Source organism: Solanum verrucosum, unplaced genomic scaffold (genome assembly GCF_900185275.1).
Source record: "Solanum verrucosum unplaced genomic scaffold, falcon-dt-bn FXZP01000106.1, whole genome shotgun sequence".
Classification (NCBI taxonomy): domain Eukaryota; kingdom Viridiplantae; phylum Streptophyta; class Magnoliopsida; order Solanales; family Solanaceae; genus Solanum; species Solanum verrucosum.
The window spans coordinates 237,921-298,178 of NW_026020130.1; the positions used below are offsets into that span (position 1 = coordinate 237,921).

Genomic DNA, 60,258 nt, shown 5'->3' on the forward strand with positions numbered 1-60,258 from the left:
CTACTGTTCCTAGATTAACAATATCCACCCGATTACCGATTTCCGTTGTTTATGCATCACTGCTATATTTATCTGGATTAATCTCTGTTTCGCCTCAAATTTCTCTTTCCTATTGATGTATTCATTAGCTACAATAAGTTTTTCTTCTCCTTTTTCCCCAATTTCTCTTCCTGATGTGTCCAACTCTTGAGAAAAGGCCTATGATTGTGGTTATTTTCATTCTTCTCTGGATATTTAGGTATGCATGCATTGAATTTAAGGATAATTTGCTTCTTATCTTGATAGTTGTTAGATTAGCGAAATAATTTGTAGTGATAGAAGGAATATATGACGCAATTAGTTTTCAAAAACTTAAAAGCGACAGGATACTGTAATTGGTTTTCCAAAAATTCTTTGGATATCTAGCTTCAAAGTGTTGATCAGGTTTCCTTCCAGATTATCCATTTTTTTTCAAGATCCAATTAGTTTTTATCTATTTTTGCTTTTTACTGCATCCGATTACTGTTAATGAAATTCTGGTGATATCAATATTTTAACTGTTCATTTGAGGAGTTTATTTTCACATGCATGTTGGTAACTGCATTAGATTTTGTACTCTGATGAACGGAAGGTATTTGACAATATGCCTAAATCAACTAATTTCATTTCACAATAGGCTTACTATAAAAACAACAAAATGTGTATGAACTATGAAGTAAGAGATAAAATAACACAGGATTGCTATAGTATAAGGCGTGATCCATGTTCAGTCTAAAGCATTTCTCTGTCATTGCTCTAATTTCTATTCGACCTCATAAATCTTAACATAAAAAATACATGTCCAGCAAATATTAGATCATTTCACTCTCTTTCATTTGTGTATGTTGCTGCTATGGTATTAAAAAATATCAACATTGTTGAATTTTTCTTTATTCTTGATTGTCCACTTAGAATTTAACTTTTTCTAAGATTTAAGAAGTGCATAAAACTTGGTTCCTGATGGTTTGCAGGTGTCCTCATCTTTTACCTTCAATTGACACACAACAATAATGTAGCTTCATCTCTTTACTATGGTATGTTCCTCTTCTCATAAATGTCTTTATTTTGAAAATTGCAAGTACTTTTATCATGTTTGAAGAAGCCATTTTCGATTTTTCTTTGCTTCACCTATGTTTTTTTTTCTTGAATTGATTTTATCTTTTGGTTATCTCGATTCTCCACTTTGGTAAAATGATATACATTAATAACAAAATTGGTAATCTCAATTCTCATTTTGGTGATCCACATATGTGTGAACACCGCAACACATAACTGGACAGAAAGAAATAGTTATCGTATTGCGTTTATGAACTTATATATATTCGATTGGTAACTAAACTTGCATCCCCTTCTCTCATGAACATGTGTGTTGCACTTCTCCTTAAGAAAATGCAGAGTCAATATTGTCTTGGACCACTATTATTATTAGTTGTTGTTTCATTAACTTCATTGAAGGCAATTTACACATAACTAACATGTTAGCTTACTGACTTGTCACTTTCAATGGACCTAAATTTAAGGACTTTATGGGGGGGAATTTCCAAGTAAAGGAGCGGATTCAGAATTTGAAGCTACAAGTTCTTATAGCGACTTCAGTTAATTAATAATGCAATAGTAGTTGGATTCACAGTTATTGCCTCTCAAGCAAGGTGTGGCAGTGAATGCTACATTGATATGTCTCAAATGTATGCCATTTGATCCCAATGGTTGTCCTGTTACAGTCATTTAGTATTGTCTACATTTTTTTTGTAAGTTGTATGTATTGTTTCCAGATGACATTAACCTATAAATTAATTTAACAAAGCATAAACTACTTGAAACATAAATGGAAGAAAATAGAGATATTGTGTTTGTCCAAGAAAGAACTTCTGACAGAAATTTGCGTCGTCGTACTAGATATGCACAGATGTCACCCTAGAGAAAGCAATTATTTTTATCCCAGCTAAAAGAAAAAAGGGCTGAATCGAAAAGACAAAAACTCCTTCATCAATCAAATAGTACTGGCGCTCTTACAATTAACACTTCTTCGTTACTTCCTCAAGAATGACTCCTACATCAAGTCAGCTTCTGGAAGGAAAATATCATTGTTCAATATGATGACTTTTAAGGTAAAATGTCGTATCATTTCATTCTGAGTTGTCCACAGGTAATTTGGCATATGGGGATGAAAGAGAGAAACTTTGAGCAACTTGCACTCTAGCTTTAGCCTAGCAGTTCAACTAAGAAGCTATAAATCAGGAATTAATTGCATGAAGTTATATATTATTTTGCTTTATTTTGCTTTCCACTAATCTCTATATTGTTTCTGTTGCAAATGCAGACTATGACAACATTTATGTCTTCCCCACCCGCAACAACCTTTTTGGCATTTCATACTCAAGATAACAATGCTATTGCCATAGGAATGGATGACTCCTGCATCCAGATATATAATATCCGAGTTGACAAGGTTGAGCTATTCAGACATTTATTTCATTCTGTAATTTTTGAAATATTACTAATTCAGTATTTAGTTTAAATTCATTGACATCAAGTATGATCCCTTTGTGTAGGTAAAGACTGTTGGGTTGTAGCAAGGTGTGAATGGGAATAAGAAGAGAAAATGGAAAAGTGGGGAACCAATTTTAGAGGGAAAACAAAAAGTCATTGCAAAGTGCAAATGAAAAGTCATTTCTCCCATATTGGTAGAAGAAAGGGAATTGTTGTCCTTATATTAGGAAACACTTCCTTTAGTTTTTAAAGGGTTAAGAAGAAGGGGGGCCCTCGCGCCGTCGTCGTCGCTCGCTCGGCCTCGGATTCAGATTGGCAAATGATGTGATTGATTGATAATATTTTTGGACAAAATTTATTTAATCGATTTCCTTTCTCTTATAAATTAATTCAGAATGTTAGTTAAATAACATAATTAATTTGGCGCAATGGAATTTATTTGAAATTCGCGTATAACGGTAAAAACATTTTTAAGGGACCTGCTCCTTCTGAAAAGTCGTTACTTTTCCCAAAAGACACAACATTCTGGAAAAAATGGGTATGAACAGATTTGTCTGAACAGACACGTTCATTGCTACAAATGGCTATAAATAAGAGGTCTTTTTCATTTTTCAAACACTGAAAAATTTTCCTCTCTGCATACATTTTCTTACATAAATAAAATTATCGATCGACTAAGTCTGTGTGTGCTCTCGTTGATGTTCTTGCGTTCGCTGAAATTAGTGAAGTTTGAGGTACCGCTACTTCTCTAATAAATTAATCTGTTTTATCTTAGGAAGAATTAATCTGCAACCTCGGGTACAATGAAGAGATTAAATTTCTTAAGGAAACACAGTGGTTTCTGTGGACTCGAATTACTTACATTCTGTCTATTTCATCTTTTTTTTGTTTCTGTATTTTTGACTAACCTGAATAGAGGACATAATAATCTTAAGAAATTTAATTAGTTTCTGTATTTGAGGTTTCTAGAGATTAAAACCTTTATGGTTTTCTACTCTGTTTGAATTTTTAAAATTCGTTTGATTAACGATTAAAAGAACATAAAAACTTTATCGTTAAATCAGAAACAGTCTATGTAAGGATTTATTATTTACTATTAGTAATTCACATACTAAAATTGTCTGCCATTTATGACAGAAAATGACTAATTCAAGTCAAGTAAATGCTGGAACAGTGAGTGCTACAACAATATCGGCTGCACACAATCGTTCAATTGCTGCCCTAGCACCAGCTGAGAAACCTGCAAAGTTTTCAGGAGTCGACTTCAAGAGATGGCAGCAGAAGATGTTCTTCTATTTTACTACGTTGAGTCTGCAGAGGTTCATTAATGAGAACGTTCATGTTATGTCTGATGAAACTCCGGCCGAAGAATGATTCTTGGTAACAGAAGCATGGACACATTCAGATTTTAGATTTTTTGTGTAAAAACTATATTTTGAGTGGCCTGCAAGATGATCTGTACAATGTGTACAGTAATTTCAAAACCTCAAAAGAACTCTGGGATGCTTTAGAAAAGAAGTAAAAAATAGAGGATTTCGGAATGAAGAAGTTCATTGTGGCAAAGTTTCTGGACTATAAGATGATAGACAATAAGATCGTCATCACCCAAGTTCAAGAACTGCAGGTCATAATCCATGATCTCCTTGCTAAGGTATAAATTTATTTAATGCCTATGTTGGAAATATTAAGTCTATTCTTAATACTCACATAATCTTTAATGTAGGATTGGTTGTGAATGATGTTTTTCAAGTGGCTTTCATTATTGAGAAGTGACCTCCATTGTGGAAGGACTTCAAAACTTGAAACATAAACGCAAGGAGATGACTGTTGAAGATCTCATGGTAAGGCTGAGAATCGAAGAGGATAACAAGGCCGCAGAAAAGAGGTCATGTTGTAATTCAGCAATATCTGGAGTAAATATTGTTGAAGAAGATCCCACAAAATCAAAGAAAAAAAACTAAGAATTTGGTCCAAAGAGCAATCATCCAAAGAAGAAATTCAATGAAAGTTGCTTCAATTGTGGCAAACGTGGTCAGAGGGATACTGAATGTCGGTGTCCCAAGTAGGACAAGAAGCAGGATCAAGCAAATTTGGCTGAATCCAAAGGAGAGATGGATGATCTCTGTGCAATGCTTTCAGAATGCAACTTGGTTGGAAATCCAAGAGAATGGTGGATAGATTCTAGTGCCTCATCCCATGTTTGTGCCAACAAAGAATTATTTCATCATATACTCCAGCACCTACATATGAGAAGTTGTTTATGGCAAACTCTATTGTTGCAAAGGTGGAAGGAACTGGCAAGGTCCTCTTAAAGATGACATCGGGCAAGGTGGTGACTTTGAACAAGGTCTGTTCCGAAATTGCGAAAGAACATATTTTCTATACCAGTTCTGACTAAGAACGGATTCAAATGTGTATTTGTTTCTAATAAAATTGTAGTGAGTAATAATGAAATGTATGTAGGAAAAGGTTACCTCATTGAGCGCCTCTTTAAACTCAATATAATTGCAGTTGATATAAATAAAGATTTTGCTTCTTCTTACTTGTTTGAGTCTAACTGTTTATGGAATGAATGTTTGGGACACATTAATAACAAAATCTTGCGAAAACTGATTAACTTAAATGTTTTGCCTAAATTTGAGTGCAATAAATCAAAATGTCAAGTTTGCGTTGAATCTAAGTATGCTAAGCATCCTTATAAATCTGTTGAAAGGAATTCATATCCCTTAGAACTGATTCACACTGACATTTGTGAAATGAAGTCAACACCATCACGTGGGTGGGAAAAAGTATTTCATAACTTTTACTGACGATTGCATTAGATATTGTTATGTCTATTTACTAAATGGTAAGGATAAAGCAATAGATGCATTTAGGCAATATAAAACTGAAGTTGAAAATCAGTTGGATAGAAATATCAAAATGATCAGAAGTGATAAAGGTATAGAATATGAATCTCCATCTGCAGAAATATGTTTGGAAAATGGAATAATCCATCAAACTATTGCTCGTTACTCTCCTCAATCTAATGGAATTGCGGAAAGGAAAAACCGAACTTTAAAGGAAATGATGAATGTCTTACTTATAAGTTTAGGTTTACCACAAAACTTGTGGGGGGAAGCTATCCTTACAGCAAATCGAATGCTCAATAGAGTGCCTCACACCAAGACACATGTTATTCCATATGAGAAATGGAAAGGTAGAACGCCCAACTTGAAATATTTCAAACTGTGGGGGTGTCTAGCCAAAGTCCAAGTTTTTATACCTAAGAGGGTGAAAATAGGGCTTAAGACTGTGGATTGTGTATTCACTGGATATGCCACAAATAGTAAGGCATGTCGATTTTTGGTTCATAAGTCCGAACATCTGGATATTCATAACAATACGGTAATGGAATCAGATAATGCTAAATTCTTTGAACATATCTATACGTATAAAACTAGACTTGAGTCATCTAGTGGGGGGTCTAAATGACCTCGAGAAGAACCAAAAGAGAATGAACCTACTGAAGAGAGTCTAAGGCGCAGTAAACGTCAAAGGACAGCTACTTCATTTGGATCTGATTTTGTAACATTCCTTCTTGAAAGTGAGCCTCAAACATTCAAGGAAGATATGTTGTCTAGCGACTCAACCTCTTGGAAGGAGGCTGTCAATAGTGAGATTGAATCAATCTTAAGCAATCATACCTGGGAGTTGGTTGATCTTCCTCCAGGGAACAAACCCTTAGGTTCGAAATGGATCTTCAAAAGGAAGATGAAAGATGATGGAACTATTGACAAATATAAAGCAAGACTTGTTGTCAAAGGCTTTAGACAAAAAGAAGGTCTTGATTATTTTGACACATACTCACCAGTGACTAGGATTACGTCAATTCAGATGTTAATGCCCTACCTGCAGTATACGGTCTTGAAATCCATCAAATGGATGTGAAAACTGCCTTCTTAAATGGAGAGCTGAAGGAAGAGATTTACATCGAACAGCCTGAGGGCTTCGTAGTTCCTGGCGAAGAAAAGAAAGTATGCAAACTTGTTAAGTCACTTTAGGGACTAAAACAAGCATCGAAACAATGGCATGCAAAATTTGATCAAACCATGTTCTCAAATGGATTTAAGATCAATGAATGTGATAAATGTGTCTACATTAAAGATACTCCGAATCAGGAGGTCATTGTATGTCTATATGTGGATGACATGCTGATAATGAGCAAGGACATTGCTAATGTAAAAGCTACTAAGCGTATGCTCGCTAGTAAGTTTGATATGAAAGATTTAGGAGTTGCCAATTTGATATTGGGAATTAAGATTCACAAAACTCCTAATGGTCTAGCACTGTCTCAATCTCATTATATTCAAAAGGTACTTGAAAAGTTCAAGTATGTGAATTTCAAAAGCGCAAAAACCCCAATTGATGTGAACCTTAATCTTGCTAAGAATAAAGATGAAAGTCAGTCTCAATTGGATTATGCTAGAGTATTGGGAAGTTCATGAATTGTACATGACCAGACATAGCCTGCTTATAAGTAAACTGAGTCGATACACAAGTAATCCCAATCAAAATTATTTAATGGCAATGAAGAGAGTTTTGGGGTACTTAGAGGACACTCAAAACTATGCTTTGCATTACGACAAATATCTAGCAGTTCTTGAAGGATATAGTGATGCAAATTGGATTACTGGGTCAACTGAAACGAAATCCACGAGTGGATATGTTTTCACTATTGGTGGAGGAACAATATCTTGGAAATCATCCAAACAAACATGTATAGCTCACTCTACAATGGAGTCTGAATTCATCGCCTTAGTCAAGGCAGGTGAAGAAGCCGTTATATGCATACACTGCGATAGTCAAGCTGCAATAGTAAGGGCTGGAAGCGTTATGTATAACGGGAAGTCTCGTCACATACGACGAAGACACAACTCTGTTAGACAACTACTCTCTAGTGGAATTATCACAATTGACTATGTAAAGTCAAAGGATAATGTGTCGAATCCACTTACAGAAGGCCTAACTAGAGAGGGAGTTGAGAGATCATCGACGGAAATGGGACTATGACTGAAAACAAGTCATCGTGGTGGTAGCTCTACCTAGAAGACTGGAGATCCTAAGATCTAGGTTCAAGGAGATCAAACAAAGTCATAGATAACGGTTCAACATTGTCAAAATTTATTTTATGGTCCATTCTCATGATGAGACAATGTTCAGAAACCAGGATAAAGGCATAAGGACTTTTTAATGGTTTCTAAGTTTAATACAGGGTATATCAAATAGTGTATCTATGGGATAACATAGTTAGAAACCACCTATGTAAGTGTGAAGTGTAAGTCGCTTCAAGGAGAATCCGGTAAGGCCAGTTCTCTAAGCATTTATTAACCGAGATGTGTTCATGGCTAAAACGAACAAAACAATAAGAACCAAAAACAGTTCAAGGGTTGATTGTGTGACTTATGTTGTCTAGGTATACACCAAAGCTCGATGGTTCAAAGATCTCAATTCTACCGATTGACAGAGTATATTTGATATATGTTCACTAGGAAAGTTTAAAGGGAAACCTACTTATCTAGATGTGATTAACCCTTATTTACGAGACACACAAGTTTTTCATGCATATGTTTTAACAATAGTCATTCTCCATTCATATGGTGGATTGTTGGGTTGTAGCAAGGTGTGAATGGAAAATAAGAAGAGAAAATGGAAAAGTGGGTTGACCAATTTTGGATGGAAAATGAAAAGTCATTGCAAAGTGCAAATGAAATGTCATTTCTCCCATATTGGTAGAAGAAAGGAAATTGTTGTCCTTATATTAAAAACACTTATTTTAGTTCTTAAAGGGTTAAGAAAAAGGTGCCCCCTCGCGCCGTCGTCGTTACTCGCTCGGCCTCGGCTTCGGCTTCGGATTCGGATTTGGCAAATGATTGATTGATAATATTTTTGGACAAAATTTATTTAATCAATCCTATTAATCGATTTCCTTTCTCTTATAAATTAATTCAGAATGTTAGTTAAATAACATAATTAATTTGGCGCAACAAAATTTATTTGAAATTCGCGAGTAACGGTAAAAACGTTCTGAAGGGACCTGTTCCTTCCGAAAAGTCGTTACTTTTCCCAAAAGACACAATATTTTGGAAAAAATGGGTTTGAACAGACGCGTTCCTTGCTACAAATGGCTATAAATAAGAAGTTTTTTTCGTTTTTCAAACACTGAATTTTTTTCCTCTGTATACATTTTCTTACATAAATAAAATTATCGATCGACTCAATCTGTGTGTGCTCTCGTTGTTGTTCTTGTGTTCGCTAAAATTAGTGAAGTTTGAGGTACTGCTACTTATCTAATAGGCTAATCCGTTTTATCGTGGGAGGAATTAATCTGCAACCTCGGGTACAATGAGGGGATTAAAAATCTTAAGGAAACACAGTGATTTCTGTGGACTCGGATTACTTACATTTTGTCTATTTCATCTTTTTTTTGTTTCTGTATTTTGGACTAACCTGAATACATGACATAACAAAGACAAAGCTCAAAGGATATCAGAAAAGAATAACTGGATTTGCTTTTTTGAATTCTCTCAACGTGTTTATATCTACATGAGCAGATTCTCAGGTAAATTAATTTGATATAGATGTATTTCGACAGATACCTTACTTAAAAGAAAAATATAGCTGCTCTGTATTGGGCGAATTTGTGGCTTGTTATTGTTGATAATAGTTGCTTCCCTTGATGAACAATTCCAACACTTTAACCATTTTTCTGCTATAATCATTTGAGGCTAACAGTGAAACAACTTAGCTAGAATAACTTCTCTTTGGCATGTTTATTGATAGAATAACATTTGTTTGGATGCTACTGTTTGACACCTCATTTTGAGGTTGAATCACTGTTGTATTTTGGCCTTTTGCTGCTCCTTTTTGTGATGTATTCTAAGCCGCGGGTTGTTGTATTTTTTCTTTTACTATTGCAGAATTTTTGACGAAGTTGTTTGCTATACTTTTGGCCAAATTTTAGCCAATGGTTGCTAAGTGTTGAGCTAAACTTCGCTGCACTTTTAAGTCAGCCACATTGTCAAAAATATTGCTATCATAAATGTGGTACTTTGGGCAAAAGTTGAGGCTTAAGGACTATTGCATTTATTATGTTTACTCTCTCCATGCTTGGTTGATGGCTTATGTAAACTATATTTTTTTAAGTTACATTATCAAACCCCTCTTTTTGTGTTTCACTTATTCTTTTAAGTTACACTATCAAACCCCTCTTTTTGTGTTTCACTTATTTTTTTAAGTTACACTATCAAACCCCTCTTTTTTTGAAGATATATATATATATATATATATATATATATATATACTAAGTCATTTTGCTAAATATAGTTAACTTATTTAAGTTGTGTTTTTACCGTATAAGATCCACATTTTACTCCCCGGTTCATCATCTGATCCTCAACCTTCACCTACTGATACAGATCGAAAGAGAAGGCGTAAGGGGGTTGATGGTGCTATTGCAAGAGCTATATCCGAGATGATTGTTGCTTCAAGACTTAGACCTTCTGTTGTTGAGAAATGCAGTGACAAGTTCACCAGAGCGTTGGATGAATTAGAACGTGTCAATCACCAAGTATATCTGACCTGGTTGACTGGCAAATTGCCTGGTCCTCCTTAATTTAAAGAAGAAGGGTGTATTTGGTAGGAAGGAAAATGTTTTTTTAGAAAATGTTTTTCTGGAAAACAAGTAGATTTTTTACTTATTTTCTCATGTTTGGTTGGTGAGTAGAAAAGATTTTTAGTGTTTGATTTATGAATGATTTTTTTTTTTGAGAAATATCTTTTATTTTTACTAGAATAGAAAATAAATTTTGAAATTGAAAATATTTTTTAAAAACAAAATTAAATTATTTTTTTGGGAGTGGGGGTTGGGGGCGGTGATAAGGGGATGGCGGGGGATCGAGGATAGGGGTGAAAAAATAAAAATTTGAAGTTGAAAATATATTTTAAAAGCATACTTAAAATATTTTTTTGGGGTGGCGGGTGGTGGTGGGGGCTGGTAGGGGGTAGGTGAGTGGTAGGGTTGAGGGTAGGGGTGAAAAAAAAAAATTGAAGTTGAAAATATTTTTTAAAAATAAACTTAATTTTTTATTTTGGGGAAGGGGGGGGGCGAGGGTAGGGGTAAAAAAAACAAGTTTTAATTTTTTATTTTGGGGAGGGGAGGGAGAGGGTAGGGGTAAAAAAAACAAGTTTTAATACTTTTTTTGGGGGGGGTGGTAGAGGGTTGGGGTAGGGGTGAGGGTGGGGTAAAAAATTGAAGTTAAAAACATTTCTTTTTAAAAAATTTTAATTTTTTTTGGGGGGGAGGGGGTGGTTTGAGGGTATGGACAAAATAAATTGATTTTTTCAACAAAAAAAATGATTGAAATTTGAAGTTGGAAGAGAGTTTTGGAAAATGTTTTCCTAAAGTTTTGAAGGAAGGTCATTTTCCTTAAATTTGAAGAAAATGAATTGATTTGAAAAATATTTTCTAAATATTTAACCCAACCAAACATGAGAAAATTGGAAACCTTCGTACCAAACACACCCTAAGTCCTACTAATTTTGTTACGTTCAAGTAAGCAGATATCACCTATCTAAAGTAGTAATTTATTGATTTTTACAGAGTTGGAAGCTTCATGTATAGACTACATTTTTCTCCTTTTTAACAACTAGGAGTAAGAATATATTTCAGAATTTGGCAAATGTGAAATTAAACTTTGACAAGAGTTGAAACTTGCTGCATGACGGAGCATTTTGTTAGAAAATTGAGCACTTCTTCACTGGAACCTCAAAGGTAATATACTGCTTTCATTAAAGACAGAGTGAATTAATAATACAAAGTCTACATGTTTTTTTGAGAATTAAAAGTTATTTGGTAGCATTTTCATTGTTGAAAAAAAAGATAAAATGAGATTAATTCACATATATAAAAATTGATGGACTAATTAATATTATTTTAAATATATTAATTACCTGAAGTCTTAATAGGAGATCATAACTGTGTTTAACATGAAACCGATTCTTATGAAAATGTTCACGAATATCTTCAACATGAGATCACTCTTCAACCGTTCCACTACTCTGATCGAATTCCAATATTGCCTACAAAAGTTATAGTTCAAACTTCTAATCAATGGATTGTCTCCACAACTTAAGCTTTCACATCGTTTTTTTCCTTATCAGTTGATTTATTTCTACACTTGTTAAAATCACAAGATTATTATAAATAGAGACAAAATTGTAGCTTAATATAAAAGATTGTTGATAATCATATTTAGCGACGAATTATCAGAAAAATATGTGCAAAATCAAGCAAGGGAATTACCTACTAAAATAGAGAGAAATAAATACTACTTTCTCCCTCTTCTTTTGTATGATTAAAAGATTATAAAAATAAAATTAGATGCATGAAGTTTTCAGACATTCACAATAAAATAAAAATATACTCTATGTCAACATATTTTAAGTTTGTAAATTTTTTTTACTGAAATTGTACAAATAAAAGGAAACAACCTTACACTGTTTGGATCATTGTTACCTATTGTATTGTATTCAAAGGCGAACCGAATATTTGAAGTTAAGGGGCACCACAAGGATTTAACTACTAAGAAAATGCTGATTTTTAAAGACAAAAAAATCATATCACTCCACAGGATTTGAACTCAAGACGTTGAGTTCTATAGTTCAGCCTTCAAGTAACGCAACAAGATCACTTTTGTTTATTTGGGTACACATTTAAATATATTTTTTATAGATTATATATATACAAAAAATTGAAAAGTTGTCGGGTGCATGTGGGTCCGCCCCTATTGTATTGTATTGTTACCATACGTTCAATGTTTGTTTTGATTGTTATTTAAAATGTATTGTGTTGTATTGTTAAATTTTGTTGTTACGTAACAATGAACAACCTCATTTTATGAAACAATTGATTTGGTGTGTTCCCATTGTTACTTAATTTATTTTTCCAACTATATCCTTACTTAATATTTCATAATACTATTTTACCTTTTACCCTATATTATTTAATCTCATCCAAACCTCCTACCCTAGAATAATTAAGGACATTTTAGTAAATTTATAAATTATAATACAGTACGATTTAGTGAAACCAAACAATAAAAATGTTATTAAAGAGCAGCAAACAATACAGTCTAGCCATACATTAAAATTGTTATTAAAGAGCAGCAAACAATACAATCTAGTCATACATTGTATCTACCATACAGTATAATGCAATACAATAATATAGTACATTATGAAACAATGGATAACAATGATCCAAATGTCAAATATATGTTTAATGACTAAACAAAATTTAAAATTCACAACCGTTAAATATTTAGACCAAAAAGACTTAAAAGACAAAAATTACTACTCCATTTCATTTTATGTAAACCTTGTTGATTGTACATAATTTTTAATTAGTTTTTAATAAAAAGAAACTTTTAAAAAATTAGTAATTTAAATAAATTATAATATAAGAAAGTGATGAAAGAGGGAGGGAGGGAGAGAGACAGACTTACAAGAGTAGAACAAGTTGTGCATTAAGAAATACAGAGCTTGTTTGAAGAAACAATGATCTTTCTCAATTTATACACAACATATTCTATTTTGTTAATTATTGATTTATAACAACGCCAAAAGCGATATATATATATATTCTCGTTTATTAATTAATTCAAAAGGATTAGTGGTGTTTCACGCGCATCCATTTTATATTGTTTCTATATTTCAATTTGTGTGTTTTGTTTTAATTTGATACAAAATTATAAAGAGTAAAGAAAGAATGTATCAAAATGTTCTTTAATCTTGTTATTTTAAAATGACATATGAAAAGTAGTTTTAAATATATCACGTGGGAAATTAGAATTTAAAAATTGTCCCAAAAAAAGAGATATTCTTCTAAAAAAGTTCAAAAAAAAAATTAAAATAGAAAAAGTATATAAAGTAGGAAGTATATTGGAAACAAGTGTCAATGAATACATGAATCTGCAAAATCAATTGAAAAACAAAGTTAAAAGTGATTCAAGAACACTTTACAATATTACTCCCTCCGTCCAATAATAATTGCCCACTATGAAAGTCAAGAGGGGGGAGGGGTGAATTAAAAATTCCTTCAGTCGACTTTTGATATGGAATAGTCGACTCACCTGCAGGTTAGTTTCACAATATAAAATAAGAGTAGATACAGAAAGTAAATTGACACAAGATGTTTTTATACTGGTTCGGAACACCAATGTGGTGCCTACATCCAGCCCCCTTGGGTTTCAAGGGTTTCCTTTAGAGCTTGTTGAGAACTTGGTTGTACAGGAAGTGTAATCTTCGTGTCCTGTCTGATGTGCAAATCAGAGCCTCTATGTTGACACTATCTCTACTTGTATAACCTACACTCAGAATCTTACCTTCTTTTTTACTTTTACAATTGTCCACTCAATGTGTACAAAGCTTTATGAAAGATGAAAGAAGATTGCAATATAAGTTCAAGTGAAGTTGCGTAGATTTTTCAGTCTATCTAGGTCTTCATTTATAAGGAGAGTGTTGAGGTGATTTTAGCTCTTATAGGAAAACCCAAGGTGGTTTTCTTCAATCAAGGATTTGTAATGATTCCTTGATTGAGATTATTCAATTCCTTGATTTGAGATACCAATTTGACTTCTACCTTGAATCAGAAATTGGCGTGAGACTTCTTCGATGTCACTTAGAATCTCAGTGATCTTCCGTGATCAGTGAATTGATCTTTATTGATTTTCCTTGTCATCTTGAGTGTCTGTCTCTTTATGTTTTTCCTTTTTGGCTTCTCGTGAATGGATATCTGATTGACTCAATATTCATAGTGAATCCACTTCCTTTGGTGGGGCTGCATGATTTCCAGATCTCTTGCTCTGTAATTACTCTTTAATTGATTTGATTTCCTTCTTCTGTGGGGCTGATTTGATCCGCAGATCTTGCTTCTTGGTTTCCTATCATTATTTAAAATACACCAAGTTAACAATCTCCCTCTTTTTGATAATGACAACTTTAACTGTATGCTTTAAATTTTACTTCCCTGTTTTAGTAGGTTTATGACTCCTCCTGTATGTGTGCTCCCATTTGCTTTGTGCAATTTTGTTATTCAAGTTTGTCTCCCGCTTTAGCATGATCAAAAAGGAAAACAAGACATAAAAGAAGTACAACTAGATAGTCCAAACCAAAAGCGGATATACAGAAAAAGAGTGTTAGGGTAGGCAGCCCAATAATACAGTCCAAAAAAAGAGGAGTCAAAGCTCCATCACCATAGTCTTAAAGCAAAAGAAAACATAACCAAGACTTAACGATCACTAAGGAAATACTTGAAAGTGTTGAGCACATTCCTGCAGAAAGTATTATAAGTGCGCTCAACATTCTTGGAGAAGTTGGAGTACGAGGTGTGCACAGTCACAACTAGCTCGTTGTAGGCGGAGTCAACTCCAAACTTGATAGAGTTGACTTCCTTGAGAATGGTATTGACTGAGCGGATAGCCTTCTTTTTAAGTCCTTCCACCTCTAGACGGAGTTTCCCTACGTCAGTGCTGAAATCCTTGTGTGGTTGAAGTACCTTTCCAAGAGTGTCCTGCAATACCTGCATGTTAGATTCCAACCCATCCAATCTTACCTTGATAAGGTCCGACTCTTTGAGAAGCAGAGCAGTTGAGTCAGCTGAGATGCGAGTGACCTTAGGTACAGTGCATCAACTCTTTGTTGAACAGACTCCTCCTTATACCATTTATCATTTATCAAAACATAACCCATGCTGGAGAATGTACGAGTATCATAAGTCGTATCAATTAGAACAGGCATGAATTGAGAAAGGTCCACAAGAGAGTTGACTATGATGCGAGATATGAGCAGACCATATGGTAAACTAGCAGAAGAAATATTGTCTTCAGAACTTTCCACCATGTACTCACGAAACCACATCGCTCATTTGATACGAAGCTTTTTTCAGAAGACAGTAGAGAACATATACATCTTTGTTGGAGATGTTGCTTAGAGACCCCTTTCGAGGAATCAGGATGGTAGCCACTATGTGAGCGAGAATGCGATTCTCAAAGCCAAGAGATAGAGGGCCAAAGTTAGTAAGATCAACACTAGTTTCAGAAACAAACAATTTAGCATCTTCCAAAGAAATTTCAAAATTATCAGGCCCCAAATTTCCATGCATAAAAGGGATGTCACCAGAAAAGTCAGATCCAAACACATCTTTAAACAAGGAATCATTCAAATTAATACAATTTCCCAACACAAAGGTTTCCCATTCACCACTATCAGCAGAGATCCGAAGGTTTGCACAAAATAGATAGAGTGGTTCTTCATAAAACTCAAGTCCACAGAGACGAAGTAACAAAGATAGCTTTTGAGCACGAAAGAACGTACTTACAGCGTAGTGAGAGGCCTCAAGTTGTTCCAGATTTATCACTCGTCCTGGCACAATTGGACGCTTAGATAAGGCCGCAAACAATATTGTATGCTCCAATCCCCAGAATCTCATAGAGCCCTCATCAGAAAAGGTCTCAGGGAAAGTCGGGCGAGCTTTCTTGGTATCTTTCTTGTTTGCAGCAGAGGGACGCTTCTTAGACGAGGAAGATGGATCAATGGACTCGGCTTCTGAAGAGTTAGAAGAGAGGAAATCGATTTCAATGGAATTGGAAGGGGAGGCAGGAACATTTTTTTAGAGAAGCCATAGATCTAGTGCGGGTCATAGTGAGAGAAGAGAGAAGAGGAGGATGAAGAAAGAAGGAGAAGAATAATGAAATATAAAGAAAATAGTGGGAAGAGGAAGAGCCGTCTGACTGCGAAGAGACAGACGTGATGGGAAAAAAAGACGGGAAGATGTATGGAGAAAAGAAAGAGGTGAGAATTAAAAAAAAAAGAACGAAAAACAAGGCAACCCATAAATAGAGAAATCAAGTACAATTTTATAAAACACAGTAATGAAAACAATCAAGTACAATTAATTACAAAACACGATAATGCCAAGATAATTTCTAAGGAAACAAAATCTTTCTTCAATGAGGGATTTTGTAAAAATATCAGCTAATTGATTTTCAAAATCGGCAAATTCAAGTACGAAATCACCATTTTCAACATGATCACGAATAAAATGATGTTTGATGTCTAGCAACACAAGATAATATGACCATAACAAATAAAAATAAATATAATATAAAATGTAGAAGATATACAAAACTGGGGGTTTTAAAGAAGAAGAAGAAGTATAGAAAATGTAGAAAATTTGTAATTTAAAAATACGATGGAACCCCTCTATTTATAACTAACAAAGAATCATATGAACATGTGCTTATTGTACCTTATCACAAGAGTCATAACGCTTCAAAAAAGTTACAACTTATCGAAAAAAGTCACAATCTTTGAAAAAAACTCACAGCCCTTCTATGTGAAAAAAATTGTTTGCTTCTAATATAATGAATATAAATAAATGAACCTTGAGGTCTCTGGTTCAAAACGTAAGTGGAGATAAAAACACTAGGTGGTTCTTCTAATTGGTCCTAGCCTTGATGGACATAACTATCGTGTATGTGTTGTTGGTGGAAGGGGCAGATGTCTCATGAAATTAGTGAGATGTACGAAGCTGACCCGGAAACCATGGTCATAAAAGTAAATATAATATAATATATAAAATATAAAGGTGGAACCCATAAGTGGCCCCCTAAAGTTGGCACCAACTTTCACTTAGCCACTTTAAGTAGGCCTTGTTCATTTTAAACACCTTACGTAGGGCCGCACTTTGTCATTTTGACTCTTTTTTTGATAATCTGCCAATTAAGTAAGATGTGTGTATTATACTCGTCGATGACGTGTCGAAGTGGCAAATCAAATGAAGACACATGACATATATACCAAAAATAATTATTAAAAAATATATTATGAATAAAAACTCATTTTTAAAATTATTTAATTAACAACTTTAAAATTTTACATTTTAATAAAAAAAGAAAAAGAAAAAAATCTGCAGCGCCTCTTTTTTTCTCCTCCACCATCTCTTTCTTCAAGTTTGACGATTATCATCACCACCATCTCTTTCTTCAAATCTACCTATTATAATCACTAGATTCAATATTAATTTGGATCACAAGAATTTACCCATAATCCAACTGTCACACTGCCATCATCGCTTCAATTCTTCAAATCCATCAATTTTTTTCTTCGCCAATCACCTCCAATATTGAAATTGCTCTTTTTGAAAGATTCAAAGTATCCAAAAAAAACTAACCCACGATAAAGTTGGATATATTTATGAATTTTCTTGAAATGTGTTCATCAAAAAAGAAAAGTTAAATGCTTTTGAGAAACGGAAATTAATGTTTCAAAAATTGTATTTGAAAAAAATAACTTGAATAGAAAAAGTTGAAAACAAATCAACAGAACTCTTAAATGGTTCGACGAACTTGCCGGCAACTATGAAACAACTAGACGGAGAAGTTTGATATCATGAATGAAGAAGATATATGTTGCAGATATATTTTCATCCTTTCTTAAATTATTTTTGTTGGTATATATTATTAGTTTTGCCATATCATAAATGACGAGAGGAGAAAGTTGAATATATAATGACAGTGGCGTGGTGCCAAGATGACGATGGATGGTGGAGGAAGTGTTGGAAGGAGAGAGAAGAAAGAAGAAAGAAAAAAAAGAAAAAATTACAAAAAAATAAGAATTCCACGCACTCAAAGTAAGTATAACACACATAATATGCCAACTCAACAAAAAGCGTCAAAATGATATAATGGAGCCCTACTTTAAGGTGTTTAAAATGAACAAACTTATTTGAAGTGGCTAAGTGAAAATTAGTGTTAACTTTAGGGGACCATCAATGGATTCCGAGAAATATAAAAGATATGCATAACCCATCGGTGACCCCCTAAAATTGGCAGCAATTTTCACTTAAACACTTTAACTAGGCTTTGTTCATTTTAGACACCTCATGTTAGACTATGTTGTGTCATTTTGACACTTTTCGCTGACATGAAAAAGTGAGTATTATACACTCGCTATTGATGCGCGAGGGGATTATTTAGCCTATTTTATTTTATCTTTTCTCTTCTTCTTTCCCATTTTACAGCCACTATCTCTCTCATCATTTCTCAAAGTTTAAAGTACTTCAATGGAGGTTAAATCTTTTGTTATAATAATTTCAATTTAAATTTCCCATTGCAAGCTCAGGTAGATCCAAAAAGAAACAAGAAATCAAACCCATATCAACAACACCCAAATCATGTAAAGTTCACCCACAATAATCATAAAGGAAAAGGTAAAAACAATTCTTCAAAACTCAAATTTCAAGTTAACAAAAATAGGAGCCAAAAAGATCCCAATTTTCATTATGTAAATGTTAATCTCACTAACCTGAAGCCCTACTTAAACTATAAATATCTCAAAAATAAAGAAAAGGAGACTCAATCTTAAAAATACGAACCATTGTTGTTTACATTTGCACCTCTTGACCCAAAATCAAATGAATAAATATGAGGGAAGGTGCAGTGAAGAAAACAATCAAAATTCGGGTGAATATGACAAAAAAAATCATGCAAAAAGAGGAATAAAACAGAGAAGATGACTGTGTGGATGTGGGTGTGACGGAAAAGACAATGAAAATAGAGGAATATGATAGAGTAGATTGTGTGGGTGTGAGTTTATGGCAGAAAAAATAAGGCTAAAAATAATAAAAATAGAGTAATACAATGGAGAAGATGGCTTTGGGAAGCTGTGGGGGTGTTGCATTTTTCTTTAAATTTGTCAAACTATTTTATTTAATTTTTTTGATAAAAAGACCACATGTCATTTATTCTGTAACGACCCGAGAGCACCCCCTAGTCGTTACCGACGTATTCGACCTCAAAGAGGTCTTATACAAGCCCTTAGCCTTCATCATAGCATGTATCATAGAATAAAATTACGGAAAATTTAAAACTTTTACTTTGGAAGTTCAACTTCACTTCATATATGGAAATAGAATCTAACTTCGTCACAATGTACCATCTAGATATAGAAGTATCGAAAATGGGACTTAGCCCTTACATTAATTAGAAGCCTAGAATAGGAAAGTACAACAGTGTCTTTCAACATAATCAAAAGACTAAACATAGAAGCTAGATCATATGGTCTCGTCCTCGGACTTGAGGACTCACCAACTTGGGAAAGCAACTCCAAGTGCCTTGAAAAGTAAGCTTGAATCTTCAACGGCCCGAACCTAAATGTGTGGGGAAAGGGGGAAAATATGGGTTAGTACTACACACGTACTAAGTATGGCTACTATGCATAAAAACCATTTGAAACATGCATAAAAGGACATTTAGCCAAAACATGATTTTTACCAAGTAAATCCAATGTGCACACAAAGTAAGCATCATGGCACCACCCAACATGATATCATCTCAACATGTAGACAACCCAAGCAATACTAGTGCAATGCAAAGAATAGAATCCCATAACCCTACTCAAAGCCAAGAATCACATTAAGTAACCTACTTCATGCATACGTTCATAAGGTCACATTTCATCATAGCCTACCATATTCATAATGATTATACATAATATAACTTCAACATACATAAGTCATAATCATCATAATCATAAGAGAACACTACTATAACCATCTCTTAGGATCCCACAAGTGCAATGTGCAAGAGAAGTCACATACCATCCCTTATACTATGTAGAAACCCTCAGAAAGTCCTAGTAATAGTTCACACCTTTCATACCTTCATTTACTTTTACATTAGGGAGATATTGCCATAACCGACATAGACCATGAGAGCTACATGGAATCCGGTGTTCTACTCTCACACCGAAAAGAGAGGGTTAACACTTGCCTAAGGTGTAACCATTCGTACATAGCTATCTAGGTGGATCCACTAAGCTAAAGTCCTATGTGGGCACATAGTTAAGGGTCAAGGAGATTGCTCCTATAAATCCTAACTTACTAAACGTGGGGATTTCCATCTCATGAGACAACACATACCGTGGGTAATCCGGACTTGCTAAACGTGAGGAAACCCATGTGGGTAGCCGGACTTACTGAACGTGAGACCACCATCTCATTTACATGCCCTTTCGGTGCTAAGCATCTAATTCCCTTTTTGTAATCATCTTTAGTTATCACATAAGTGCACATTACCCCTTACTAGACTTTTATGAAAACATCTTACCATAATAGCTCATATGTGTTCATAAGTGAGTAACAATCCTTTCACTTTAGAAACACTTAGTAAGTGAGTAACCTTTTCACTTCACATTACACTATAATCATGAGAACTACCTTTCAATCATATAGCAATCATACCATAACATACATACATATTTCGTAGCTAATTCAAGTGTAGAGGGTTAAGGATGAGGAAACTAGGTCATCAACACCACAACAACACATTAGGTATAGCATCATTACAATCTAAGTAATTCACCTTCCATACTTGAATTCAAAGAAGAACCAACCTTCATACCTTCTTGCCCTTCCTAGGACATTCATACTTCAATCACCAATCAGTTCATAACCAATACATAATACAAGGTAATTCATGAAGTAACAACATCATCAACATCAATATAATCAATTGACATATTCAATTCATAGCCTTCAAGGCTTTATTCAAAGACTCAACCCTAATTCCATAGAAATTATACATAACCTAGGGTAGAATCATCATACAAACATGAATTATATAACATCACCTTCAATTCATAGCCTTCAATCAATATCCAACACAATCTAGGGTTAGAATTAGGAAAGAAGGAGAAACATGGGTCTCATGGGGAATTCTTCAAGAAACCACAAATACAACATAAATTCATTCATAATTTTTCATATAACATCAATCAAATTCAGTTTATAACATCAATTTCACTTTAGAAGGAAGACCCACGTTTTTGGATTGAAAACCTAGAAATTGGAGATTTTGAAATTCATCTTGAAGGGACCTCTTAGGGAAAGGGATCCCAAGAGTGATAAACAACCATACCTTAGTTTATTCCTTGAGAACTGATGGGGAAAAATCAAAACCTTGCTGCCCTAGATGAACCTTGGTCTTCTTCTTCAATGGGGTTCTTAGTTGAGAGGGTTTTGAGAAAGAATGAGTTTGACTTGTGGGTTTAGTTGTGTAAGTTAAAGTCTTAGGGTTAGGGTCTTATAGTTAGGTTTAGAATGGTAATTAGTTAACTAACCACCCATCTTAACCCTTAATTAAATAACTAACTCAAACTAAGACCCCTAAACTAAAACTAAAACTTAACAACTACCAGGACTTACGACCCTCCACCTACGGTTACGGACCGTGCTGGTCATCCGTCGTTTGGTACTGAGGCCCCCTTTTGGGGGGTCAAGTCTCCCACGACTAAGTATAGACTCACGGCCATGACTTACGGTCCGTCGACCAGTCTACGGGCCGTGAGTCTTGGTCTCGTTGTTTGCTGTAGTTTTGCCAACTTTTGGGTCCATGTTTGGGTCCTCCTAGGGGTCCTTGGGGGGGTCGTACCCGGACGTTTTTGACCCTATGAACATAACTTACCTAATTTAAACCTTTTTACAAGATTTTACCATTATACGACACTCCCAAACCTGCCCAAAACCTAAGGACACACTAGAACACATTCTTCTCTAGTTTCCGGACGTCGTGGTCGTTTTCTTGACGTTAAGACTTTTACTCTTCCAAACCAAGTCAATTACATTAGTTTAGGTTTATAAACATCATTTTGACTATATTTTAAGTCATTATTCATAAGGTGAGACTCTAACTTAAGTCATAGAATTTCCGGGGTGTTACATATTCGTTGGTTACTTTGTCATATATTTTGATTCTTATTTTTTCTCTTTAATTAATATGATAGACTTTTAATGAGTTCGCATGATATAATTGAGCATCTAATCCATGTGGACGCACTTGGTTAACACACTTGGAGTCAACATTTATTAATGAAAATAGTGTAAAAAATGACACAGGCCTGACATGAAGTCAATGAATAAAACCTAGTTAAAGTGTGTGAAGTAAAAACTAGTGCCAACTTTAAGGGCCATCAATGGATTAAGCCTAAAAGATATAGAGTTGTAAATAGGTGTTTTAAGTTAAAAGGGTATTATAATAATTTAAAGATTCAAGTTATAGGTGATTCGCTTCTTCTCCAAAAATCTCTCCATTGTATCTGTCAACGGTTCAACCCTTTTGTATCTGCGCGAGTGATATTTTCAATGGCAGTGATGCATAGGTCGATGGCAATCTTGCTAACTCTAATCCAACTTGTTGCTTTATGTTCTCTACTTCCATCTTCACTCGCGTTCGCATCGGGGTACTCTTTCTTCACTTCATAACTTCATTACCAAGCACGCCCTTTTCAGATCTGGATTTTTGGATCTGATACTATATTGTATTTATATATATATAGAATTTTCTACTTGAAAAATATTAAACTTAAATAATATATATATACTCATTATTTATCTATTTTGAGCCCAAACGAAACTCCATGTTTTTATGAGCTGTTGTAATTTCAAGTCTTGGTGTAGTGAATTGTTTAAGCTTGGTCTTTTATTGTTATGTTACTTTAATTGTTTTGGCAGGAGCACTGATGGTTATACTATTAATGGTCGAGTCAAAATTCCTGGTATGTACTCATTCGTTTTGCCCTTATCTCTACTTGGCTTGTTGATTGACAAGGTTGTAACTGTGATATAATTTACTTATTGTGGGAAAAACTTTTTCGGAGCTTAGCATTCTTATTCACTTTGGAACTTTGGTTGTGCTATTTAAAAGTCCTACTTCTTGTATATACTTGAACAAGGAGGACAGTGTTTGGCTATGGGGGCTAAATTGTTTGATTTAGTACAAGCTTTGCCTTCTACGAAGAGCACAGGCATGGGAAGTTGAAGATTAACTGGGAATCGGCTAGCAAGTCTGCTAACTTTTCAGCTGCATTTTCTAATACTTGCTAAATGGTCTATGCTGCATGAAAACAATAATTATCTAGGATCTTTGAAACAACCAAATATGTCGTGTTGCCTAAAGTATTCTAATTCTTAAAAAACAAAACAGAAGCTCTATCTATGTAGTAAATGTGATCCAAAAACCTGACACTTTTATTTGGATAAGGGGATAGGGGAATGTGTAGTGGAGGTGAAGTAAAACAGCACATAGAGTTATCTCTTTCTTTTAGTTCTTACTTTTGTTAGGTGTTAGTTTGCTTTTCATTTTGGTATTAGTTTACTTTTCAGTTAGGAAGCAAAGTTGAAGGATGAGTTAAAGTAGAGGAAGTCTACCGTTTGGACTTTTGATGGAGATGAGGTGGTGAATTTGTTTTATTCTACCCCGTATTTTATCTAATTTATGGCCTGAAGGATGAACGGATACGGAAAGTAGATTAGTGATTTTCTACACGTACCATTTCCCTTTATTTCTTGGACCAACTGCATGGGTTGGTGAATAAGGCAAAGTAAATTCAAGAAGTGGATAGTTGATCCTAGCATATAAGTGTAAAGACTATAAAAAAGGATGAGAAATATAGCATAATTATGGAAAGAACCCTCCATGGTCCGTCCAGAGTTGGGCTTTTGAGTCACCAAATGGAAGTGGGAAAAGCAACTGTTGTCACTTAGGAAGGAGGAGGACTTTACCATGTAAATAATAGTAGTAATAAATAAAAGACTAGAAAAAAGAAGGAAGCTTGGTGTTGGATGGTCATGCAATGAACGAGTCAAATGTTGTAATGTTGACTTGGTTTGTAGAAATTATAATTGGGTTATTTGAGAAATCTTGTTGGAACTTGCAAGAGAAGACACATTTAACATCATTATATTACTGCATTCCAGAACCTAGTTTGCAAATGATTTAGATGATCAAACCAGAACATGACTCTTTGAAAAAATTGCTTTGGAAGTTCACCATGGAGGAGCAAGGAATATGACTATTCTATTCTTTGGATATGGAAATGGTGAGGCTAATTTAGATGGTTAAAGGGGCTAAGGCGTTTGCACTTAACGGAGGTCTTTATCTTAATCATTCAGATCTAAGTTATTAACTCTGTTTGGTTTTTACATTTGAATATTAATCATTAAGTGTTTATTTTATGTTTCAACCACTTAATTGGTCTGAATAAATCCGAATGATTAAGATTCGTAACAAAAGTTTAATATCATTAAAATGTTTACTGAAAGATTTCTACATAAATTAGTTCACCAATTCCACCCATTCATTGCTACCGCCGTCACCCAATATTATCAACTACCATTGTTGTAACCCACCATTATCAACACCAACCACCTACCACCACCATCTTCAGCAACAACCACAACCCCGACAATCACTACAATCAACTATTACCACCACTAATCACCATTACAATCATCACCACCAACCATTAATGCCACAATAACCACCAATCACTATTGACAATCACCAACAATAGTCACTATTATATATTATCAAACCACCATTATCATTCACCACCATCATTAGCTATTATTATTATACACTACAACAATTAGCTGCCACCCTCAACCACTACTGCCAACCATCACAATCACTACTAGTTGCTATCCACAACATCACCATTAGCCAATACCACCCAGTTGGCACCCACGACCACCACCGCTAACCATCACCACCACCAACTGCCATATAGTTTATAAAAAAGTATTTTATTGATATACTATTGTATTAATTTAATATTTATTAAATTTTGTATTTATTAATTTTAAATTGAGGAATTTTTTTTACATTTAGATGTTGAAAAACATACGGTCTTATTTATTTAGTATCTGGATCTTAATACAACATCTTAATATTTAAATGTGAATTCAAATTCAAACATCTAAATCTTAATGTTTAGACGTGTGTTTTCAAATTCAGACATCTTAATCTTAATAAAAATAAATGAAGCGTAAGAGCCTGTTTGGATTGGCTTTTCAGTTTTGACTTATAAGCCAAAAGCCATAAGTTAGAAATTCTAACTTATGGCTTATTTTTGTCATTTTAGCTGAAACTAAGTGCTTATAAGCACTTTTTTAACTTTTCCAAACACTACAAAACTGCTTAAAAGCTATCTATCTTTAAAGCACTTAAAATAAGCCAATCCAAATTGGATCTAAGTCTAATTATCTGATGATGGGCTGCTGAATTGGATTATAACAAGGGATAAAGTGATGTTCATAAAATCTTAAGGAACGGAGAGTGAGATATCAGCCCAATAGGACAACTCTTAAAAACTTGTCCAAAAAATCAGTCTTGTTGAACCTACAGTTACCTTTTCTCAAAAAAAAAAACCAGTCTTGTTGAACCTATTTCAGTTCCATCAAGCTATTGCATCAGATTTATTTGGGGATTTTTAATGAAGAGAGGTACCTTAATTTCCATATATACAGTGTTAAAATAGACGTGACCTTGTCATAAAATATACCTAAAATGTCCACGTTTAGACAGTTGGCACTGAGGATGTGTGGCTGAAACAAAGAAGCTTAATTTAGGAGAAAGTACAGCTTGTTGTCATAACTTTAGTGAAGTAGAAAAGATGAACACTTTTACAGGGGAGGACACACTTAAAGGTCTGAAACATTCTACAATACAGTTGTTCGCTTGTCCTCCTATCAGCTTGCTTTTTTGTTGACTTCAGTTTCAAGGGCACTCATTATACATTTGAAGCCTCAGTTTCTTTGTGTTGATTGGAAAAGCTATCCTCTTTTTATCAATTCTATGCTTGAGCTAACTTAGACATATCTGTTTAGGTGTAATGACTGGAATCTGAGTTGTGTCTGGGGACTTCTGTTTTTTTGGGACTATTTAGTGTGCTATGTAGTCATTACACTAGTAATACGAGAGTTCAGTAGTGTGGAAGGCAGATACCTTGTTTCTTTAATATGACCAAAAATATCTGTATTGCTTTATTTTCAAAGAATGATTAAGGAACAGTTTTGAGCTCTAGTTCTATTCCAACCTGTTTGCTGCGATTGATGTTGCTTGTCACCCCTGTATCATAGTGTTTCCTTATCTCATTTTGTTTGATTAATTTGAGTGGTCAGATAGTAGAAATAGATGAGAAATTTTATAAGATCAAAGTTGGATAGAGTTTTATGACCCAGATACCCTGTTACAGTGTATAGAGAATATGCATAAATAGTCAGGGCTTCTTCTTGTTTTTTGGTATGTAAACAGGCACAGGCTGTGGTATTCTGATTCTATAGTATTTATCATCTCAAAAAATAAGGATTGATTTTATCTTTTGAAGTAAAATTATACTCAGAGTGTTGTTGATGGAGAACAGACATGGAAATAAAATAAGATTTCGGTTTGGTCACAGTAAGAAGTTTGACTATCATTTTGCTTGAATGGAGTATATATTTTGGTTACATCTTCCTACTACTAATAGGGTTGAGCTTTTCTTTGTTTTGTTCTGTCACTTTTAGAATACAATGCTATAGTTCTCTTTGTGTTTAGAGGTTTCACTTAAGTGTGCTTCAAATCCATTTCTTGATGTGTTATATCACTTGTTAACATTTCTACCTTCTTTTGTGTGATAGGCTTTAGCTTAAAAGGATCTGGTTTGGCAGCTAAAGCATCAAATGTTAAAGTCATTCTCAATAGTGGCCAAAGAGTTGCTTTCCTGAGACCTGACGGATATTTTTCTTTGTATCCTTCTTATATGTCCATGTATTTCCCAGCTTTGATATCAGAGAGGTCATTGTTGTTATTTTTGTTATTCCACTAGCATTTAACTGCTGCTCTGTCTCCAAAAGGAAGGCACTCCTTATGGTGTGATTCTTGTATTATTGCACTGGTTTGCCTGCTATGTTCTTCTCCAGAGGTTTCCTGAAATATATGAAATAATGGAACTAAGTTGTTTGTATTTCATGTGACATTCAACCAAGTTGCCCATCAAATTGTCTTCTAATCTAGAATTTAATTTGATGCCTTTATTTGCCTTCTTTCTGTTGTTTGTTATCTCATCTAACAGTGTTATTAATAGCGCTCGTTTCAACGCTTAAAGCGTAAAGCAAGGCGAGGCGAGAGGGAACAGACAAGCTTATTTCTTCAGCAGAAGAAGCGAGAAGAGACTTGATGCGTGAAGTGTCACGTTTAAGCAAAAAAGTGGGAGTTTTGGAAATTCAATTGAAATAGGGGTTCTTCTTCGAGTGATGATAGATACTAACGCTCCCAGGCATGAGTCCCAATTTAGCCAGTTTTAAGTTTACTTTAGTTTCCTTCCCTTTTTATTTTGGGGGGTGGGGGAGTGGGGGGTTGGGGGGGGGGTTTAGTTCTAAAGAAAAGAACATAATTTTTTATAACACAGTTTTTAAGTCTTATGATATTACCAAATGTCAAGATGGTGTTTACACTTGGTACGTGTTAGAATAGAAATAAGTATTTCCTACTTAGAATAGAAATAAGAATAGGAATAGGAATAGGAATAAGAATAGGAATCCTAGTTGGAAAAGGATTCCAATGTAGTGTCTATAAATAGGGTCTCAATGTAACTATTTAGATACACAATTCAATAATATTTTTCGTATATATTTCTCACATGGTATCAGAGCATTGGTGAGAACAAACAAGTCACCGTATGTCTATGTCAATTTTCGGTGACTGTTGGGTCTGATTTTGTTATACTTTTTTCTTTCTGTGGGTGTTGTGCGAAAACCAACACCACCACGAGGCTCGGAAAGCCCCCGCGACCAAACCCCAGCCAAAACCACCGGAAAACACCACCCCACGCGCTCTCACGCGCCTATCGGAGGTGGCAGTTTCCGGCGAGATCTGTCTCACGCGCCGGCGCGTGAGGGCTTTTCTGATCATATTTTTTTGAGATTTTTTTGACAGTTGGGGTCGTCCAGCCAATCCGACCAGGCCCATACTGTTTTTGACCAGATCCGATCGCCGGAATTAGAGTTCCAGCTATTTCCAGGCAGTTTCCGGCGACTTTTCTTCGAGATTTGAATTTTCCGAGACAAATTTAGCATAATGTCTTTTGGGTGTGATGTTTTTGGTTCCAAAAATATGGGGATTGGAAGTTCTAGCCCTATAATCACTTCAGAACTTTTATTGGGAAGTTCAAACTATTTATCTTGGGCTTCCTCGGTTGAGTTGTGGTGCAAGGGTCAAGGTGTCCAAGATCACTTAACGAACAAGGCTTATGAGGTAGATGTAAAGGCAAAGACTAGTGAGGAAGATGCAAAAGCCAAAGCACAATGGGAGAAAGTAGATGCTCAATTATGTAGTCTCCTATGGCGTTCTATTGATTTCAAGTTGATGCCCTTGTTTCGCCCATTCCAGACGTGTTATACAGTTTGGGAAAAGGCTCGTGCTTTATACACTAATGACATATCTCGATTCTATGATGTGATATCTCGATTGACCAACTTAAAGAAACAAGAATCCGATATGTCTACTTACTTAGGACAGGTACAGGCAGTCATGGAGGAATTTGACACATTAATGCCAGTTACTACGAATGTGGAAAAACAACAAGAACACAGACAAACATTGTTTCTAGTTCTTACTCTTGCTGGACTTCCTCCTGATCATGATTCTGTACGTGATCAGATTTTAGCTAGCCCTACAGTTCCTACAATCGATGAATTATTCTCTCGTCTCCTTCGTCTTGCGGCACCTCCCAGTCACAAGGTAGTTTCATCACCCACTGTTGACTCATCTATTCTTGCATCTCAAACCTTTGAAAAGCGTACATATCAATCTATGGAGAATCGGCGAGGAGGAGGGCGTTTTGGGAAACCTCGATCCAAGTGTAGTCATTGTCATAAGCCTGGACACACTCGTGATATATGTTATATTTTGCATGGTCCACCACCCAGTTATGATCCTATTGTTCTAAAGGAATATAATGAGTTCCTTCGAAATCGCGCAAGTAAACAGACATCTCCACCAGTAGCATATGGTGCTCAACCTAATCAACCATCCAATAATGCTCATATTGCTCAGACAGAATATGATGAGTTCCTTCAGTATCGTGCAAATAAGCAAACGTCTCCACAAGTAGTTTCGGTTGCACAACCTGATGTCTCTGTTGCGGGTAATTCTTTTGCTTGTGTGTCGCAATCTAGTACTCTTGGAACATGGGTCATGGACTCTGGGGCTTCTGATCATATCTCTGGTAATAAATCACTTTTATCCGATATTGTTTATTCACAATCTCTTCCAGCTATTACTTTAGCCAATGGGATCCAAACCAAACCAAAAGGGGTTGGAAAAGCCAAACCCCTATCTTCTGTCACCCTAGACTCTGTTCTTTATGTCCCTGGTTCTCCTTTTAATCTAGCATCTGTTAGTCGTTTGACGAAAGCCCTACATTGTAGCATAACTTTTTTCGATGATTTTTTTCTCATGCAGGACCGCAGTACGGGACAGATGATTGGAACAGGACATGAATCACAAGGCCTTTACTATCTTACCTCTTCAAATTCCTTAGCAGCATGCTCCGTTACAGATTCCCCAGATTTAATTCACAAACGTTTGGGACATCCGAGTCTATCCAAACTGCAAAAGATGGTGCCTAGTTTGTCTAGTTTATCCACATTAGATTGTGAGTCGTGTCAACTTGGGAAACACACTCGTGCTACGTTTTCTCGTAGTACTGAGGGTCGTTCAGAGTCTATTTTTTCATTAGTTCATTCTGATATTTGGGGTCCTAGTAGAGTCAGTTCCACCTTAGGATTTCGTTATTTTGTTAGTTTCATTGATGATTATTCAAAATGTACTTGGGTTTTCTTAATGAAAGATCGTTCTGAGTTATTTTCTATTTTCAAAAGTTTCTTTGCTGAAATACAAAATCAGTTTGGTGTTTCTATTCGTACTTTTCGTAGTGATAATGCCTTAGAATACTTATCCTCCCAATTTCGGGAGTTTATGACTCACCAAGGCATTATTCACCAGACTACTTGTCCATACACCCCTCAACAAAATGGTGTAGCTGAAAGAAAAAATCGGCATCTTATTGAGACCGCTCGTACTCTTCTCCTTGAATCCAATGTTCCATTGCGTTTTTGGGGAGATGCAGTTCTTACGTCTTGTTATTTGATAAATAGAATGCCCAGAATCAGGTTCCCCATTCCATACTGTTTCCTCAGTCACATCTCTATCCTATCCCTCCTCGTGTCTTTGGGAGCACATGCTTCGTTCATAACTTAGCCCCAGGAAAAGATAAATTAGCTCCTCGTGCCCTCAAATGTGTCTTTCTTGGTTACTCTCGAGTCCAAAAAGGGTATCGTTGTTATTCACATGATCTTCATCGATACCTTATGTCTGCTGATGTTACATTTTTTGAGTCTCAGCCTTACTATACATCTTCTGATCATCCTGATGTCTCTATGGTCTTACCCATACCTCAGGTTTTACCTGTGCCAACCTTTGTGGAATCTACGGTTACTTCTACATCTCCAGTTGTAGTGCCACCACTACTAACTTATCATCGCCGTCCACGTCCAACCCTAGTCCCAGATGATTCATGTCATGCGCCAGACCCTGCTCCTACTGCGGACTTGCCTCCTCCTAGCCAACCGCTTGCACTTCAAAAAGGTATACGATCCACTCGAAATACTAACCCACATTATACCTTCTTAAGTTATCATCGTCTATCATCACCCCATTATGCATTTGTGTCGTCTTTGTCCTCTATTTCCATTCCTAAGACTACAGGTGAAGCACTTTCTCATTCTGGATGGAGGCAGGCTATGGTTGATGAGATGTCTGCTTTACATAAGAGTGGTACTTGGGAGCTTGTCTCCCTTCCTGTAGGTAAATCTACTGTTGGTTGTCGTTGGGTTTATGCAGTCAAAATTGGTCCAGACGGTCAGGTTGATCGACTTAAGGCTCGCCTTGTTGCCAAAGGGTATACTCAGATATTTGGGCTAGATTATAGTGACACTTTCGCTCCTGTGGCTAAAATTGCATCTGTTCGTCTTTTTCTATCTATGGCTGCCGTTCGTCATTGGCCTCTTCATCAGTTGGACATTAAGAATGCTTTTCTGCATGGTGATCTTGAGGAAGAAGTCTATATGGAGCAACCACCTGGTTTTGTTGCTCAGGGGGAGTCTAGTAGCCTTGTATGTCGATTGCGCAGGTCACTCTATGGTCTAAAACAGTCTCCTCGAGCTTGGTTCGGGAAGTTCAGCACAGTAATTCAGGAGTTTGGCATGACTCGTAGTGGAGCTGATCACTCTGTGTTTTATCGGCATTCTGCACCAAGTCGATGTATCTATTTGGTTGTTTACGTTGATGATATTGTTATCACCGGTAATGATCAAGATGGTATCACCGATTTGAAGCAACATCTCTTTAAGCACTTCCAAACTAAAGACCTTGGCAGATTGAAGTATTTTCTAGGTATTGAGGTTGCTCAGTCTAGATCAGGTATTGTTATTTCTCAGCGCAAGTATGCCTTAGACATTCTTGAGGAGACAGGGATGATGGGATGTAGACCTGTTGACACTCCTATGGATCCGAATGTTAAACTTCTTCCAGGACAGGGGGAGCCACTTAGTAATCCTGAAAGGTATAGACGACTTGTTGGAAAGTTGAATTATCTCACAGTGACTAGACCTGACATCTCTTTTCCTGTGAGTGTTGTAAGTCAGTTTATGACTTCCCCTTGTGATAGTCATTGGGAAGCAGTTGTTCGTATTCTGCGATATATAAAGTCAGCTCCCGGTAAAGGACTACTCTTTGAGGATCAAGGCCATGAGCATATCATTGGATATACAGACGCTGATTGGGCAGGATCACCCTCTGACAGACGTTCGACATCCGGATATTGTGTTTTAGTAGGAGGTAATTTGGTGTCGTGGAAGAGCAAGAAACAAAATGTGGTTGCTCGATCTAGTGCAGAATCAGAATATCGAGCAATGGCGACAGCAACTTGTGAGCTAGTTTGGATCAAACAGTTGCTGGGAGAACTAAAATTTGGCAAAGTTGATAAGATGGAACTTGTGTGTGATAATCAAGCGGCTCTTCATATCGCATCAAATCCAGTGTTTCATGAAAGGACTAAGCACATTGAGATTGACTGTCACTTTGTCAGAGAAAAGATACTCTCGGGAGATATTGTTACGAAATTTGTGAAGTCAAATGATCAGCTTGCAGATATCTTCACCAAGTCCCTCACATGTCCTCGTATTAATTACATCTGTAACAAGCTAGGTACATATGATTTGTATGCACCAGCTTGAGGGGGAGTGTTAGAATAGAAATAAGTATTTCCTACTTAGAATAGAAATAAGAATAGGAATAGGAATAGGAATAAGAATAGGAATCCTAGTTGGAAAAGGATTCCAATGTAGTGTCTATAAATAGGGTCTCAATGTAACTATTTAGATACACAATTCAATAATATTTTTCGTATATATTTCTCACAGTACGAATGAGTGAAACACAGACATTTAATGAGGAGAGTAAAGGTTAGCTTTAAAGTCTTAAAGTGGTTGGTTGCAGTCTTCATTGAAGCATCTAAAGTACTTGGGAATGTAATTGAGATTTGGAATATGAAAGATCACTTATCAGAATTCTTCTGCACTCTTAAATACAACGAAAATGGTAGGTAACTTAGCTTCATAGCTATACAAGGGCATAAATGAATCCATCTTCATCACTTCGGTGACTACAAACAGAGGTGGATGGGGGAGTATTGCACATAAAATTACTAGCTTTATACATAGACCAGAGAAAACCGAGGATATTCAGGGAAGCAGAAAAGGACAACCAGAGAAAATAATATCATCCTTCAAAGAAGTGTGCAATGGCAGTAGATGGACAACGGAGGCGAAGACATAGAAATCATAGGGGGAACTACAACCTCTGAGAAGGACCTTTAGTGCAGATGCATCGTTGGAAAATTCCAAAACTCTTCATAGGATCCTCCGTTACTGAATGATGCCAGAAGATGGCCTGCAACATTTGGCATTAACGTCTTTGCAATGTGATGGTCTCTTTCTCTTCAAAATGCCCTAAAAAAAGTATCAGAGCATGTGTTTCTCAGGAGAGAGGGCATGAAAGAAGATGAATTTACTGGTGAAATGGTGGAAGCCAATGAAGGGGTACTATCCAGTAGAAATTCAGCAAGATTGGGGTATGGATTAGGCTTCTAGGTCTTCCTCTAAATTTGTGGTCTGAAAAAGTTCTCCATCAGATTGAAGAACACCGGGGGATCTATCGAGACGGAGGAGGAGACCACTCTCGAAAACCACCTCCGCTGGGCTCGCATCAAGGTCCGTGGTGATAAAAGGGAGGTTTCGAGAGAGATCAATTCATAGCCGAACTGTTAGCAGAGAGGCTTGGAAAGGTCATCCACAGTTTGGTTGATAGACAACAAACAACTTTCATCAAAGGAAGACAGATCGTGTATGCAATTTTAATTGCAAATGAATGTGTGGAAAGCAGACCAACTCATAGCCAAACTGTTAGCAGAGAGGCTTGAAAAGGTCATCCACGGTTTGGTTGATAGACAACAAACAACTTTCATCAAAGGAAGACAGATCGTGTATGCAATTTTAATTGCGAATGAATGTGTGGAAAGCAGATAAAGAAGTTGCAGACCAGGCTTCCTATGCAAACTGGATATCCAAAGGTATATGATCACTTGAATTGGAATTTCCTCATTCATATGCTGCAGAGACTAGGATTTGACACAAGGTGGATCAGATAGATAAAGCACTGCATTAACATAGTTAGATTCTTTGTTTTAATTAACAGGAATACAAGTGGCTTTTTTCCATCTCCGAGGGGCTTAAGACAGGGGGATCCCCTCCCCCCCTTCCTGTTTATACTAACTAATGGAAGGAAGGAGTAACATGCTTAACCCATCAAATGAGGGATGAATACAGTGTTTCCAGGTTGGCGAGAAAGACAACAGGGATATAACTCATCTCCAATATGCGGATGACACATTAGTATTTTGTGAACTAAAGGATGAACAAGTCTTGGTGCTGAGAGTTATTTTCATCAACTTTGAAGTTGTTTCTGGCCTACACATTAATTGGGGAAAAAGCTTCATCTACCCTATTTATGAAGTGGTACAATTATAGCATCTGGCAGAGACTTAGGTGGCAAAATAGGTGAACTCCCTACCATATATCTTGTGATACCTTTGGCTGCAAAAAGAAAATCCAAGGGAATGTGGAATGGAGTAGTGGAGAAATGTGAGAAGAAGCTGGTAAACTGGAAAAATCAGTACCTTCCTTGGGGAGGAAGACTGACTTTAGTAAACAGTGTACTTGATGCACTCCCCTCCTATATGATGTCTGTCTTTCCTATCCCTGCTAGTGTGCTCAAAAGACTAGATGCTGTGAGAAGGAATGTCCTATGAAAAGTAGTGAAGACAAGAAGAAATTCACATTGTTAAATGAGTGGAACTGACAGTGTGCAAGAAGCAGAACCAGAGCTTGATGATGAAGTGGTTATGGAAATTTGCTGATGGGGACAACATGCTACTGAAGGATGTCATCACTGCCAATTATGGAATGTCAGATGAATGGATGACAAGCATGGTAGCAATCCTATATGGATGCACAATGTGGAGAGCAATCAGGAACTTATGGCCACTCAAGCTATCCCGAACCAGAATCAAGGTTGGCAAAGGATTTAGGGCTCACTTTGGAATGGCAAGTGGATAGGTAACACCCCCTTGAAGCAGGTGTATCCTGCATTGCTCTCTCTATGCCAACAACAACAAGCTACAGTGGCTGCAATGTGGACTGGACAAGCTTGGAACGTACAACTCAGAAGACACTTAAATGATAGGGAGATGGAGATAATAGCCTCCTTCCACAATACAATGGCTGAATTTAACAACTTAACAATGGAAGGGGACAGACTGGTATGGCATAAGGACAACACATGCATGTTTTCAGTCAGTTGACCATATAAGGATTTGAATACATCTGAGGCTAAGGAAAAGGAATGGTCATGGAAGATGATCTGGAAAATAAAGAGTCCTTATAAAGTGAACTGCTTTACATGGCTTCTAGCTAAAGAAGCAGTGCTGACTCATGAGAACTTGAACAAGAGAAAAATCCATTTATACTCTAGATGTTTTCTGTGTGGGGAACAAAATGAGACAATCAACCATCTTTTTTTACACTGTATATGGACTGATCAGTTGTGGAAAATGTTCATACGTTTGAGAGGATAGAGTGGGTGAAGCCAAGAGCTGGAACAAGGTTAGTAATGCAGCCAAGAAGGAAGAAAGATGGAAAATTGTCCCTGCCTGCAGTTGGTGGCAGTTGGTGGACAGTGAGGAAGGAAAGGAGCAAAAGATGCTTTGAAGACAAATAGAGAACCTACTGGAGTTTAAGATGAACTGCCTAGCCTTGTATTATTTTTGGTGTAATAAGAAATTAATAGCTCAAGCAGAAGATATTTTTGATGTTTTAGATCGTGTATAGGTGCTATAGTTGGATGAAAAGATGTAAGTTGTAATACTTTTTAAGGGTTGATGTAGTATACCTGTGGATATATAGACTAATATTACGATTCTCAAAAAAAAGATAGGGGTTCTTCTTCTTCTTCTTCGCGTTTATGTCCTGAAGAAAGTGGGGAACAGATAAGCATGCTTCTTCAGCAAATGTAGCGAGAAAAAAAGGAGACTTGAAGCGCGAAGTGTCGCTTAAGCAAAAAAAAGTGAGTTTTGGAAGTTCAATTGAAATAAGGGTTCTTCTTCTTCTTCTTCATAAGCGTTCCAAGAAACTGTCATCTACTATTGGCCTAATATCATATCTTTTTTTTTTTGAGAAAGTTAACATTTTATAGACCAGATACACCAATAGTGTATTCTAGTAGTAGTTACATCTGGGATGTACAGTAAACAAAACCAAAGAAATCTACCACCTATATCCCTCCTAAACTATCTAGAAACTGAGTAATATCCTCCACCTTTTTGGGGAGTACATAGTTACACCAAAAAAAAGGTTATAAGACAATTCAACTTCAGACTTTGGAAAGGGATGCTCTTGTTTTCAAAACATCTTTGGTTCCTCTCCCTCCTTATTGTCCACCAGATGCAAACAGGGACAATCTTCCATCTCTCTTTGTGGTCGGACAAATTTCCTTCTCTATTCCAGCGTGTTAGAGCTTCGGAGGTATGCCTTGGCATGGACCAACTGATACCCCTTAAGTTAAAAAACACCTGCCACAGTTTCTCTGTCACTCTACAATGGATGAAGAGATGGTTTGTTGTCTCTATTTCTCTTTCACAAAAAAAACATCTGGAACATAATTGTCTTCCCCTTTTCATTAGATTGTCCTGAGTTAGTACTGCTTGTCTGGCTACTAACCAGGTGAAACAAGCCACCTTGTGAGGTACTTTAACTTTCCATATCATCTTCCAAGGCCATGGTAAGAGCATTGCAGCTGGCCTATCAAGGTGTCTGTAAGCTGATTTTACTGTGAATTTCCCATTTTTGGCCTTCAACCAGTGTAGGTTGTCTTCATTAGGTTGAAAGTTGATGGCCTGCTCCAGAGTATTGTAGAAATCTGTTAGACTGTCAATCTCCCAGTCATTCAACATTCTCCTAAAAGAGAGGTTCCATCCTTGATTGTCCCTGACATCTGCTACTGTTGCCTCCTTCTGTTGGTTCAAATTATAGATCACCGGGTACAGCTGTATTAAGGGATATTGACCAACCCACACATCATTCCAGAATGATGTCCTCCTTCCATTTCCTATTACAATTCTTGAGTTTCCCCACAATTTAGGCCATTGATTCCTGATTGTCCTCCATAGACCTACCCCATAAGGGCTTCTAACTTGCTTAGTGATCCATAAGCCTTCCATTGTGTATCTGGAAACTATAGCATCTTTCCACAAACCTTGTTCCCCTGAGACAAACCTCCATAGCCACTTCAATAAGAGACTTTGATTCTGAACTTTGAGGTTCTTTATGCCCATTCCCCCTTCCTTTTTACTGTTGGTCACGACTTCCCATTTCACCAAGTGATACTTCTTTTCCCCCTCTCCATTTCCTTGCCATAAAAAATTCCTCCGGATGGAGTCTAGCTTCTCTAAAACATTTCCTGGCAAAGGCAATAAAGACATCATATAAGTTGGCATAGCATCAAGTACACTATTAATTAGGGTCAATCTTCCACCCAAAGATAGGTATTGACTTCTCCAATTTACCAACTTTTTTCCACACTTTTCCACCACTGCATTCCATATGTTCCTTGACTTACTCATTGCCCCGAGATGCATCCCTAGGTAGGTGGTAGGCAGTTCTCCCACTTTACCTCCTAGAATATCAGCCAGACTGTTGATGTCTGGAACTTCATTCACTGGGTAGATAAAACTTTTTCCCCAGTTTATGTGCAATCCAGAAACAGCTTCAAACAAAACAAAGATGATCCTTAGATACTTCAGTTGCTCTTTCTCTGCCCCACAGAACACTAAGGTGTCATCAGCATATTGCAGATGGGAGATATTTAAGCCCAGAATGTCACTGTCATTCATCCCAAACCCCTTGATCCTGCTATTTAACTGTGCTGTTTTCAACATATCACTCAATCCACCCATAGCGAGTATAAACAGAAAAGGGGAAATGGGGTCCCCCTGTCGTAGTCCTCTTTCAGAATGGAAAAAGCCAGAGGGAGTACCATTAATTAATACTGAGAATTTTACTGTACTCACACAGTATTTTAACCAGTTTATCCACCTATTTCCAAAACCCATCCTCACAAGTGTATTCCACAAATAATTCCAATTGAGGTGATCATATGCCTTTTCTATGTCCAGCTTACATAGGACCCCAGGGACTTTATTTAAATTCCTCACATCCACATATTCATTAGCAATAAGTATGGCATCCATGATCTGCCTACCCTTGATGAAAGCCATTTGATGTTTATCCACCAGCTTGGACATCACTTTCTTAAGTCTTTCTGTTAGTAGCTTGGATATGATCTTATAGACACTGCTAATCAGGCTAATGCACCTGAAATCCTTCAATTCTGTTGCACCAATTTTTTTTGGTATCAACGCTATGAAAGTAGCATTAAAGCTTTTTTCAAAGTAGCCTTGGCTATGGAAGTTCTGAATGGTTGCTATCACATCCATCTTCACCACCTCCCAACACTGTATGAAAAATGTCATAGTGAAACCATCTGGGCCAGGAGCCTTATCTCCTGCACAAGCAAACACACATTCTTTGATCTCTTGTTCTCCAAACTGACTTTGCAGCATTACATTATCTTCTTCATTCAAAGTAGCTTGATCTGTGGGGCTGAACTGAGGTCTCCAGTGTTCATTCTCTTTGTAGAGGTTTTGGTAGAAATCTATGATCTCCTCCCTGATCATTGCTGGTTCTGATACATTAGCTCCATTGATCAAAAGACTATCAATGCTGTTGTATCTCTTGTGGCAGTTTGCTGTTCTGTGGAAGAATTTTGTATTTTTATCCCCCTCTTTCAGCCATATAGCCCTGGATCTTTGCCTCCATGCCACTTCCTCCTTTTTTGCCACCTCCTCAAACTCTACTGTCAGAACAGCTCTCAGAAATGACTCATCATCAGACAAGCACCTATGAGCCTGGATCACATCTAAATCATAAAGCTGGTTTAAAATGTTCTATTTCTGTAGACCTAGATTGCCTTGAGCAGTTCTGCTCCATTCTTTCAACTTCACTTTGAGGGATTTCAACTTGCAAGCTAGAATGTAATCTGGTCTTCCCATAAAAATTTCAGAATCCCACCACCCCTTAATTCTCTCATTAAAATTCTCAGTTTGCAACCACCAATTTTCGAATTTAAAATAGGACAAAGACCTCTCCCAGTTTCCACATTCTAGTAGCAGAGGATTATGATCAGAAGTGACTCTAGGCATAATAGTTTGCTTGATTTTCCTGAAAGATACTTCCCATTCTTCTGAGAACAGGAACCTATCCAGTCTTGCTGCTGTATCGTAGTTGTCTCCTTTTCTCCATGTAAAACTGCCCCCTATGAGAGGTGGATCTTCTAGTTCCATATCCTCAATAAAGTCTGAGAAATCCTCCATGGCTTTATTGATTCTGATGCAATTCTTCTTCTCGGAAGGGGACCTTACAACATTAAAGTCCCCAGCAATCACCCAAGGGCCATCAAATAGGCTCCTTACTGCTCCCAGCTCCCCACCAAACCTCTTTCCTTTCCTCCCTGTCGTTTGGACCATAAACGCCTGATAAGTGCCAGCTAAAATCCTGCGTTTTGCCCAGGAATCTAATAGTAATGCAATAAGCCCCCACCGCACAAACTTCTCCCTCCCATATACTGCTGCCCCATAGAATGATAATGCCTCCTTTAGGTCCCCTAGCTTCCAACTGTGCGAATTTCACCCTCCTGTTGGCCCATAGCTCTTTGATTGTCTCCCTTATGTCACCTCTTAATTTGGATTCTTGAAAACAATATACATCTGCTCTCCATATATGTAACATGTTCTTAATCAATAGCCTCTTCCTAGGATCATTGAGGCCTCTCACATTCCATGACACTATGTTACCTTCATTAAGATTATTCACGAAACATCCCCCTCTGCTTCTTGTTCCAAAACTAATGAAATTGCTGCTTGGTTCCAGATTTTTAAGCTCCTTTGGAATCTTCTCTTTTGGAGTCACTGGCACTATTGCACCTGGAGTCTCTCCTGTTACTTGTCTTTTGCCATCAATTTTCATGAATAGGTTCAAGGCTACCTCCTCACAACCTTGAAAGTGAACTCCAAATTCCTTACTTAATTTGATTATGTTCTGCTGGACCCAAGTGGGGATCATGTTTTCGTGGTCCATTATGCCTTCGTCTTCTGCTGAATTAAGAGGTAGAATATCCTCTAAAGTGTCGTTCCCCTCCTCCTTTTCTTTCAACTGTAAATAGCCTCCTGTGTGTATCTCCATATTTTCTTTGTTCTCCGTATTAATAATGGATATTGCATCATCATCAACTTGCTCTTCTGTCGCAACCCGATCATTGCATGCCTCAGCAAAGGTTCCTGGATTGAGTACTAATTCTGCCTCTATCACCCTTGGTGTTGTTATGTTTGCTTCAATCTCAATTTGGAAAGGGTCTGAGATCTTTTTTGCCTTAGGCCCACTTATTTTAAAATAACTTCTGCTAGAATGGGCCAGCGGGTCAAAGCCCAGATCTTGTTTGACCTTTTTTGAGTTTTTAAAAGGGCATTCACGTGACCAGTCACGTGTTTGGATTTGCTTTTCAAAGATATTTGAGCAGCCCACGTGCTCCTCTGTCTGTACAGCTGTTTCCAGTGCAGGAAAAGGTTTCACAAAGCCTGACATTGTCCGCTGGTTCAAAGAATTACCCACAACAGCCGGTCCGACAATCTCCTCTTCTCCGGCATAGAATTTCACCGGCGCCTCGTTCCAGATTTGGATGATATACCCTATTCCTTCGAATTCGATTCTCACTTCTTTCAGAATGCTATTTCTCCCACCCTTCACTAGAATTCTCGCCCATTTTAGGTGATTTCGGAGTTGTGTCTCCTCTTTCGTCCTTATCCACCCTCCACAATATTCCCCTACTGCCTTAAAGACCTTGTTTGACCACAAGTGCAGGGGTAAACCTACCAGTCTGACCCAAGTCTGCTTGATGGCTGCTCTAGATTGGATTGCACCTACAGTTGGTGTCCACCATTGGAGTTGCAAGCTCTGTTTCTTCCACGACCAGCTACCTCTGAGTACATGTTCTGCAGCTTCCATGGAGGCAAACTCAAAAAGGAAGCAATTTTTTCCCATGTCATAGATGTTCAGACCATGGGTTTTATTCCAGTTCGAATTAGCCCATCTGCGAATCTCCGAAAGGGTCGGTGAGTCTGACCCATTGGTTGTAACCTGACCATAGAGGCTCCTGCTCAAGGTCTCACTCTGAGATAAATTGGTGTCACTATCAATACGGATTATATCTCCATCTTGTTTTGTAGTTGCAGCCTCTATCCCCCTCGAGGTCCATTTGCTTTTCCTGAGTGTTTCAGCGTAAGGAATCTTCTTGTCAACCAATGTGGGAATTTTATTAGTTATCCTTGTGTTTTTGTAATAAATGAACTTCTCAAGTTTGTTTGCCAAATCCCACCAACCTACATTGAATGCTGTTTCTGGGATAATTAATACTGCTCTATTTTTTCCCTGTACGCTGATTATACTTATATATCTCCCCCTATTGTTGAAATTTCTTGCACAAAAGAGCTGTGTTGATAGTTCCTGTCGTTTCCATCTGCAAACAAAATTTCCTTTGACCTTTGAAGCTTCTTTGAGAGTCCTGCACAGCCATTCCATTGTGTTCTGACTAAAACTTGACCTGCTCATCCCTTTTCTTCCACGTTCAATCCAGTCATACCAGCTTTCTCCGCGAGCCCAGCTTCTCGAGATGTCATAGGATTTGAAACCCATCGCAAAATACATTATGTTGTTTTCCATGATATAGGACGAGTAGAGAAAAATAAAGGGTTGATGGTTAACCACGTAAGGTGTTAACTGATGTAAGGTAAGGAAATTTTCCGGTGCCGAGGCCACCGGAACTGGTGGTTCTACCCTCCTAAGAAATAGGAGAGAGAACTATCTCGGTATTTGTGTCTGGGAGCATTTTTATCAAAAAAAAGATTCACTTTTATTATTTGCTTTTTTCCTATGCCTAATATCATATCTAATATAGGAGAAAGAACAAATTGGCGGTATTAAGAATGATATGTACTTGTTTGTTATATAAAATGCAGGGATTCATAAGAACCCAAGGTTAAGAAGCTTGAACAGGAGGTTTAGCAGAGAATGCTCGAGTATCTAGCCTAATTCAATTGAGAGAAAGAGATGGAATATAGAATTCAATAGAAAAACTTGTATTATCTCAATGAATGCCTCTACTCAGTTCTGTTATAATGATTTATACAGAATTGGATGAATTAGAATGTAATTGAGCTTGTAATTGCTCCTAACTAATCTTGTAACTAACTTCTAACAACTTTACTGACTAGGACTGCTGACGATTGTCTTCCAACTAACTTCTGGAATTCATGTAACAGTTGTTACATGTCAATAAGCTGACTTCACTTTAAAGCACCAGCTGTTTCAAACTTTCCTGAAAAATAAATTCCTTCTCCTTTTCTACTATTTATGATGAACCAAGAGACTAAAGTAGCAAGGTTTTGTAATTGGATTTCCCCTTAGAGATAGTGTTAAGAGATAACTTCTACCTGATATTTTGGCTGTTGAAGTAGATACAACAATAACAACAGCATATCCAGTGTAATCCCACAAGTGGGGTTTAGGGAGGGTAGTGGGTACACAGACCTTAGCCCTACCTTGGAGGTAGAGAGGCTATTTCCGTTAGACCCTTGACTCAAGTAAAAGCATAACAAAAACGTTCGAAAAAAGAAATAACGGGAGTGAAGAAGCTGAGACAAAATGCTAAAGGAAGCATGACAAAGCATACTAAAAGAAAGAACAATCATTACAACACAATAATATGATAATTGAAGTGCAAGAAACATTAAAAAGGAACAAAAATGGAATAACAAGAAACTCCTTGAGTAATAGTGTAATACTACCTACTAGTATGAAAAAATAAGCGAAATATCTCTCAACTACCTAACTAACCGTCTATCCTAATCCAATGTCCTCCATAACCTCCTATCTAACGTTATGTCCTCAGTAAGCTGAAGCTGTGTTATGACCTGTTTAATCACCTCTCTCCAATACTTCTTTGCCTATCTCTACCTCTGCTATAACCATCCATAGCCACCTGTCACACCTCCACACTGGGGGCATCCGTGCATCTCCTCTTCACATGCTCGAATCATCTCAGTCTCGCTTACGACATCTTTTCCTCCATCGAGCCCGTGCCTACCTTGTCGTGGATATCTTCATTTCTATTTTGTTGGAAATTGGCGAAACCATTATGCTGTAGTCTGGAGCTGAAAGAGCCCATTCGTCTTTTGGTTATGTGGCTGAACTGAATGATATTTGAAATGAAGTCCAGAGTACAATGAGGCTGACAAAGGAGGGAAAGAGTGAAGCTAGATAGCATGCAATATTTTTGATAACCATCTAGAAGCATGCAATGTTATTGCTGATGGCTTAGCTATAGCACTATATAGTAAGATTAATTATAAATTTGCAATAGGTTTCATAGATACTTCAAAGAATAACATGGGATTATAAAATAAATAAATAGATTATGCATGGTGTTGTCTGTCACGTGCTTGCTGCTAGTCATATGCTTAAGCATTGTTAGGCTTTAGACCTTTTTATTTGTTATGTCTTTTGTGGTCTCTCTTGTCATTAGCCTTTTTATTTACTTCATATGTTATCAGTAAGTGATCTTCGGGACCTTGCGTATAACTGTTGAACTAGACAGTCTATGCAAAGAGCATGAGAAGATTATTCTGTTCTCTTAGCATTTCTTTAACCCTAGTATTCCAAAGCCACGATGTGCCTGCAGGGACGCATCTCATAGAAGTATCTGCAATTGGCTACTTCTTTTCTCCAGTGAGCTTATTTTCCCACGATCTTTGCCTGATTCATCACCAATTCTTTGACAATGATTTTTTAGGCTAATAACCTTCTTCTGGCCTTCAGGTTCGAGTTGATGTCAGTGCCAGAAATCCTGGTAAGGTTCAAGCTGCATTAACTGAGAATAGGAGAAGCCTGAGTGAGCTGGTTTTGGAGCCACTGCGAGATGAGCAATATTATGAGGTCCGACCTTTTCTTTTCTCCTTATTTTCCCTTCCTCCTTTCTATTAATTTCCTAACTGATATGTGAATATTTCATGCAGATGAGGGAACCATTCTCTGTTATGTCTCTGGTGAAGAGCCCAATGGGTCTGATGGTTGGATTCATGGTGGTTGTAATGTTTTTGATGCCAAAATTGGTAGAGAATATGGGTGAGTGTGATCAATATTTTTCTACCATTGTCAAAACTAAATTGCATTGACATCCAGTAGGGCAGCGAATCCACAATTCAGTTCCAGTTATCGATCCGCAATGCTAGTTTGTTGTGTTTTCTGACAACACAACAATATGTAACCTCCTAGGGGACAACACCCCACAGTGATTATGATGTATATCTGTTCATGAGTTCATCCACCAGCATCTTACTTTTATTGAATTGGATAATGAATCTAATGAATTATAAATGACGCTTGTCCATTTTCAAGCGTCAACTATGAATTTAGGATGGAATCCAAATCTAAAAAGAGGGTGGTTATACTCCTTTAAGAAACATCAGTCGTTCATCCTTATAAACCTACCTGACCCCATCTGCCTCATAACATTTCTCTCTCTCTCTCTCTCTCTGAAGATTTCTTGACTCACAGTGACCTTCTAAATGCATCAATCTACCTTCATTTGGATTTGAGCGTTGCTTATATTACTAACTGCATGTTGTTTATATATCTATCTAATAGGTAGCATGTGCATCTTATGCGTTTCTGGATACCTGTTTGTGTAATATTTGTCTAAATCTGTGGCATTTCCATGGATCTGATAGAATTAACACGTCTCAGTTGTAAATTGCACAAAAGAATTATATCCATAGATTTGTTTAAATTGTTCTTGAGCCATACCCCTCCTAGATCATAATTAGAGTTTTTTTGCTGTTTACCCCAGCTCCAAGTATCTCGAACCTTAGAATTAACAATTTGCACACTGAAGGAAAAAAACTTTCTGATTTATGTATATTCTTCAGGGTTTTGCTTTAAAAGTAGACTCATTAAGTGTGATGGCTGGGTTATTTTTCTCTCCGTCTGTCTCTCTCTCACACATCTTTTATCTTTGGGTCTCTGGTAAGTGATGGCTTAAGGTTCTTATAGTACGACTTCTGCACAATATGATATGTGAGGATTTTGGAATTTAGTGTATGTGAGAAGAATGAAATTAAAGGAACAAGGAGACATGAAGAAGGTGGTCATGGAGGCAGATAGACGGTAGAGGAAGTAAAAAGCACTGTACCTATTTCTTTTGGATCAAATATTTTTCTCAATTTAAAATTTTGTCCAACTATTATTATGCATAAAGGGCGGGTTATTCTTATATGTTTTCATAATTCCTATATTTCAATCCAACTCCTTTTAATCAATTTTGATCTGTGGAGATCTGTTCACTTGGTAACGCACTGTTTGCAATAATCCTACTGCCACTTTCGACCTTCTGGATCAGCAAAATCTCTTAGGTGATGTTCAGCCACCAGTTATCATTGTTACCATATCAAGGCTATAAATGACTGAGTACTGACCAACCATTACTAATATTGTACAGTAGAAGTACTTCTGTGCATTGGAAAAAGTAGAGCGACTGATATGTGGGGAAACTTTGGTTGAAAATTTCTGGAAGTTGTTTTCCGTATTAATACTCAAGTAGTTACCAGTTCATTCTCAGTAGACTGACGAAACATTAAGTATCTTTGGTTACACTGCTGATTGCACTTGTTTTTACGTGGCAGATCCTGAAGAAATTAGGAAAGCACAAGAGGAAATGAGAAGCCAAGGAGTTCCCAGTCTTTCAAGCTTGTTACCTGGGGCCCAAAGGAGCAACTAGTGATTTTATGAAGAACATTGAAGCTTTGCACTGATACATAAGGGAATTCACTTGCTGCCATTTTATGGAAAAGTTGAAATGATGTAAAACATTAGTTGCAACGATTCATCTCAGGCTGTATGTTTCTAATGACCATAAGTAGTTCCATTGTTAATCTTAAAGATCCTTTGTTCCCTTCTGTTAAAATATCAGATCTTTAAGTCGCCGTTATCAGGTTTTGATGTGAATTTGTTTTTCCCCCATTTTGATGTATATTATAAAAAGAAGTTGAGTACCTGGTAGTTTAGAACAGCTTTGGATTCGGTATCATGTATCCTCGTGCTGATTTATTCTTATGGTTGAAGTATTAGTATCTTTAGACATGATTATGCGGAACTCTTGTTTTATAGTTTGTGTAGGCAGATTGGACACAGACCAACCTTCTATCTACCTGTTACGATTCGAAATTGGATTATATGGTTCCCCAGTAGGCAAAGTCAAATTCAAAATTACATATGATAAATAAGATTAGAAATGACTAAAGCGGAAGTAATGATAATACAAGAATGGACCCTTAGCATAGATATATACAAAATCGTACCAAATATACATAAAGAATCCAAAAGAGATTGAGAAAGACGAATATACAAAGGAACCAAGCCTAGACTTGGTGTCATCGGTCAAGAGCATCTAAAGTACATGAATAGAGCTATACAAAACATGTCTGTCTAACAAATAACAAAATACAGGAGGAAAGCAACAAAATGAGAGAAGATCAGCAGGGATGACTTGTAATAGGTGTTGTATCATAAAAAGATGAAAAAGTGTAGTATGGATATCAAAACACGGGTACTCAGTAGGCATCATAGGCCAACCGAGCTCAATAGACACTATATAATATAAAAATCATGATAATGCTAACACTATATATAAAAAATTACACTAGAAAAAACTCTACTCACAGGGAATGACGGCAGAGATTATGATAATAAGAGAAATCACACTCCATGTATGCATATTAGAGAATGCCATGTATTATGGAATGGTGCAATGCATATGTGATAGAAACGTAAAAGGCCTCGAAATTGCCTCGATGACCGCCTGTAGTCTCCTCAAGACATTCCGTAGATCTTCTACTACTCAACTACAGATGTAATAAAAGTTAAATTCAGAATTCAATTTGCAGACCGTCGGAATGTATCAACGTATGCTATTAAGATAAAAGTCTAGGAATACTTTCAGACTGAGGTAATACCTCTTTTAAAATCAGAAAATCAAAAAAAATTAAGGGTAAAAATCTCTTCAAAGCTGAAATCCACCAAAAATGGTACATTCATTAATAAAAACCCAATTTTCATCAATGAATTGGTAATACTGTCCCTCAAAGTCCAAATCAAGTAAAAACTGAGGTAGATTGGTTTAGCAACCGAAAACCAATATCTCTTTTGCCTTCATCTCATGTGAAAATCCATTGAGAATGCAATACATATGAGTGCATGTCAATAATAGGGTATACAAATACTTACACGTATCAATCATGCAAAATATGGTAAAACACCCTTCATAAAATGTATACACGTAGTCCAAATTTAAGGCCTCAGACCCATAATCTCAACAAAAGAGATAAATACAATTATCAAAAGTAAAATCACAGAAATACACTAAACGAGCAAGCGACAACTTCTATAACTACGTTTAAATTCCCCTAAATCATTGTAAGGATTCTATCCTAATCACATCAAGGCTAAGAACAATCTAAACTAAGGCCTAAAGCTAAAGAACAACCCCAAAATCTGGTCATAATTCTACTCTAAATACATTCTAACGATCATGAAACTCATAATATATAGAATAAAATACATTCTAATGATCATGAAACTCATAATATATAGAATCTAACTAAGCTAGGTCTAAAGAAAGAAAATTGTAACCTACCTGAATGCCGAACCACAAACACGAACCATCACTCGAAAGCTTTCCCCTTTGAAAGAGCCTCAAATTGTTGCCACGCTAAAAACATAATCTACACATCAATATGGGACTAACAGTACCCATATCGATGACACAAAAGTCAGATAAAAAATTGGGTCAAAGTTGTCCCTTGTAGATTGACAATAAACACTACTAAAAAACTGCTAAAAAACGACGGAAGAAAAAGCGACGGACAGCGTCGCTCCAAAAAAGCGACGGACTAAGAGATGCCGTCCGTCGCTTTTTAATTAAAATAATTATTTTTAAAATTATTTTACAAAAAGCGACGGACTGCATCTTTAGTCCGTCGCTTTTTATTAAAAATAATTATTTATAAATTAAACAATAACCACGCTATCCGTCGTTTTAATTTATTTTATTTTATTTATTAATTTTTAAAAAAAGCGACGGACGACATCTCTTAGTCCGTCGCTTTTTGGTCAAAATACCTAGTCAAACATTTTTAAAAAGCGACGGACAGCGTCTGTTAGTCCGTCGCTTTTTAGTTAATTTTTTTTTTAAATTTTTTTTGTTAAAAGCGACGGACGGCATCGCTTAGTCCGTCACTTTTTTTCGCGTATTTTTGCTAATTAATTATTTTATATAGATAGTGACGCAGTCCGTCGGTTTTTATTAAAAATAATTATTTATTATTTTAAAAAAAGTCACGCCGTCCATCGCTTTTTATAATTTTAATTGTTTAATTATTTTTTAAATTAGGGACGGACAACATCTTTATGTCCGTCGCTTCTTGGTCAAAATATCTGGTCAAATATTTTAAGAAAGCGACGGACAATGTCTCTTAGTCTGTCGCTTTTTGGTCAAAATGTTGGCCAAACATTTTTTTAAAAAAAGCGACGGACATAGAGACGTTGTCCGTCACTTTTTTAAAAATATATGCATTAGCAGACGCGATTTTCCCCATTTCTCCATATAAAAAAACAAAATTGAGAAATATTTTGATCTAATTTTATTTAAATCGTCTTCCGGATAATGGTTTTGTGTAAAATAAAAAACAAAAAAAATATAATACCGACTTTCAGATGTCGGTAAAATTAAATAGTATGTAATAAATTAATATTTTCAATTAACTTTAAATAAATCGTTCTCCGAATGACGGTTTTATATAAGTTAAAAAATAATTTAATATAAAATACCGACCTCCCGATGTCAATTTATTTAATTAACATGATTACTTTTTATTTATCTTAAAATTTAATGTGATACCGACTTCACGAGGTCGGTATTTTTTATTATATCTAATTACTTTTAATAAAAGCGACATCCGGAGGTCGGTATGTTTAAAATATTTCTATTAATCATAATTTTGCTATTGTGCATAATATTAAATTTTCATTTTACACCTACGATTAATTGTTCAAAAAGTGTAACAATTTTGTATACTTTTACAAATAAAATGTTAGAATTCGTGAAATAAATAAAAAAATATCTATAATCCATATTTAGAGTATGAAACTACGTTGATATGAATTAGAAGATAATTATACTTATATTTATAGAGTAATGTACAAATCCTATCAGTCCGTCGTCTAATAATAAACTTAATATCTCATGTCATGATGTAGTAGAGGTGAAGAACTAACATATAATTCATTCCAGTATGAAATGCGAGATAGTATTATTATATACGTTCGATCTTGAATGGATGTCAAGTGTAGTGATCACCTCCTAATTATGATGACATGTAAAGGATACTTCATCGGAGTATGAAATACGTTGATTAATTATATATATATTCCTCGAGTAGTTTAACAAATCAAGTCTTATATACTAGTGGTTCAGATATGAAATACATTATCAATTAAAGAAATATCGATGATCAATTAAAGGAGATTTATATATTAAATTTGATATTGATAAACTTTTGTTCATCAATAAAATTAAATTTATATAATTAGAAGGTATATAATTTAAATTTATAAAATTAACTTGATCGATATATATATATATATATATATATATATATATATATATAAAATTTAACTACACATCAACAAAAGTTTAATTTAATAAATTTAATTTATCGATCAAGTTAATTTTATAAATTTAAATTATATACCTTCTAATTATATATATGGCCAAACACATATACAACCCCTCTAACTTGTCCACATTTTTCATTTTGGCACTTTATCTTAGCCTTGTTCCATTTTAACCCTTGAACTCCATTTTTAATGTTCCATTTTAACATGAAATACTATTTTTATGATTTATTTATTTTTATATATATTCTTCAATTGCAACTTCTTATTTTAAATCGATATGTGTCATTTAATTTTACTTAAAAAATTAAAAATTAACAAAAAATAATTCTTTTTAAAAAATAATAATTTCTTTTTAAGAGTGTTATGTATTTTTGTGTGAAAAATAACCGACGAAATTGTGTTGGTTTTCTTTCTTTAAAATCACTGACAACCTTATAACAAAGTCAGTCGAGTTGTAACATTGTTTAGTAGTGTTATTAGCAATGAACAAGAGTCTTTTTTTAGTAGTGTTATTAACTAAGTCAGTAGAATCTTTTTGAAGATGGGTTTTTTTATTCGTATTGATTTATATTAAAAATTAAAAGTGAGTATTTGCGTTAAATTTAGATAGCCTAGATGATAAGAAAAAATAAATAAGTAGTGTTATTTAATTTGATTGAATGCTTAAGAAAGAAAATCAAAGAACTTTCGTCAATTTATTTTCATGCAAAAATACAGAGAAATATCAAAAAATAATATTATTGTTTGAAATTTTTTATGTTCGTTCACGAATGTTTAATTTTTTTAATTAACAGGCACACGTCTATATGTGTATATATATGTATGTATGTATGTATATGTATATGTATATGTATATGTAATTTTAATTAATAAAATCAACCTCAAAAGGTGAGTTTATATTAAAATAAATTAATAAATACTGACCTAAAGAGGTCAGTATATTTAAATAATTATTTTATTTAGATAATATTGACTTCACGATGTCGGTATGTTGACACCCAATTTTGACAAACCTATAACCCTTTCGGAATTGCTATTTGGTTAAATACGTGTTTTTTTTTAAATATTCCGAGTTTAAATTTTTAATCGATTTTTTCTAAAAATTATATATTTTAGTTTGCATGCTTTATAAAATTATCGTAAATATTTTTAAAATTATAAGTAAAACTCGGAATAATTATTTTATTCAAATATTTTAAAATTTAAGTGATTTTTATTATATAAAATGTTATAATATTTATAGTATTTTAATTGGATAACATTTCTTTATTTTTTCTCGAAATCATTTATTTTTTAGCCCATTCTAATCTAATTCCTTTCAATTTTAGCTTTTCCCTTATTCAATTCATTGCAATTCTAGCCACCTCAATCCAATTTCGTTTTTCAATTATAGCCTCTTATATCAATTTTAGTTGCAATTTTAGCCATTCATTCATTGAAATTATAACCCTTTAGTCCAAATTTTGAAACATTAGTTTAAATCTTAACCGTCCATCCTTTAAGTGAATCCTAGATGAAATCCTAGCCGTTCATCTTAACTAATCCAATGGCTCAAATTAAGTCTACCTAACCTTCCTATTTTTGACCTAAAAAAAGACCAAACCCTCTAATCCCTCTAATCTCTTCTCTCAAGCAACCCTAGCTCCTCCTCCCGTCGCCCTCCCCCCGCCGCCCTCCTCTTCTCTCCTTGCTCCCTCCCGTCTCTTCCACCGGCTAGACAAATCGCCGCCTATCTCTCGTCTCTCCAATCAACATCAACAGCCGGCGAGGAGAGCAACATCTCCGACAAACTAACCCCGACGTCGATCCACTGCCCTTCTCCTTTAATTGAAGGTTAGGGTTTCATAATATTATTTTTAATTTCTTTCATTGTGAGTATTGAATTTGCTAATTAGTGTATTGAATTAGTTTTTTTATTGATTGTTAGTTTGAGCGATTGTTAGTTAGTAAGTTAAACTTAGGGGTTTTTGATGGTTAGTTTGAATTAGGAATTATTTGATTGTTAGTTTGTGTTTGTTGATTTGAAATGAAAATTTTAATGTTGGGGTTTGTTTGAATTAGGGTGTCTTAGGATTTGTTTGAAATTTGGTATTTCTTGAGTTAATTAGTTCGATTTTGGAATTGTAAGATTAGATTGAATTAGGGTATTTAAGGAGTTGTTTGAATTTAGGATTTTAGCACTAGTTAGATTTTGTGATTTTAGGACTAGTTTGAATTTGTGATTTCAAGACTAGTTTGAATTTTGAATTTAGGACTAGTTTGAATTATTATTGAAGTCGAATTGAAAATTTGAACATGAACTTGAACTTGAACTTAGAATTTGAAGTTAATCTTAGAACTTGACCTTGAAATTAGAACTTGAACTTAGAACTTGAACTTGAACTTAGAATTTGAACTTGAAATTAGAACTTGATCTTGAACTAGAACTTGAACTTAAAACTTGAACTTAAACTTAGAACTTGAACTTAGAATTTGAAGTTGAACTTGAAATTAGAACTTAAACTTAGTTATTGAAGTTGAACTTAGAATTTGAACATGAACTTGAACTTGAAATTAGAACTTGAACTTGAACTTGAACTTGAATTTGAAGTTAAACTTAGAACTTGATGTTGAAATTAGAACTTGAACTTGAACTTAGAATTAGAACTTGAACTTGAACTTAGAAATTGAACTTGAACTTAGAACTTGAAATTTGAGTATTGAATTTGTTAATTAGTGTATTGAATTAAAACTTGAACTTGAACTTAAAATTTAAAGTTAAGCTTAGAACTTGAACTTAGAACTTGAACTTAAACTTAGTTATTGAAGTTGAACTTAGAATTTGAACATGAACTTGAAATTAGAATTTGAACATGAACTTGAAATTAGAACTTGAACTTAGAATTAGAACTTGAACTTGAAATTATAAATTGAACTTGAACTTAGAACTTGAAATTAGAACTTGAAATTAGAACTTGAACTTAGAACTTGAACTTAGAACTTGAAATTAGAACTTGAACTTGAAATTAGAACTTGAACTTGAAATTAGATTTTGACTTGAACTTAGAACTTGAACTTGAAATTAGAACTTGAACTTGAACTTGAACTTGAACTTAGAATTTGAAGTTAAACTTAGAACTTGATGTTGAAATTTGAACTTGAACTTGAATTTAGAATTAGAACTTGAACTTGAACTTAGAAATTGAACTTGAACTTAGAACTTGAAATTTGAATATTGAATTTGTTAATGAGTGTATTGAATTAGAACTTGAACTTGAACTTAGAATTTGAAGTTAAACTTAGAAGTTGAACTTGAACTTAGTTATTGAAGTTGAACTTAGAATTTGAACATGAACTTGAAATTAGAACTTGAAATTAGAACTTGAACTTAGAATTAGAACTTGAACTTGAAATTATAAATTGAACTTGAACTTAGAACTTGAGCTTGAAATTAGAATTTGAACTTGAACCTAGAATTTGACTTGAACTTAGAACTTGAACTTGAAATTAGAACTTGAACTTGAAATTAGAACTTGAACTTGAACTTAGAATTTGAAGTTAAACTTAGAACTTGATGTTGAAATTAGAACTTGAACTTGAACTTAGAATTTGAAGTTAAACTTAGAACTTAGAACTTGAAATTGAACTTGAAATTAGAACTTGAACTTAGAACTTGAACTTGAACTTAGAATTTGAACTTGAGATTAGAACTTGATCTTGAACTAGAACTTGAACTTAGAACTTGAACTTAAACTTAGAACTTGAACTTAGAATTTGAAGTTGAACTTGAAATTATAACTTAAACTTAGTTATTGAAGTTGAACTTAGAATTTGAACATGAACTTGAACTTGAACTTGAATTTGAAGTTAAACTTAGAACTTGATGTTGAAATTAGAACTTGAACTTGAACTTAGAATTAGAACTTGAACTTAAACTTAGAAATTGAACTTGAACTTAGAACTTGAAATTTGAGTATTGAATTTGTTAATTAGTGTATTGAATTAGAACTTGAACTTGAACTTAGAATTTGAAACTTAGAACTTGAACTTGAACTAGAACTTGAACTTAAACTTAGTTATTGAAGTTGAACTTAGAATTTGAACATGAACTTGAAATTAGAATTAGAACTTGAACTTGAAATTATAAATTGAACTTGAACTTAGAACTTGAACTTGAAATTAGAATTTGAACTTGAACGTAGAATTTGACTTGAACTTAGAACTTGAACTTGAAATTAGAACTTGAACTTAGAACTTGAACTTGAACTTAGAATTTGAACTTGAAATTAGAACTTGATCTTGAACTAGAACTTGAACTTAAACTTAGAACTTGAACTTAGAATTTGAAGTTGAACTTGAAATTAGAACTTAAACTTAGTTATTGAAGTTGAACTTAGAATTTGAACATGAACTTGAACTTGAACTTGAATTTGAAGTTAAACTTAGAACTTGATGTTGAAAGTAGAACTTGAACTTGAACTTAGAATTAGAACTTGAACTTGAACTTGAACTTAGAAATTGAACTTGAACTTGAACTTAGAACTTGAAATTTGAGTATTGAATTTGTTAATTAGTGTATTGAATTAGAACTTGAACTTGAACTTAGAATTTGAAACTTAGAACTTGAACTTGAACTAGAACTTGAACTTAGAACTTGAACTTAAACTTAGTTATTGAAGTTGAACTTAGAATTTGAACATGAACTTGAAATTAGAACTTGAACTAAGAATTAGAACTTGAACTTGAAATTATAAATTGAACTTCAACTTAGAACTTGAACTTGAAATTAGAATTTGAACTTGAACTTAGAACTTGAACTTGAAATTAGAACTTGAACTTAGAATTTGAAGTTAAACTTAGAACTTGATGTTGAAATTTGAACTTGAACTTGAACTTAGAATTAGAACTTTAACTTGAACTTAGAATTAGAATTTGAACTTGAACTTAGAACTTGAAATTTGAGTATTGAATTTGTTAATTAGTGTATTGAATTAGAACTTGAACTTGAACTTAGAATTTGAAACTTAGAACTTGAACATGAACTAGAACTTGAACTTAAATTTAGTTATTGAAGTTGAACCTAAAATTTGAACATGAACTTGAAATTAGAACTTGAACTTAGAATTAAAACTTGAACTTGAAATTATAAATTGAACTTGAACTTAGAACTTGAAATTAGAACTTGAACTTAGAATTTGAACTTGAACTTAGAACTTGAACTTAGAATTTGACTTGAACTTAGAACTTGAACTTGAAATTAGAACTTGAACTTAGAATTAGAACTTGAACTTGAAATTTAACTAATTTTAGAACTTTTCGTGCTAGGCAACTGAGGAAGCTCAACATCTAAAAAAGTTGATACAAGACTATATTGCTTCTTTCATCAAAGTAGGAGATAAGGTTGGTGCTTCTAAATTTCTAAAGTTCCAGTACAATTGTTTTCAATAATGTGTTTGTGTCCATCTAGTATTGATATTTAGCTTTAATTTTATGATAATATTTTTGTGTCCATCGATTGTTTGTTAAGCATAAGTACCAACACTAGTTGATCCTATTGATGACAAAATTGATTTTCTTGCAAGATCGATTTGTGTCCATCTAGTGTTGACACTTAGCTTTAAATTTAGAAATAATATATTTGTTAAGCATGAGTACCAACACTAGTTGATCCTATTGATGACAAAATTGATTTTCTTGCAAGATCGATTTGTGTACATCTAGTGTTGACACTTAGCTTTAAATCTAGAAATAATATATTTGTTAAGCATGAGTACCAACACTAGTTGATCCTATTGATGACAAAATTAATTTTCTTGCAAGATCGATTTGTGTCCATCTAGTGTTGACACTTAGCTTTAAATTTAGAAATAATATATTTGTTAAGCAAGAGTACCAACACTAGTTGATCCTATTGATGACAAAATTGATTTTCTTGCAAGATCGATTTGTGTCCATCTAGTGTTGACACTTAGCTTTAAATTTAAAAATAATATATTTGTTAAGCATGAGTACCAACACTAGTTGATCCTATTGATGACAAAATTGATTTTCTTGCAAGATCGATTTGTGTCCATCTAGTGTTGACACTTAGCTTTAAATTTAGAAATAAGTTAGATTAAAAAATGTGGTTTTGTTGATGGATTTAGTTGTTGGAATTAAGTCAAAACTAAACTAGTTAAAGTTGTTAAGTTGTTTAAATAAGTTAAATTAAAAAAATGTGGTTTTGTTGATGGATTTAGTTGTTGGAATTAAGTCAAAACTAAACTAGTTAAAGTTGTTAAGTTGTTTAAATAAGTTAAATTAAAAAATGTGGTTTTGTTAATGGATTTAGTTGTTGGAATTAAGTCAAAAGTAAACTAGTTCAAGTTATAAAGTTGTTAAGTTGTTTAAATAAGTTAAATTAATTAATGTGGTTTAGTTGGTGGATTTAGTGTTTTATTAAGTCAAAACTAAACTAGTTAAAGTACAAGTTGTTTAAATAAGTTGAATTAAAAAATGTGGTTTTGTTGATTGATTTAGTTGTTGGAATTAAGTCAAAACTAAACTAGTTAAAGTTATTAAGTTGTTTAAATAAGTTAAATTAAAAAATGTGGTTTTGTTGATGGATTTAGTTGTTGGAATTAAGTCAAAAGTAAACTAGTTCAAGTTATAAAGTTGTTAAGTTGTTTAAATAAGTTAAATTAATTAATGTGGTTTAGTTGGTGGATTTAGTGTTGTATTAAGTCAAAACTAAACTAGTTAAAGTTGTTAAGTTGTTTAAATAAGTTCTAATTCAAACTTTTAAATAAATAATTAGTTGATACATATATATCGTTATAAATTTCAGTTTTTATTTATAGGAAAAAGAATTGGGACGCACTCCCATTGAACTAGAGGTTTTCAAAAAGACTCATGTCAGAAAGAAAGAAAATGAGTCGGACCCGGATGTGTGGGTGGAGGAAAGGGCCGAACGAACTTTTGTAAGTTATTTAATATGAATAATATATATCAATAGTGAATATATTTATGATATGTATATATATTGATGTCAATATTTATATTTAATATGCATAATGACTTTCATAAGTACGTCGCTGAGAATCTAGATAGTTCGGTTCAATTGACACTTGAACTGTCCACTCAGATTTGGAAAGAAAAAGTGGTAGGGGGGACACACAAGGGTAGATGATATGGTCTAGGCTCTCGCAACGATGTTTGACGCCTTCAGTCAGGCTTAGAAGGTATTGGATCGTCACGTCAACCTGAGGCACTTGACGGTGTTCATATTGCTGCTATGTCAGATCAAATAACTAAACTTACAACGGCACTAGCAGAGTCGGAGCGGAAAAGAGTAGCTGAACAACAAAGCATGAGTGAGACCGTTCAGCAAATCAAAGAACAAGTGATGAACCTCGCTCGTCGACCTACTACTTCGGCTCCTGATGATACCGACGACAAGAGTGATGAGGATGATTATGTAGATCTCACTCCCTAGTTTAGATCTCTTGACATTTATGAACTTTTTGAAATTTTAAAACATATTTTAAAAGACTTTATAAGTCTTTAATTTATGATTTAGATACTTTTGAATGTTATTTTATGTTTTGTTTAGACTGTTTATAATTGTGTGTGTTTGATTGGGCTGAATAGTGTAGAATAGAATTGAATTGAATTTGCAGGTGGGCAGCAGAAGCTGCGAGCTGCTACTGTCAAAATATTGCAAAAAAAGTGACGGACAGCGTGGTTTAGTCCGTCGCTTTTTTGGGTTTTTAAAAATAAATTTTCTAGAAAAGCGACGGACAGTGTCCTTTTATCCGTCGCTTTTCTGGGATTTTCAAAAAATAAATTTCCAGAAAAGCGACGGACTCCGTCGCTTTTTTAAAAAAATTCAAAAAAAAAAATAGTTGAAAAGCGACTCAGTCCGTCGCTAAAAGAGACGCAGTCCGTCGCTTTTTTAAAAATGACTTTTGTCCGTCGCTTTTTAGCGACGCAGTCCGTCACTTTTGGAAAAGCGACGGAAGTGACTGCGTCGCTTTTGACCAAAAAAGCGACGCAGTCCGTCGCCTTTGGCCGTCATTTTTTGACAATTTTTTAGTAGTGAAAATAGAAAACTAACCGTGCCATTATGTTCCCCTTGAGGTGAGGATCACATGCCCAAATTGAGTGAAAATGAGGGTGGATTCAGGCCTCACATGGTCCAAAAATCTTACTTTAAAGAATGAAAGAAATGAGCTTAAAGAGACCCATTTCAAGAGAGACTACGGAATTAAAGCCTAAACGTGTAGTAAAAATTAAAGGGGAAGAGTTTACCTTAGAATTACAAGAAATGGGGGAGAAATACCTTAGTTGATCTTCAACAATGGAGTATATGTCTTCACTAACTTAGAAATAAAAGAGAAGAGGCTTTAAATACACTCAACAATCGTTGCTCCTGTGGACTTTTGTCGTAGGTGTGACATGGTAAGAGCAGAGGATAATAATTTTCTCCAGCTCCGTCGGAGAATCCATAAGCTCGTAGTGATGAAGAATTGCAGTTGAAGCGGGTAGCTCTGCAGCTAGTGACGGATCCAGAATTTCCATTAAGGGGGTTCGAAAAAAAGAGTAGTGCCTAAGATTTGATTTTAGAACCTCAAAGTGAGTTTTGAACATCTCAACCACTAAGTCAATCTCTAATCTTATATTCAGGAGGTTCAAAATCAATATATTAATATAAAAATTCTTAAAAATACCTTAAATATACAACGTAAGTTTTTGCCGAGGGGGTTCGGGTGATCCCCCTCGGCAACCTCTAGGTCTTCCCCTGTCTGCAACAATGGAGATTGCTGACATCACCAGCCATCGTTGGTGCAAATGCTCTTCACTGAAGCAGCTCGGCGAAGCGAGCCAAGCTTCGCGGGAGCATGGCTGATGTGGCTCTTCACCAAAGTAGTTTCGTCAAAGCGAGCCAAGCTCCATGGGAGAAGCTACATAAGCACCTACTTTATTAGTGTTACGCCAAAATTGCACACGCAGGTTTACATAGTCAAACAAGTATTATAGTGACTCTAGCGAGTCTGATTATCGAACTGAAAAGACTTTTGACTAGTAAATATCTAATTTGACTTTCAATTATAATTACGTGCAAGTGTGTAAAAAGAGTTTGAATATGATTTTTAAGTATAATATTTCAATTAACATATAAATAAAACTAAGTAACAACGATTTCAGTTCAAACTGTGGTTGTAATCAATATTGGAGAAATTCCACGTCAACAACTGTCATGTGAATTCATGTAAAGTGTTTTCAACCTTAGATTTTGCTTGGTTATTGATTTTTTGACTTACGAGGTTAATAATATGTTTATGGTATTTCGAGCCTCTAACCATCTACCAAACGTGGACACCTAACTACATCGTTGAACGGGAATAAGTGAACCAATTTTGAAGTATTACATTATATTCCCCGTTTCTCAGCCAAGTGACGCAAGCTAGGTATATCCCTATCCTAGATGCAAATCAAACCTTCTTTTTAGTGAAAAATGATCCCACTCCTAATATTTTTTGCTCTATGTTTCAACCCATATACCGAGTTCAATGCGGGAAAATAGATGTATTTCAATAGTGATCAAACATCAAAATAAAGAAAATAAAAATATAAGAACAACCTGTATTGATAACCAAACTTCCTCTAAAGTTTCATACTCCACAATCATTTGTAGTGTAACCCTATAAATATAGGATGTAATCACTCATAATTGGATTCACAAGTTTTTATTCTTTGAAATACATTAAAGAATTAAAGAGTAGAAAAGAATCCTAAAACTCGTGTCTCTGTATGATGACCCTCTAGGTCATTTTCTTCATTTTCACATAGTTTCAACATTATAGCTTTTCTATAGCTGCCCAAGTCATTTATGACTTGCTGAGACTAATAGCTCGGTTATCGGATCGTTTGCTTGATTTTTATGTAGGTTTTTGTTTTTGTTTTGGAGCTTTTGCATTTTGATTGGTGGACTTTGATTAAACTTCAGGTAAACGACCTAGAGATGCGGTTTTGATGAATTTGTTAGCTCTGGAACGTCAAGTTTTTTCTAGAAAGACATTTGGTTTCGAGGCTTCTTGACTGATTTTGAGCTACCTTGTGAATTTTAGATAGAATAGAGCTTGGGTGTGAAACCCACTCTTTGTCGAGATGACATCCGTTGAAAGTTTTGACAATTCCATTGAGTCTGGAATGCCATTTTCAGTTGGGTAGCATATTCGATTTGCGTTGGTGAGATCCCGAACTAATTCTGAAGGTTTGATTGAAACTTGAAATTTTAA

The 60,258-nt window shown here is 35.2% G+C and overlaps 1 protein-coding gene across 1 annotated transcript; it reads left to right on the plus strand.

Moving 5' to 3' along the window:
• Positions 1-22,669: 22,669 nt before the first annotated feature.
• On the plus strand, positions 22,670-46,214 carry LOC125827337 (ER membrane protein complex subunit 7 homolog). The gene is made up of 7 exons (XM_049506641.1): positions 22,670-22,845; positions 23,117-23,160; positions 27,065-27,173; positions 43,933-43,996; positions 44,087-44,203; positions 44,284-44,392; positions 45,949-46,214. The coding sequence occupies exons 1-7, from the start codon at positions 22,748-22,750 to the stop codon at positions 46,041-46,043; spliced, it is 636 nt and encodes a 211-aa protein (XP_049362598.1). The 5' UTR covers positions 22,670-22,747; the 3' UTR covers positions 46,044-46,214.
• The last annotated feature ends 14,044 nt before the right edge of the window (positions 46,215-60,258 follow it).

Bases quoted from the DNA above. Each gene is read 5' to 3' on its own strand.
- LOC125827337 (XM_049506641.1), top strand. From the start codon at position 22,748: ATGGCAGTGATGCATAGGTCGATGGCAATCTTGCTAACTCTAATCCAA. The intron at 43,997-44,086 runs GTGAGCTTATTT...TCTGGCCTTCAG, and splicing joins TTGGCTACTTCTTTTCTCCA to GTTCGAGTTGATGTCAGTGC. The intron at 44,393-45,948 runs GTGAGTGTGATC...TTTACGTGGCAG, and splicing joins AAAATTGGTAGAGAATATGG to ATCCTGAAGAAATTAGGAAA.